The 70,643-nt window shown below is 36.9% G+C and overlaps 5 protein-coding genes across 7 annotated transcripts in view; 2 read left to right on the top strand and 3 right to left on the bottom strand.

Moving 5' to 3' along the window:
- The window catches only part of LOC116735620 (disintegrin and metalloproteinase domain-containing protein 10-like), a 24,775-nt gene extending 17,213 nt beyond the window's left edge, over positions 1 to 7,562 (bottom strand). Inside the window, 3 exon segments of the mRNA XM_032587628.1 lie at positions 477 to 535; positions 537 to 628; positions 7,347 to 7,562. Of these exon segments, the coding sequence (XP_032443519.1) occupies positions 477 to 535; positions 537 to 628; positions 7,347 to 7,413 (218 nt within the window). The 5' untranslated portion in view covers positions 7,414 to 7,562.
- A 3,249-nt stretch (positions 7,563 to 10,811) lies between these two features.
- Positions 10,812 to 21,684, bottom strand: fan1 (FANCD2 and FANCI associated nuclease 1). Of its 3 annotated transcripts, none has more exons than XR_004337263.1 (13): positions 20,157 to 21,469; positions 19,433 to 19,573; positions 19,144 to 19,345; positions 17,521 to 17,754; positions 16,563 to 16,694; positions 16,376 to 16,484; positions 15,359 to 15,478; positions 13,959 to 14,123; positions 13,712 to 13,874; positions 13,529 to 13,632; positions 12,523 to 12,717; positions 12,161 to 12,290; positions 10,812 to 11,407 (listed from the first exon to the last, which is right to left on the bottom strand). XR_004337263.1 is itself a non-coding variant. In XM_032550879.1 (13 exons), exons 1-13 carry the CDS (start codon positions 21,148 to 21,150, stop codon positions 11,258 to 11,260), a joined length of 2,838 nt encoding a protein of 945 aa, XP_032406770.1. In that variant the 5' UTR covers positions 21,151 to 21,684; the 3' UTR covers positions 10,812 to 11,257. The 3 variants fall into 3 exon arrangements, 2 of the variants coding, with proteins under 2 accessions (XP_032406770.1, XP_032406758.1); XM_032550879.1 differs by having other exon boundaries at positions 12,161 to 12,284; positions 12,518 to 12,717; positions 20,157 to 21,684; XM_032550867.1 differs by lacking the exons at positions 10,812 to 11,407; positions 12,161 to 12,290 and adding an exon at positions 12,296 to 12,406 and having other exon boundaries at positions 20,157 to 21,475.
- Positions 21,685 to 22,624: 940 nt separating this feature from the next.
- LOC116711029 (amyloid-beta A4 precursor protein-binding family A member 2-like) lies at positions 22,625 to 38,112 on the top strand. Its single transcript, XM_032550401.1, has 12 exons — positions 22,625 to 22,772; positions 24,962 to 26,148; positions 28,197 to 28,307; positions 29,077 to 29,107; positions 29,212 to 29,357; positions 31,035 to 31,121; positions 31,320 to 31,505; positions 32,567 to 32,746; positions 33,710 to 33,922; positions 34,912 to 35,031; positions 36,001 to 36,141; positions 37,409 to 38,112. The coding sequence occupies exons 2-12, from the start codon at positions 24,994 to 24,996 to the stop codon at positions 37,478 to 37,480; spliced, it is 2,442 nt and encodes an 813-aa protein (XP_032406292.1). The 5' UTR covers positions 22,625 to 22,772; positions 24,962 to 24,993; the 3' UTR covers positions 37,481 to 38,112.
- Positions 38,113 to 43,105, bottom strand: LOC116711037 (dual oxidase maturation factor 2-like). Its single transcript, XM_032550413.1, has 7 exons — positions 42,959 to 43,105; positions 42,815 to 42,872; positions 42,268 to 42,402; positions 40,485 to 40,692; positions 40,198 to 40,412; positions 39,588 to 39,784; positions 38,113 to 38,592 (listed from the first exon to the last, which is right to left on the bottom strand). Exons 1-7 carry the CDS (start codon positions 43,103 to 43,105, stop codon positions 38,581 to 38,583), a joined length of 972 nt encoding a protein of 323 aa, XP_032406304.1. The 3' UTR covers positions 38,113 to 38,580.
- Positions 43,106 to 43,947: 842 nt separating this feature from the next.
- Positions 43,948 to 70,141, top strand: LOC116711046 (dual oxidase 1-like). Its single transcript, XM_032550422.1, has 33 exons — positions 43,948 to 44,014; positions 44,098 to 44,181; positions 44,253 to 44,417; positions 45,212 to 45,399; positions 45,494 to 45,695; positions 47,050 to 47,216; positions 48,440 to 48,503; positions 48,835 to 48,931; positions 49,384 to 49,474; positions 51,622 to 51,724; positions 51,806 to 51,978; positions 52,055 to 52,230; positions 53,001 to 53,119; positions 53,197 to 53,334; positions 53,415 to 53,531; positions 54,785 to 54,984; positions 55,183 to 55,368; positions 56,388 to 56,613; positions 57,280 to 57,373; positions 57,460 to 57,635; positions 58,631 to 58,700; positions 58,831 to 58,872; positions 59,996 to 60,174; positions 60,261 to 60,491; positions 62,032 to 62,131; positions 63,538 to 63,587; positions 63,668 to 63,795; positions 63,905 to 64,058; positions 65,166 to 65,398; positions 65,484 to 65,642; positions 66,859 to 67,014; positions 68,242 to 68,370; positions 69,600 to 70,141. The coding sequence occupies exons 1-33, from the start codon at positions 43,948 to 43,950 to the stop codon at positions 69,720 to 69,722; spliced, it is 4,587 nt and encodes a 1,528-aa protein (XP_032406313.1). The 3' UTR covers positions 69,723 to 70,141.
- Positions 70,142 to 70,643: the final 502 nt, after the last annotated feature.

The raw sequence follows: 70,643 nt of genomic DNA, 5'->3' as shown, positions 1-70,643 counted from the left end.
ATATTAAGGAATTATTTACTTAAAACAAGCTTCTATATCTTGCTGATAACTTAGTTTAAATTACTTTTATCTTAATTCACGTTTACTAAGATATTTGCACTAGAAATGAGAGTAAAATACTTGCTAAGATTGTATGTTTTTGCTTTGCTAGCGCTTTTTTTAAAAATCAATATCAAGGAATAAATTACTTAAAACAAGCTACTTTATCTTGCTGAAAAGTTATCTGTAAGTTAGTTTTGTCTCATTTCAAGTGCACTAAGATATTTGTTCTAGAAACTAGACCAAAAATACTTGGTAAGATTTAGTTGTTTTGCAGTGCAGATCTAAAATGTCCCCAGTAAGCGGGAACAAATGTAAAAAAGGTTTAATCTTAAAGCAAATCCCTTCTACTAAACCCTTAACCAACAACAATACCTACACAAGGGATTAGTTTGCAAACAAATAACACATGAGGACACAAGTAAAGATCAACCAACCTTCCGTGGGCATGAAAATCTAAATGAAGAAACTTGTCTTCATGAGAGATTGCCCTCTTAGGCCCGCTGGTGCTTGCTGTGAATGAGCTCTGTGTCGTAGGACAGGCCTTCATAATGATGGATATACTTGTTCAGAGGGTTCCTATAGTGTCCTGCGGGGAGAAACGAAACAGACGAACACACGTCAGGATGGATAGCCGCAATCATCTCCACCAGTGTCAAGAATTGTTTCATAATTTAGACCAAAGTGTTTGTCAATAACTGCAGAATGACAGAGGAAGTCGGGTACATCATGTTTTCCTCACAGAAAAATGTATTTCTAATTTTATAGGTTAAGAAATACATTTTCATTTAAGTTGTAGACATACCTAACTGCTTATTACTCATTGGCTGTATGTGGCACTGAGTAATAAAATAGACAAAAACACCCATAAGATCATCTTTAAAAATAATTTTAAAGAGGTATAATATTTACAGTCAGACTTGACAGATTAAAAGCTAAAGGCAACTACCCAATAGAAAGATACGCTAAAAAATGACTAACATCGACTGAATACTGATTTTAATGACAATATTTTGTGCATCCCTGCTCAAGATTTGCCATTTTATTTAAAAGTTGCCTGATCTCAAATGGAGAATCAAAAACCTAATCAATGGAATAAGATTTAATCTTAAAGCAAATCCCATCCACTAAACCTTTAACCACAAATAGATTGTCATCGACTTCATGCTTAACTACCAACTGAACTGATTTGTAACGGTTCAGTTGCCAAAGCAGTGAGTCCTTTAAAGCACGTGTCAAACTCAAGGATCATGGGCCAAATCCGGCCCGCCATAGTCGTTTATGTGGCCCGCTAGATTCTAGACTAAACACAAAGTGTGCTTAAATATTAAGTTATTAACCAAATCAATGCAGTCTCCAATCTTTTATCAATCAGTCCCTTCAGTTTCTTGAGAATTATCGTGGAAATTCATGCAAAATCAACAAATCCTCGCACTTTTTTGTGCTATTTTGCAGATTTTTCTCAAAAATTGTCAAAAACTTTCTTACTTGTGCTAAACAGCTGCCTCAGCCTAAATTGATGTCACATTTAAAAAGTCACATTTACCATCATAAATGAGCGCAAATATCTAAAATATTTACAAATTAGTACCACAAACACTTTGATTGTTATTGCAAAAAATATATAAAAAATCTCAAAAAGTATCACAGAATTCTGGACGGACTGAGAATATGTTCAATAATATTATCTAATTTTATGAATTTATTGATATTCTAAAAGTTTGTGAGCAAGTTTTATCAATCCATTCTGGCACAAGCGGCCCTTTAAGAGCATTCATGATCTTGATTCAGCCCAAAACGAAAATGAGTTTGAGTCCTCTGGTTTAGAGCATCCAACACCAGAAGAAAAAAGAGCAAAAAACAAAACTGAAAGTTCAGGTCAAGTATAAAAGGAGTCTTGTCTTATTGTGTGTCAGCTGGAAGTTCATTTTCTCAGGACGGACACTTTAGATACAACACTGGAAAGCCAAACTCCAGTGAGAAACACACCTTCATTAATGGGAAAAATATTGTGATTTTGTTTGGGTTTTTTTTTTTGCTTCGGTTTGCATTTTGAAAACAGTGTACATAGAAGTTCTGACTGTTCGTGTTTAAGGTTTAATAACATTCTGGACTGGGTGCAGTGAGTTATCTTGCACTACAACAGCCAATAGCGAATACACACACAGCAATCAGTGCAAACAGCATCACTTACTGCTGGGAAAACCTAATCTCCTGCAGTAAAATTGATCCTACTTTGACTTTCCACAAGTGTAGGGCATCTCTGTAGACAATTCTCATCCCCTTGTGATCAAAAACAGAGGACCATGAAAACTGCCAAGCACTGACCTTTAAATGCTCAAGATACCAGTCGGCTGGCATCTGCAGAAATAAACTGTAATCCAGGCAACATACAAATATCACCATTACTTGACAAGCATTGACTGGTCACAACTGTTTTATTACAGGGTATACTTAAAGGTGGTCTGTTACGCTACCTTGAACATGCTAAGATAGGTCTATGGGCTATAAAAAAACATGTTCATTAAAAATTTTTTGCATGAGATTTTGGTCTGCTCAGTTCTGCCATTTTTGAGCTCCTTTATAATAAGTTGTTTTAGGGCCTCTTATTACTTTAAAACCAAGTAAGTGTGACCAAGCCTCCAAAACTCAACTTTTACACTCGCACATGAAAATGGCTCTGGAAAATAGGTACACAATTATACAACTGTACATCTTTGAGAAGCAGAAGTAGAGCCGTCTGCACAAACAACAAAAATGGTTCGACCCGATCCTATTGGTGCTACGGCCCTGGTCATTTTGCATTGAGCAGGATACATCATGTAAATCGAATTATTGCTAAAGCTACCCAGGTGATCTCCACAGCGACCGCAGAACAGTTTTCTTCTTGGGTCTCCCGTCCCATTTTTTCTGTATGCGCTCACGAGCGAGGAAGCTGAGGGAAACATTTACCTCAGGTTTACATTTAACGAGAAAAAAAAAAAAAATCTCTTCTGAATGTCGTCTCTGAGCTGGACTCGCGGCCAGCTGAACTAACGCTGCGGCTGGCAGGATTTCCCGGCTGGAGCAACGCCAGATGCGGAAATCCCCTAGTTCACAGCCTTGCCGACTTCTGATCGGTTCAATTGGAGAAATTTTATTTACATTTACCATTAAAACCTTTGGCTGAAGAGGCGATTGTAATCCCAGTGTAGGGTAAGAACAGATTATGACGGGAATTTATTGATGCAGCATATTGAAATGACAGTCATCGAGAAAGTCTAGAGCTCCTCTGACCCAGAGATCTGATCTTTGTCCCGCCCCGCAGCCAATGAACCAACGACAGCTAACTCCAAACCGGCCGGGCCTGGCCGGCCCAATTGGAACCATAGCTCTCGGGGTTCCAGGGAGCCGGATGGTACCAGGCTGGAAGTGCTAATGCAAAAACAATCGGCCTGGCTTCAAAGCAGGGCCGGCCCGGGTCGACCCGGGTCCAGCGGTGCAGTGCAAAAGGGGTTTAAGAGACAGACTGGGTTTCCCTGGGGTTGCTAGGTAAAAGTGAAGTGTGACTCAATAATTAAGAGGTTTTTGAAATGACTCGTTTTCCAGACACCAAAAAACACTAATTTATTGACAAAATGTTGGATTTTTTAAATCGCTTGGGCTGCTTTTAGAAGCAGTTAAGACCCAAATGAAGTACAAAATATGAATTTTGCATAATATGTGCCCCTGTGGATGAATTGTCACAGCATTTTAGCTAAATGTTGTACAAGTAGTACAGTTCTAAATGTGTTGGGGATGATCCAATGACAGATACTTGAAGCACAGGATTAAAATGATGGAAATCTACAGAAGCTCCATATGGTCTATATTTTAAAGCTGAACTAAATCTATTAAAATCAAGTAAGTGGCAGCTTTAGAGCTACACTCATCTGCAGAAGCTGCAGAATTATTTCACCATCAAAGGAGTGGGAGGAGGATATGAAGGAAAGTGTTTCTCATGCATATCCGCCCATTTCACATTTAAAAGCAGACAGAAGTCAATCCACAGCAACAAAAATGTGTTCAAATAAAAAAAATAAAAAAAGCTGGAAGATTTCTTTATTTGTTGTTGATATAAAACAAGCAAACCAATGGATTATATAAACCAGGCAGCTTTCCCACTCCATTCCTGACACTACTTTCATTAAACAGACAATATGTAATTAGAGCTGTCTGGCAGGTAATTAAGCCTGACTAAAGAACTATAATTTACTGTAAATAAAAGACTGTGTAACAGAGACAAATAAATGCTCCAGATTTCAGCTTCTTCGCTGTTCATAAGCTGTATCAAATATTTAGGTGATAACATTAAATTTTTCATTGAGGTGACTGTGAGAAGTGAGGAATGCCTGGAATTACCTCATTCGCCAAGTCTCAAAAATGCCAGAAAAGTAAAAAAATAAAACAAAGACCGTCTATTTAGAGAAATCACAAGATTTTGATAAAAGAGCAAGTGAAAGTTGTGACATTTAAAATGATGGTTGGGTCCCAAATAGCTGTAAAATGATTTAGTTGTTTCATTTAAGATTTATAAACAACAAATAAATAATGCTATACTTTGTTAATGATTAACAGCAGCAACTTTTCTGAGCTCCCACAGAGAGGAAAAAGTTTTCTGAACTCATTTTTGACTTTATTATTTGGCAAAAAGCTTGGTATAAAAAATTAATTAAAAAATCCAGTGTTGCATTTGTCCTTGTAAAGCAACAGTGTTCAAAGTACATTCCCTTTTGTGAAATATTGAGCTTGAAACTCATTTTTGCCGGTGCATTTCTCCTTGCAGTTTTGAATTAGTGAAGAACAAATCCTTTGTAACAACAACACTGACAATTTCACCTGAAGACAAGCAAATAAAAGTTTGACAACCAATTACTCACATAGCCAATAGTCTTGCCTTTAACCTTAAAACAAAAAAAAGTCCTGCACAAATTAACACATGTTTTATATTTTGTTTCGTTCTGAGCCAACTCTTTTTCTCCATGTACTTCAAATAATAGGTCATCATTTTACAATATATTTGTGTAGATATTTTTCACATATTTATATTAATATTTGCCCTTTCACAGATTTGAGTTATTTTTGGGGATTTACATTCCTGTAAAGAAATTTCAGTCCATTTTTTTTTCAGGATTGTTTTACTTTCAATCATATTGATTTTGACTAGGAAACTTTATTTTTTTTAGCCACTCGGAGACAGACTTGCCGGGCTGTTTCGGATCAATGTCCCTTTTGCATAATGTGCACTTGAGCTTTAAAATCCCTAAATGATGGCGAGACATCTACTTTTATGATTTACTGGAAGAGAGCAGAATCCAGTATAGATAATTAAGCATGGTTTTCTGGAATGCTGTTACATTGGATATAACGGGACGTATTCCTTTCAAAAAGTTCCACTTCAGTTTTGTCAGTGCAAAGAATAATTTCCCGAAAGCCTTGGGAATAATTAAGATTTGTTTTATCAAACTGGAGAAGAACTTTGTGATATGTTCGGTCACTATAATGGATACAATTCGACTGAGGTTAGCAGACATTGCTGTAACATTTTCTTTGTGACTAATAAATCATGCAATAGCAATGTTTTTGCTAAATATTGTGAGATCAGTGGTAAAAAATAAAAAATACACACTTTCCTGCATCCCCTTGTTCTCAACCAACAGAATAATTGTTGCAGTGGCAAGCAAAGTGGGAGTAAAGTACACTTAGAATATATCAGGCAACTGTTACTACAGTCCAAACAGTGTTTTGCAACATTGAAAACTTCTGGGGCGATACATTTGTGGATTGTATTGGCGATCTCCTGCAGGAGAGGTGAAGCGGTCCAGAACAAATTCAGGTTAAGGTCACCACTGCACCATGTTTTCTTCATTTCTGGCTCTCACTTTATGGAAGCGCTTAACTGTCAGAGCTAGGAAATAAAAACATGAGCACAATCTCGTTAAAATGAGAACTTTTATCTTTTATATCTCATTGAAATGTAAATATGTTCTTGTTTAAATGGGAACGGTCGTAACAGTAAAAGGACAGCACTTCGTGGCAGTGTCGTCTGTAAGAAAGAGTGAGAAGTAAGAAGTATTTCTGGTAAAAGTCCAGCATTTGTACAATTTTAACTTTTTCAGTCATTCACACATTGGTTGTGCCAAACAATCAGCACCACCGCATCCTCTGACAACCACCAACGAGAAAAGGTGGGTGAAGTGTCTTGCCAAAGTACAGAAAAACAGACGGATGAAAATGGGATTCAAACCAGCAAGTCAGGGGGAATCTCTACCTCCTGAGCCATTGTTGACTCCACATTTTATGTGGTTAAAACATGAATGTTTTTCATATGTGAATTTATTTCCTACCTTGGGCACCCATCAATCACTCTTTTGTGATCCATGGCCATTTCCAAAGCTGGAGACACAAAGTCTTAGAAATGGCTCTGTTGCCCCTTTACAGATCTTTAATTACAAGCCTACTTCATGATGTCTGACAGGTTCTTATCCAGGGTAGACAGTAATTAGCCCTGGTTGTGGCTACATAAGTACAACTCAGCTTTCCAAAAATGTGGTTATTCACAATAAATGTTGGACTTAATAAATAGAATCTCCATCTTACAGCATTTTATGTCTACCCTGGTTATATCTTTGCTGCTTTTAAATAAGCAAGTATGACAAAAAGGAGGCAGATGCTATTTCACAACCCTGTACGTTGTTAATGTTTACAAAATCGCTCCTAGATGAGCAATCACACTGGTAATACCGCACTGATTCGTGTATTTATGTTAAATTATAGCAATGTCTGCATGAAATAACATTAACCAAACAGTGCAAGAGAAAATAAGCTTGGAAGCCTCGGTTTTGACAAAAACAGCTAACTTTAGCGGCTAACTGGAAGGTTAGCATCGAGCTAACGGTCCGTTAACCCAGTCGGCTTCTCCATCTTCTCATAACAATGGCTGTCGGCTCTATTCGCACGATAAGAACAGAACCGGGGCCGAAACCGACGATACGCAAAAATAAAACAGTGACAACACAACAGAAACAACTCTGCGTTGTCGATTTACAGCAACAAACTGCGTAAATCCCCGTCGGCTTTGACGCAACGCATCTTTTGTTAGCTTGAAGTGAGAAAAGGGTGCAGTCCTGTTCACAACAAGCAGGCCCCGCTGATCCTTCTGTTAGCTAGCGGGCTATCGGGATTTCTGCTCCCTCTCAGCCGCCGCCGCCGCCGCCGCTGCTACAGCTACTGCTTCCCGGATTCCTCCCACCCCTGCGAAGATTTCTCCCCCAAAATGCCCCACTCACCTTGGGTGTAGTTTAGCAAGTAAAAGAAGAGGAAAACTTTGAGTGGAAGCGGAGGTGACAAATCCATTGTTAGAGCATTGATACCTATTTCACTTTATTGTCCTATTTAGATAGGCGCAGACGCCCTGTGTGTTTATTGCAGCTTCCTCTCATCGCCTCCTCTCTCCAGCTCCAGCGTCGTGCCGTCACACGCCGGGCAGCTGGGATCCCTTCCCCCAAAAGCGTTCATGATCCGAGCCTGAATGCATTTCAGCACACCCAAGACGCAGCTTTTACTGTAAGCGCTGATGTTAAACGGGATAAATCCACCATTACAGGGAATTTACATCAAAGTTACCATTTCTACTGTCGCATTATATTACATGCGCAGAGCTGGGTAAAGTACCTAAAGATTGTACTCCAGTAAGAGCAGCACAACATATTTTTACTCATGTAAAAGTAAAAGCCCCCAAAATGACTCAAGAGTAAAAAAGTATTTGCTAAAAAGGCGATTAAGTAACTGATCCAAACATTAAAATTTAAAAATTACAAAATCAGATGGACCACAATCTAAAGTTAAGTGGAAATTTTGGTATTTTAAGGACGAAAATGACAATAATTCACATAAATAAAAAATAACGAAATCAAGCAAAAGTAAACAATTTATCTCATTATAAAACTTATGAAACTTTAATAAAAACCGCAGGTGTGTGTCTGTGTCTGGTGAATGTTTGGTTAAAACATGTTTGTTTTTCATTCAGTGGGTAGAAAATCTAGAAATTTTATTCAAGAGTAGAGATACTTTGTAATAAAATTACTCAATTAAAAGTAAAAAGTACAGAATAGTGACTCATAATACTCCTAAAAGTTACTCTGGTAACTGATCAAAACAATCGCTTAATATTTAATAATAATAAGTGTAGTGAAGTGGAAATTGTGGTATTTTAAGGACGAAAATACCAAAATTTCCGTCCATTTTTTGTTACTAATTCACATAAGTAACATAAAAATAGTTAAATCAGGCACAATAACATGTAATCAAATCAGTTTCTTTCAATATGGAGTTTATGAAATTTTAACAAAAACTGCAGGTGTGTCTGTGTTTGGTGAATTTTTGGTTAAAACATGTTTGTTCTTCGTTCATTGAAGTTACTCACAGTGGATAGAATATACATTTTACTCAAATAAGAGTAACAATACATCTTTAAAAAAAATACTCAAGTAAAAAGTACAGTATAAGAAAAATACTCCAAAAATTAATACTTTTTAAAGGTCCTCAAGTAAATGTAATTAAATAAATGTAACTAGTTACTACACACCTCTCTATATGTGTCTGTTAAATCCAGTTCAGTTATATTGCACTTGCATGAAAAATATACTTTTGAAATTAATTGTAAGATATTTCTTTTAACAAACTTATAAATTGTGACCAATCTGCACAAAAGCAGGTATTTCATTATTAGCACACTGTGTTCTTGGAGTCGTTACAAACAATTTCTCTGTTTTTATAATCTAATTTTATCCCCACAGCCGCCCACCCACCTACCTACACTCACTCCCATTATTAGCTGCATGGTTGTGCTGCGAGGAACTGGTGTAAATCTGTTTCAAGAGATCATATCCAGAACAAACAAAAACAGTGAGAAATCACTTATTTTTAAAAAAAAGAATCTGACATTTTAATTTGTCAAGTAATCATGAGACTAAATTGCAGATTAATTACACAAACTGTATTTATGAATGTATAAAAACAACCCTCAGACTTCGTCTTTGGTACCAGCTGATATTTAATACATAAGTATCAAATCAGCATCATTAGAGGCAATTAACACAGTAATTATTTGAAGGAGAAACTCATGGAGTTGATGCAGATTGAGCTGCCAAGGAAATGTGATTGTTTTTAGTTGCTTGGTAACCTGACATACTGATGATACATGTTTCTATTATAATAGAAGAATAAAGGTTCTCCTGGTGGTTGTATCCATTCATGCATTAACTCTAATTATCTGAAAACAGCCTGCCTCCGATTATCTCCTCTCTCTGCTATGATGCTCATCATATGGTGTATTTTTATAGTGCTAGTCAAAAGGTCACATCTTCTCATCATTTGTATAAAATATTTACTTCAAGGAGGGTTTTTTTTTTCTTCCAGAATGGACTGGATTTTTAGTTGGTAAATTAAAAGAAAAAGACTTTGATTGCACAAGTTTGACATTTTCAGTCTTCCATAATTATTCATTTGTACCCAAACAGCTTAAGATATGTACATTCAATCTGCTTCAGCAAGTTGCAGAGAGAAAAACACATTTTGCACTCATCCACAAGCTACAGGAAATAATAACAGCTTGTTGATTTCATTGAGTTTCTGCAAAATTATTTGTTTTTCCTTTACACAGACCAGGCTTTTAAAGCATTGCGTCAATGAAGACGCTTAATGCTAGTCGGCTTCATTCATTCCAAAACCAGTCTGATGTTTGTTTGTTTGGGATCATTAACCTCTTGAAACACTCAGATGCTTCCAGGTTTGAACCATCTGATTAGGGATTCACCGATTGCAGGTTTTTTTTTGCCGATCGCCGATTATTGATCTTTCAAAAGCCTGATTTTAGCCAGTACCATTTTTTTTTTGTTTGAAATGTGGCTAAATATGGAAAGTAAGGCTGGAAGAAAAATGGTCACCATGATTATTAACAATCCAGAAACTCCCAGGACTCAAGTTAATCACAAACTGGAAGCAGCACTAAAAGGTTTCCAACCAAGAAGGAATTGTCTGCAGTTTAAAATAAGAGATTCAAACTTGACTGAATTTTAAACCGGCCCACAAATGACAAGCAAAATGCTTTTTGGAGGAAATTTTATGGTCAGATAAGAAACAGATGGCACTCTTTAGGCTTTCCAACCTACAAATACTGCCAAGCATGGTGTTGGTAGCATCATGGTGAGGGTCTGTTTTTCTGCTAAAAGGCACTCGGGCATTTGACAAGGTAATTGGAGTAAAAAAAGACAACTTTTTCCTAATTATTACACTTAAAACCTGCAACTGGGTGTGGAAACAGTTTGGCGTTCGAGCTGGAAAATGACCCCAAAAAAGCAACAAAATTGAATTAGCTAACGTTCAGAAATGACTCTGACCTCATTCCTGGTGAGGATATGTGAATAATGTTTTAAAAGTCAGCTTCTGCCCAGAAAACTCAGCAACATAAGATATTTTTGATAAGAAAGGGGGTGAAATATCCAGCCAGATTTAGGCCAAATGCTTGATGCACTACAAAAACACAAAATCTTATAGAGTATTCTTGGTTTGGTTTCTAGTGCGAATATCTCAGTACACTTGAAATAAGGTAAAACTAACTTACCGTACAAGCAACTTTTCAGCAAGATGTAGGAGCTTGTTTAAAGTAAATAATTCCTTTAAAGTAAGACATTTGAAATAAGACAAAACTAAGATATTTGTACTAGAGCCTAAACCAAAAATACTTGGTAAGATTTTTTTTTTGCAGTGTGATGACTTCAAAAAATGTGTGTTTACTCTGCAACCAACTAAACCGCACTTAGTCACATACAAATTCAAGTCCTTAAGAATCAGTAAAGTTGTTTAGTCACTAAAATGAAGAATTCAAATGAATGTTTAAATACTCAAAATATATACACCATGATGAAGGTATGTAAACTTCTGACTGGGACTAGATTAACTCATTAGAAGTCATGATGCAGATGAGGGAAGACACCAGAAATACATCAAATAAGAAAACTTATGATGAACAACCTAAAAGTTAAAGTTTTCAGTTGAGTTAAAAATTTTTTTTAGTATAGATCAAAATATTCTTCAGCAAAAATCAGTGGGAGAAATAACAGAAACATTTCTTTTTCCTTTTGGGAGCTTGTTGCCAGGATGTTTCCGTTTTGGCAGATAAATGTGTCTCAGTAGAATCTTATTTGCTTATTTCCTCCAGACGAGCTCCTCTGGCTCCGGTGGCCGTCACGTGACACACCTCGACGTCGGCCCCGAGTTTCTGCAGCTCATCCAACCAAATCTGCTGCTTCTGAGACAGACGATCGTTGGGCCCCTTCACCTCGACCAGCTGTTAGAAGATTTCCAATATTCAGATAAAGCAGAGGAAATCATCAACCACAGAAGAGGATTAGGGCCACTGACAAAAAAAGACATCAACCTGACTTTTCTTTCCTTAGAAATTTAGACTTTTTTCCTTCAGAATTCTGACTTTAATCTCAGCGTTATGTGAGATTAAATTCTGAGATTTTACTAATCTCAGAATTCTAATTTTTTTTCTTTCTCAGAATTCTGGCACTAATCTCAGAATTCTGACAATTTTCTCAAAATTCTGACATTTTTTTCCAGAATTTACTTTTTTTTTCAGAATTCTGACATTTTTTCCTCGGAATTATGACATTTGTTTTTCCTTAGAATTATAAACTCAGCGTTATGTGAAATTAAATTCTGAGATTTGACTAATCCCAGAATTCTACATTTTTTTCTTTCTCAGAATTCTGACAATTTTCTCAAAATGTTGACACTGATCTCAGACTTCTGACATTTTTTTCCAGAATTCTGACATTTTTTTCCTCAGAATTCCGATTTTTTTTCTCACCATTATGAAGTTTTTTCTGTAGAATCTGACATTTTTTCAACAGAATTCTGACTTTAATCTCAGAATTATGACCTCTTTAACTCAGAATTCTCACTTTAAATCTGAGAAACAAGTTAGAATTGGGAGTTTTTTTCCATTGGCACTAATCCTCTGTGTGTAAATCTTACACTCAACAAATTCGACATCAAACCAAGCAGGGATGGTTTACCCCTCAGGTGATGTTACCTTATAAGTGTTGTTTGAGGTGTTCCATACAACGAGGTCAGGCAAACCTCCTCTGCAGTGTCTGTAGTCTTTTGCCATCCGGTCAATCACTCCACCAAGGAAAACTCCGCCAAGACATGCAATCCAGAGACTGTAAACATCACAGGATCAATTTTATTCTGTTAGATTCAAAGAACAAAGCAGTCAGGTTCAGGGAGAAATATACCAAATGTTGAACATCACACAGACGTCTGCCAAAGCTGTCATCTGAAAATGGAAAGAATCAGCTAAGAAATCATGCATTGAATAAAACTAGCTCTGCATTTTCTTCTGAACCATTCCCAAGTGAAACAAGGTGCTGGGCAGCATCATGCTGTAAATACCTGTGCCTGTTGGAGGGACGAGAAACGCTCCCAGCTGACCAGCGAACACACTTTCCCCTCCTGAGATGTCCAGACATCTTCCAGCATGGCACACAGAGTTTCCACAGAAGCTTCACAGAGCAACTGAACGCGAGAGATTATAGCTTCCCGTCTGTTTTCATAGAAACAGTCGGTGTAAAGATCTAGAGGACAAGTCTGGACAGAAAAGAGAAACAAATAAAAAAGTTTAACCTTTATGCGCTTAGTTTAGGGCTGGATGATATGGCTGAAAAATGTATCAAGACATAAGTGTTTCATATCAGTCGATATCAATAATTAGTGATTAGTTTTTTGTTTTAAATATCTGAAATACTACCAAACTGGTTGCATGTCTTTTCATCTTTTATCCACAGTTTTTCCTCCATGCTGTTTTGTTTATTTTTAAACAGTTTTACGACGCAAGGTTAAGAAACATAAAACTGCTGCTGTGAAAGTTACTCAGCAGGTTGTTGCTAGGAAACCAAAGAGTCAACCAAAGTGACTGAGTTGCTAAGTAACCAAAGAACAAATGAGCTTAACTGACAAGTCAGTTTATTTCCATATTTGCATTTAATTTCTTACAAAAATACATAAAAAGTAATAATACCAGTTTGTTTTTAGATATGTTTTTCCTATGTTCGATTCTAAGTGCCTTTTTAAATTTTCACTTAAAAAAGATCAATTCTTGTTTTGCTAAATTTTATTTAGCAAAATTATTTATTTTATTTTACTAAAATAAAATAAATAAAATGTATTTATTTTATTTTTAGGATTCATTTTAAATCCTAAAAATAGAAATAAAATCATGGTTCTTTAAAAATAACAACAATTTTCCTAGTAGAATAATAGATATTTATCTAAAATTATATGTTGTCTGTATTCAAAAGGCCATATGGCATTTAAACGAGTTTTATTTGGCTGACCTAAGAGTAAAAATGGCTGTTTAGGTTGTAAATGTTGTGGATCTCTGGATTAGTTGTTCCTTTACCTGGTATGGGTTTCTGAAGACGTCTGGAATACCTTCCATAAAGATAATGTCCCACATCAGGAGAGCAAACAAGGTTGAGAATGTTGATCCTTCTCCATGGATTCCTTTCACACAGAAGACAGCGTTCTGCTTTTGTTCTCGAAGTTTCCTGTAATTTGTTTGGGCTAGCTGTAAATGGTTTACCTTGGTCAAAGCCTAGTTGTCGGTAATGTGCCAAACTAAGATCTTCTACAGAGCATATTACAGTAGAGTGAGCACTCCCGTCTCCTTCTTCACTTTCTGGTAAAAGAAATCTAGATTTCCCCATGCCGCCTTCATGAGGAAACAGCTGACCCCGAATGGTCACCTGGAAAGAAAGTTACAGAGAACTCAGAATTTACTTTCTTAATAAAATATATCTCACGTATTAACACACTGTAGACAAACTGACATGTTTAACATCTTGAATTTGGACAGCAGGAAGCTCTCTGAGTTGGAGCCGGTATTTTTTGCAGCTGGGAGCGTCTTTCATCCGGAGAGCTCTCTGATGGAGGGAAAGTTTGTGTCCTGTGCGCACCAGAGGATCCGACAGCCCGTCTCTCATAGCACAGATAGCCTGAGAAGAGAAATGATGGAAAAATACCCCCCAAAAAACAGTTAAAGTAACTTTTTTCAAGCTGGAGAAAAGCTCGAAAAAATCTGAACCATTCTGAAATGGTTCAGGTAAATCTTACACACAAAAAAATACACAAAACTAAGCCATTTTTGGTGTCAGGAAAATGAGCCATTTCAGTTACATTCAACACGGCAACCTCAGCTGTGCTCCAACATATTTGGTCAGCTTGTTTTATCGCTGTATGCGAGACCAATTGCTGCAATGTTGTTACTTGTGCAGGAGGCTCTACTTCTGCTTTTCAAAGATGTACGGTTCTATAATTGGACATCTGTTTGCAGCCACTTTCATATGCGAGAGTAAACATTGAGTTGGAGGGCGTGGCCAGCAGCAGCTTCTTTAGTTTTAACCCTGTAAGACCTAAGGAGTGCTGGGGATCCAGACAAATTTGCAGGTACCATAATTTCGCGACACTTTGAGCCATCTGAAAAATTCCAACAGTATCGGGTTATTACAATGATTTCACCCTCGCCGTAGCAGGGAGTGAAATTAATCTGATGAAATACTCTTTTAATAGAAGTTAAATTGCGAAAATAACTGCTGGATATTGAAAGTTTCAGTTATTATGGATAAATGGGCAAATATATTAACTCACAGAACATTTAAAGAACTGCAACTGTTCTGAAAATAAGCAAAAATATCCAGGTGGAGATTTGAAATGTAAGTCATAAAGGGTTTTAAAGTAACAAGTTGTCCTAAAACAACTCATTTTGAAAGGAGCTCAACAGAGGTAGAACTGATCAGTCTAAAATCTTATACAAGAATGACTTTGTGAAAAATTTACATGTTTTGCATAGCATATAAACTTATTGTAACTTGTTAAAGGAAGCATAGAAGATAACATTTAAAGCTTTAAAATGGATGTTTGCTGCAGCCTCAGTAATACCCATTACCTTTCCTTCAAACAACAGCTTCACTCACTGGAGCAGCTCTAATCTGCAAGCGTCCTAAACTGCAACGACTTTGGCACAGTAGCCTTTAGCGCTAATAGGATATACACTCATCGTGTGGTAACACCGCAGGCAGAGCAGGGAATTTAAACTACCAGGATTGCATCCGTCAGCATTAGTGTTTGTAAAATATAAATAAGGTTTGTTTTTTAAATTTATATGGGCTGTAGCATCTGAATGTTAATAATAAACCAGACAAATAAATGAAAAGATCTGTTTTTTGCTTACTTGATCCGTTTTTTTGAGGTGCTGGTGAAAGTTCAGAGCCAGCCTGTCCCACCATCGGCCCCGGCTGTCAGGACAGTAAACGGTCTGCTTTAGTAGGGCCTGCAGCTCTTCTACTGCTTCCTGTTTCATAACAACGGAGAAATAATCATTACTAACACAAGGTTTCTAAACAGTAAAATTTATACACTATTAAAACATTTTCAAGGTAAGTTTTCAAACTTTTCCAGCAGTACACTTTGAAGAAAAAAAACAATGCAAATGTACTTAGAAAGACAGTTTCAATTCACTATTACTCACTACGGTTATTAATAATGTCTTGTTTAGTATTCTACATTCTACAGCACGGACAAAATAAACTAAAATATAGCAAGGCTTTCTGTTTTGAAAAGTTTCTCTCACACACCTGTCTGGTCTGAGAACAAAACACAAATAAAAAAATAAAAAATAAGAATCAGCAATTTCAATAACTGTTTAATTTAAACAAAACATAAGACAACCTTTATTTCAACTATACAGATCAATAAATCATTGAGCCATTAGGAAGATTAAATATAAAAAAAATAAAATTAATTTCTCGCTACGTTTTCTGGCATTTAGCAAATAGGTAATTGGTATTCCTAACTAACAAAACAAGAAAATTTTCTCTGATTTAACTTCAAAGAATAAGAAAAAAATTACCGTATTTTCAGCACTATAAGGCGCACCTACTGTAAAACCCTTCAATTTTCTCAAAAGCCGACAGTGCGCCTTATAGTGCGGAAAATACGGTATGTGTTTTTTGTCAAGTGTATAAAAATATCTGGTTTCAACTGTATATCATGCTTTCCAAATTTAGGCATTTGATCAAGTGTTAGATTACACTTTATTACAAAACTGTTCAGTTTAAATATCAAGCACTTCATACAAAAATTTAAGCATCTTAAAGGATTTCAAGCACTTACATGATCCCTGCTGACACGTTTAGCTAAATAAACAAAACCAATTTGAATAACAGGCAGAAAATAAATGCAGATAAACCTCATAGCGACGCAGCCTTTGTAAAATCTCCACTCCTCTGGATAAGATTCGTGTGTAAGCCCATCCTGTAGTGAAGCTGCGGAGAAACACTGGCAGCTCTTCCTGGTGACTGGATGAAAATTACAATGTCAGCAAACATGAATTCTACAGAAATAGTACCAACGAAGAAGACTTTTAAAGTCCTGACCTCAGGTCATGGTTGCTGTTGAGCTCAATCCAGGTTTTTTTGGCAGAGGTGTAGAGCTGCAGGGCCTGATCCCACTGACCCCCCTGCATCGCCACGGTGACCTCTATAAGGGCTCGCATGGACGCTTCATACCTGGTGCAATGCAAGGAGTCATAAATCTAAATATAAAATATACACTTTTGTGCTGAAAGAAGTACAAATAGTATTTACATCCCAGAAAGTTTTAACTTTACAACCACAAGCAAGTATTTTATTACAATTTTATGTGATAGATCAACAGAAGGTAGAGAAGAAATTGTGTGCTATAAGGAAAAAACTATATATTTTTTTACAAACTAAAATATGAAAAGTAGGACTTTAACAATTATTTTAGTAATTCATTATTCATCTTTCTTTTAAGAGTTTAAGCCTCTTTTTACAATTTTAGAAGTACAGTAAAGATGCCAATAAACAAATACTTCTGATTTTCTTTTTTAAATAAGAAAATATACATTTTATTGTTTAAAATGCAACAGCATAGCATTCCTTAAGTGAATTTGCTGCTCAAAGGGTTTGGGGTAAAATATATACAATGGTGTATTTTTATCTTAAAATCAAAATGTATGAACAATTTGTACTGTTTTGACTTAATTACAACTCTGAAGATGTGGCCAAATGGCCTTTCTTTAGTGTGTATACTCCTGTTAGTAATCAAAATTACTAATTTAGTCATTTTGATTACTAAGTTAGTTGACAATTAACTAAATAATTGATTAATCACGATTAATCCGATAAATTTTTTCAGTCCTGCTTTCATCTGAACAGAGCACCTTCCTCCATGTTTGCTGCTTCCCTATAAGGCAAACTTCAAAAATGACTTCATATAATAATAATAAAAAAAGTGCTAATTTGTGATTCTTAAGATGACAAAAAGTGACTTCAACAGGTAACTAAGTAAAACCCTTCTGCAGGTCCTTACCTGATGAGATCCTCTCTATCTCGAAACACTTTGGCCTCTCGCTGCACGGCGTAGTCCGGAAACGCCAGACGACCCGAGTTCACCAACAGGATGGTGAAAAGCTGATTCTGACCTCCAGCTGCCATTTCCTCCTCGTCCATCGTGTCCGTCAAAGAGAAGAGCAGCAGGATGCGGGAGAAGACGGCCCGAGGCCCGCGAGACAGACGCACACAGGAGCCTGCAAGCTGCTTCGCCCTTTAAATAAAAGAAACAAAATTAAGATTAGGATTACTTCTAGCAGCTATTTATACCCACAAAGTCAAAGTAAAGGATAATTTCACTTGTTTTCTACTCTTTCCCCACAGTAAAACTGTACGAAAATGCTTGAAAAGTTAAAAAGGTAAATTTTCACATTTTTCCACCTCCACACTTTGGAGGTGGAAACAATACAAATGGACTAAAAAAGACAGTTTCAAATCACCATTATATTACATTTACTACTAGATTGATAGATGGACGGACAGACAGGTCGATAGATCGATAAGATCTTATTACAGACTCCAAGTCCAAATTGCATAAAAAATAAAACAAATACAATAAAACTGTAATTAATAATGTCTTGTGGTAGCATTCTACTTAACAGAGACAAGATAAATTAAAACCTAGCAAAACTTTATGATTTGAAAAGACTTTCTCTCTCACACACATTATACACCTGACTGGTCTGATAATGAAACACTAATTTAACAAAAATCCCAAAATTTCAATACTGTTGTTTAATATCCATCCATCCATCCATCCATTTTCTGTTCACCCTTTGTCCCTAATGGGGTCGGGAGGGTTGCTGGTGCCTATCTCCAGCTACTTTCCAGGCGAGAGGCGGGGTACACCCTGGACAGGTCGCCAGTCTGTCGCAGGGCAACACAGAGACATACAGGACAAACAACCATGCACACGCACACTCACACCTAGGGAGAATTTAAAGAGATCAATTAACCTGACAGTCATGTTTTTGGACTGTGGGAGGAAGCCGGAGTACCCGGAGAGAACCCACGCATGCACAGGGAGAACATGCAAACTCCATGCAGAAAGACCCCAGCCGGGAATTGAACCCAGGACCTTCTTGCTGCAAGGCAACAGTGCTACCAACTGCGCCACTGTGCAGCCCATTGTTGTTTAATATATAAAACAAAAACCAACCTTTATTTCAGTTAGATAGACCAATAGGTCAGTCAATCACTAGGATTAATAAATATTAATTAGACTGAAACAATCCAAAAACTGTAAGGCAAATGGCCCCAAATATATAAAGAAAGTTACAATAATAATGATAAAAAGATTCTTGATAGGTTTTTTGGCATTTAGCAAAATAGAAATATTTTTGGCGATTCTAGCTAATCTAAAAGAAAAAGTTTAGTGTAATTTAATTTCAGACAAGCAGTCAGGAAAAATATGTGTATGTCTTTTGATTAGGTGTATGAAAATATCTGGTTTCAACTGTAAATATTTAGGCTTTTAATCAAATGCACTTTATTACCAAACTGTGCTGCTTGAATATCAAGCACTTTCCAAACTCTGATAACCCCTAATAAAAATTCAAGTATTTTCAAGTGTTTTAGTCACTCATACGAACCCTAATCTCACCGTTTCAGAATAACTGTCCCAACTTTGCTCTGACTGGAGGCCGGAGAGAAGAAAGACTTCTGCCTGCTCAGACGGAGAAGCCCGTCGACCAGCTGCTGTTTTTGGGTGCCAGAACTGCCCAGATGGAAAGTTTTAGCAAGAGCTTTGAGTTCAGGAGCCGGCAGCAGATCCAGAGCCTCCATAAGATCTTCGAGGTCCTTTTCTTAAAGAGAGACGTTCACAAGAAAAATCAAAGTTCAGAAAGCATTTAAAAGGTCCTAGTCAAGGTTTAATTGGACGGATTACTCACCTGTCTGTAGAAAACCAATTTGAGCCAGTTCCTGTGCAACAGATCCCAGATCACTGCAGATCTCTCCATAATCCAGTTTATTTACCTGCAGCCACTTCAGTTTCCTCTGAAAGAGCCTCACATACAGCTTCTGAGCCATAACTAGGAGATTCAAAAATCATGACAGTGAGTTACTGGTTATGCTTTGACAGAAGCAATTGATCTGAAATAATTGTCAACTAATTTGGTAATCAATTAATCATTAACTGGAGTATACAGACTCATTTACTGAAATACCAACGTTCTCAGAGGAGTTTTTAAGCCAAAACTGTTCAAATATATACATACATTTTTCATTTGAGATATAAAAAACCCATGTGACTGTAAAAACTTTAGCTTCACTTGGTTCAAATTGTGCAAAAAAAAGAAAGATCTGTTAAGCACGTTTAGTATCAATTATTAATTGGTTAATCTAAAAATAATCAACATATCAGCCCTAAACTGTGTTGATGTTAAGTCAAGCAGAAAGGCCTGAGCTTTTAAGTTTAGGTAATAACATTTCTCTTTCTTATTTAATAAATGAACTTAATAATTTGTTTCATTGCATCTTTTAATGTATTGTATAAAAAGGCTTAAGTGGTGGAATAAAAAAAATCTGCACAATGTGCTATTTTTTTAATCAAATCGATCGATTAATCGTCAGAATAATCGATTGCTAAAATAATCGTCAGTTACAAAAATATACCTGACAAGCTCTGAAATCCATGTACGGCCGACATGTCCTCCTGGTTGAAGAGCATCCTGTCGTCCTCGTTCTCCAACACCGCGTGCAGCACGGTCCGGAAGTTACGCAGGTAGTAGGGAAGTGATTGGGCATCAGCGGTTTCTACCTTTACATCTGCATCCCTCTTCTCAGACAACTCCTCTGAACTGAAAGGCTTGTCAGATTCCTGTCCTTCTGTATTTGTGTCCTCTGGATCAAGACAAGACGATGCCTCTCCACTGCTACCTTCATATTTCGCTTTCTTTCTGATAAAAGATCCCTTGACGCTAAACGTGGCTTTCTTCTTTCTCTTCGTTTGCTTGGCAGGTGAAGGTGGCTGTTTAGATGAAACCATTGATTGATCTGATTGCTTTTCTACAGGTGATGGAGCTTCTGTCTCTGCTGAAGTACAGTCATTGTTGTCTTCTAATGTCTGGACATTTTCCTTTTGGGAGCTGCTGGTCGACTCCGCGGAGCTCATCGGATCAGATGTGTTGCTAACTTCTGCATTTTTCTTGAGATATTTTCTGGATAACTTTGAAGACAGACTTCCTAGGTCAATGGTTCTGACCACAGTTTTACTGTTTATGTCCCGTGGAGTTTGCTGGGAGTTATTCTTCTTAAAATAAGGACTGGTTTTAGTTTTGGTGTCCTCTTTCTGGTCCGTCTCAGGGGACTTTGACAGATTGCCTCCAGGTGACAGCTGGACCCCTGAATAATCATTCCTACCTCCAGAAGCTGCAGTGCTGTCTCCTCTATCAAAGTTCTGACACTGCAAATCGATATGATCATTGATCTTGAATCTTGGGACTAATTGTCCACAGAGGGGACAGGCCAGGTTCGGTGGAGGCTGGCTGCTGAAGAAGTTGGTGATCGGGGTTTTCGTTGTAGAAGAAGTCCCAGCTTTAGCATCGCCTTTCTTCTTTTTCAATGACAAGCTTCGCCTCGGTTTGTCTTTGCTTGTTCTTTCTGTCATGCTGAAGCCGGTTCAATAAAAATGACCTTTTCTAACTTTTCACCTGGCTGCATACTTCGGGAAAATATAAATGTAGTTAAAGCTACAAGAACCGTAATTGAATACTAACGTGCTGAAAGCTTACACAACAAATAAAGATAGCTTTCCTGGTGTGCTAGCAGCATCGTATGTAATGTGGCGTTCGTTACTGAGCCGACTCAATATGCCGGTTCTTTTAATAACGGTTGACGCGAATTAGTCATACTACAATTATATTTTAAATGGAATGGCTGTATAAAAATATATATTTTTTTCTTCCTAAATGCTCTCATAATGGTACTTTACATTTTTATTCTTGTTTTGCTTATTTTCTCATATGTACATGTTCAAAAGTAACAAAACAAATTTCAGTGGGAGTTGCTTTTGAAATCGAACCAAAGAAATATTGTCACAATTCATCATTAAAAAAGGGGGTAATTATTTAGGATGTTTAATACCTTACAAAAATATTTTGTGTTTACTTGGGTTATCTTTATTTGTCTGTGACAAAAAAGAAGGAATCTAAGGGCAAATATGTTTTCATGTGCCGTACATGTTCTATGATGATTCAGATAATCTGTATTCCTATGAGGATTTTTTGCTGCAAACAATATAACTCCAGTTCTGTAGGGATTTAACACCTGAAATCCTGAAAGATTTAAATGTAGCAAATATATCCAACAAATATATTTTCTGAGTAACACTAAAAACAGAATTTGAGTCATTTGAAAATTCACAAAATGTAGATTTAATTATATCTTTTTAGCTTTGTGATTAGATAGGTCAAACTAAGTACGCATAAGCAGAATCACTTCTCTTGTTTCAACCCCTTTAAGCTGAATAGAGCTTTCTATTAAATGGATATCAATTCTGGATAAGAAAAGCAACAAATAACTAAACAAAATCAATTAAGGTCTAAAAATATATTAATTTTATCATAATTTATTGTATCTTACTTTCTTCCATCATTAAATAAATAAATAACCTAAAGACTTGACTTAATTTGGAAAGACTGAAATTGTAGCTAGAATCAAGAACAGTTTCATTAGAAAAAAATAAAATAAACTTTTTTCTTTTTTTTAGTGAGCTTAGCCAAATAAACCGGATCCCAAAAATAGACACGGACTTCCCATTAAAAACAATCCCGCTTCTCAGGCTTATCCAGCCGAGCGACGAGTGTGTTTTCAGTTGTTAAAATCGATCCCAGACACATCGATATTGTTTCATATTTATTTTGAACCAAGAAAATCGTTAGTTACACAAAAAAATATTGGTTTTATACCATTAAATTTAATGTTCATAACGGCACGCCAAAGCAACACACTGGCAAGCCGTTTATGTCCAATACAAAGTAGCTATATCAAGAATGTAAAAATAATTATATTTATTAGTTATTTGTGCGCTCACTTTGTTTTACATTTAAATTGGACCATTTTGAGCAGTGAGCGAACATTTTACCATTTTCACCACATGTTTCTGAGCTGCTGTGCGTCCTTTATTCCTGTACCCCGGTCTTTTACCCCACCCCCTTTTCTGGAGAGCAATCTGATCTGATCAACACACGAGCGTTTGTACAAAGAGGGCCGCCCACAACCCTGATGTCGGTAAGTGGCACACGTACCTTTTTATGCACAGATACGAAAAAGAGAATAGGGATGCATGTTGGGCAGTAATGCTAAAAACGATGCTCGGGCTCTTGTGGTGAATCAGCTCCACATTAGTAACAGGAGGATGCCAGCATGGTGCAGTCTCGATGCTTCATAATCAAGGTCGATGTGAAGCGCAGCAGCAGGATAATGGGATGCTTTCAGATGGTTAAACCATTGGAATCAGGATATAGGGAGTCTGTGTCCTTTCTGGGTCTCCTTTATGTGAAGGAAAATCTGTATCAGACTGTTTTATCAACATGTAAAAGGGAGAAAACGCGGCATGCAATGGAGGGGGGGAGCCACAACAACAACCACCCCTGCAGGCTGCGGTACCAGTGGAAAAAATGGCTTTACAAAAATACCAAAAAAAAAAAAAAAAACGTCAAGGGCATTGCAGTTACAGGAACACCCATCACATAGTCTCATTTCTGCTCAGTAATGAGCCTCAGTGTTTTAATTGGTAGTTAGGCACCACGGAGAGGTCAGGATTAGGTCTGTGCGCAGGGATTAAGGGGAGGTGTTCATGCGTTTGATGCCGTGATCCCAGTTGTAATAAAATCTGATCAACGCCACTTTGGCTAATTTCAATATGTGGATTAGAATCAAGCATGCGACAAAAGCCTCAGTTTAAGATGCGCAGGTTTGAATCTGATACAGAGAGGATGGAGGTTCAGATGAGGGTGTGACTTGTTTATCCTGGCCTCAATACAGGCGAAGACCTGAGTGCTGAATAAATGATAAAGGGGCCAGAACCATTACAGCAAATAAGATTCGTTTTTTTCTTTACAGTTAAAGTCAAATTCCCCCAAACTGGTGGACTCTATGCTTTAGAAAATGTCAAAACGTCTAAAATCTGTGGTAATATAACTACATTTGGTGTTTTTTAACCATTATTCGTGACGAATCTGTTATTGACATAATCATCCACTACCTTAGTAGTCGATTAATCGTTAACTGTAGTATTAGCATATAAACAGTGTGACACTTCAGCAGTTTTATAATGTAGGGAATTTTTCTAAGTAGGAGTTTTTGGGGGAAAAATAATATTTTTAGGCAAAATAAATAAATAAAAAGAATTTTGGGTTAGATAGTGTGATAAGTTGATGTTATTACAATATAAAAAGCATTATGTTTATTCATAAAACGTTTGTTACCGTCTCATACATTTTAATATAGAAAGTAATTTCCTACTCAAATGAAGTTAATAAAGTGTAGACTGAGAAATTTCTCATTATTTTTTATTTAAATCATGTCTTTTATCGATGTTAAAATGCACTTGAAAAAGTGAGCAAGGGAAAAGGTTGTTCTGCATTTTTTAATAAACCTAAAGCTGAATTTTAATGGATAAATGTTTATCTTATTTATGAAGGAGTTTTAAACTGAACTCACACATTTATCACAGATTTATAGCATAACGAGTGATAGGACTGCAACTAACAATTATTTTATTCAATTATAATGGCGATTAATCAATTAATCGGACAAATAAGTGGAACATTCTGCACATATTTCATTCAGTTACTTACATTTTTATATACACTTTTAAAAGAGACAAATAAATAAGTAATGTAGTTAATTTTCAACATGAGAAAGTAAACATTTTATTACCTAAAATGTAATAACTTTTTTTTTTTTAATGAACGTTTGATCGTTTGAAGCAAAGGATGCGTCTGCAGCTAAATTAAAAAAATACTTCTAACATCTATATGTGAAAATTTCTGCCCTTTCTGCTTGACTTAACATCAATGCCGTTTAGGGCTGATCTGTTAATTAATTTTAGATAAACCTATTAATGATTGGATTGCAAAAGTTGCTAGTTTTTAATAGAATCTGAATCAAGTGAAGCTAAAACAGCCACTTCAGTTTTTGGTAGAACATATTTACAGACAAATGTTGTTGTTTTTTTCATTTTAAATGCAAAATTAATGCATATATTTTTAACAATTTTTGCTTAAGTACTGCTCTGACTGTGTTCCTGTAGCAAATAGTCTTTTTTAGAGTCTGTATACTCCATTTATGATTAATCAGTTATTAAATTAGTTGATGATTACTTAAATAATCACGATTAATTTGATTAATGGTTTCAGCCATAAATTAATCCATCTTGTAATGGAAATGCATACATGTCTTTTCACTGTCTGCAGGGTTTAGGGTAGTAAAGTCAAAGGGGCCAGTTATGGCTCATGGGAAAAAGCCAGGAAACATGTCCAAAGTCTTGGCCCCTGGCCCTCCGTCGTGCCCCAGTGCCGGACCTCCAAAACCCAGTCAGGAGGACCAGTCTGTGAGCGAGGAGACTCAGCGACCTCCCCGTTCTTCTAGGAACGACAACAATAACCAGCTGACTCCTCCCGCTCCTTCAAAGCACTTCTACATGAGCTGCGACCCGAGTCCGGAGGACATGGACGACGCCTGCTCCGAGTACGACAACGTGGGCTCGGACGTCGAGCAAGACCATGACGAGGTTCTGCATTTGAACAGACAGGGAGCCGTCAGCGTCAGATGTTACAACCAGCACGGACCTGAGGGTGCGCAGCAAGCCGAGGAGAGCAGTGAGGCTCCCACCGCTGACCAGATCACCCAGAAACCTCATCACAGCACCAAGAGATGCGAACGGCCTCACTCTGACGGAAAACCGTACCGAACGAGTCACCGCTTTAAGTCGCATTGTGCCCCCATTGCTGGAGATGAAGCAGAGGGGGGAATGAAAATAATCGAAGGAGACAGATTCTTTTTTAACGACGGCGATGATTTTGAAGAGGTGTTGGATGGAGCCAGATTCATAGAGGATTTAGATGAGGCGGAGGTAAATGCTGAAAGGCCCGCCAGCCTCTATCAGGGCAATGAGAGTGAAAGGATTAAAAAGGAAAGGAATCGAGAAGATGAAACTTGCATCCAGAGAAATCATAATGTATCAGGAGCCGGTAAGAAGTCTGAGCCGTCACAGAAGGTGAAAGAGCGACAGGTTAAAGGTCGAGGAAGAAGAGGAGGCGAAACGCAGCATGTTGTTTCTGGGATCAAAGCAGCGACAAACAGCAGCACCGAGCAGAATCCAAAGACTTCATCCAAAAAGTCTGCAGTGAGGTCCAAGGATCGACCCGGTTCCAGCAAACACCATCACCCTCCTCCTCCTCCAACGCGTCACGCTCAGTCGCCCTCCGACCCCCAGAGGGCCCTGCCTCACAGAGAGAGTCCCCCCACTTCTGGACCGCCTGCTGACAACCCGGAGAACGAGTCCAGGCTGATCAAAGCCTCTCCGGGTCCACAGCACCCAGCAGAACAGCAGAGAGAGTCCGCAGAGGAGAAACTGATGGGTTCTGAGAAACCCGAGCAGGTCAGGAAGCCACACAGTTCCCATCTCACTAGTTCTCACCTCAATGTTTTCCTCCAATCAGCAACCACTTCTCTGTAAAGACAATATAATCAATCAATCAAGTTCATCTGCATAGCTCATTTCATATAGCACATCATAAAAACACAAATAAAACATCCAATAACCAATAACAGACATTACATTTAGTCAAATAGTTCCATTAAAATCAATCGTGGTTGTCAGAATTTTACCATATAAGTATAATAAACTGTGAAATTTATACAGTGAAATTCTGGCAACCACAGCTGCCGGTATTTTACTGTAAATTAGAGACAGCTTTTTTTACAGTGTAGGGGTCCATCGATTGCAGTTTTCTGTCCGATCGCTGATTACCAATCTTTAAAAGGACTGACCTTCTGATTCTGTCTGATACCAGTTATTTTGTCTGAATTATCTCTAAATATAGCAAGAAACTCGTTGAGTTGGTAACAGTGGGGTGACTATTGTTAACTGCAAATGTGCAGCTATGACCTGGTGGGCCGGTCTGTCAGTCAAACCTCTGTCACAGCAGAGCTGAAGCAGTTGATCTTAAAACCATTACTGAGGTAGATAAGATCGGGGGATATCAGCTGATCACCACACTCACAAAATAAAAGAAATCGGCACCAATAACTCTTCTGGCCGATAAATCCGTGCATCTCTACTGGCAACTCTTGCAGAAGCATTTAAATCCTCTGTAGTTGTTTACGCTGTTTGATTAAGTTTGAACATGAACATGAAGTAGTGCTAATGTTACATGGGAGAGTCAAATCTGGCTTTTAAAGCTACAGTATGTAACTTTTATGACAAATATATTTTTACATATTTGTTGAAACTGTCATTTTACTGTTTGGTTCCTAGTGTTGAGTAGGTATCACCACGAGGGGGCGCCTATTCCCTTTTCTTTGGTTGTAACGTGTACCGAGTAAGAAGAACTCGCTTCCATGTTGTTTTAAAGGAGAAATATCGTTGATGCTGAGGTGCAGAGTGATACAACTTTTACTTTTTTCATGTATGAGAATATAATGTAAGTTCAGTGCCGTGGAGATCTGGCTTTACATGGACAAAGTCAAATAAAGTGAAAGTGTAGAATACTTCAACAGTACGTTCTGCTGAGTAGAGTGGCTAACCGCCGCTGCTAACTCCTTCTCCAACCTCTCACCGCATATATGTCATGACATTATGTTATTATGAGACACATAATCAGTGAAAAATGGAGCTCCTCTGCCTTCCTTCTCCCAGTAGTAACTGGGGGGGAAAAAGAATCAGAGCCAGGAGGCGGGTCTTAGCGATGGCTGCTATGCTAGCAGCTAGCATAGCCTTCTGTGAATCCGTTAAAAACTTCCAACAGAGTCAACGCCTCCAGAAGCGGTCGTTTCTCAGTAGCCGAGGGTTCGGATACTGGGTAGAGGTTTTATTTTCAAAATCAAACATATAACCAATACCTCAGTAGAATAGCTTAGGTTAAAGCACATGTGTCCAACTCAAGGTACGGGGGCCTAAATCCGGCCCGCCATAACTTTTTAAGTGGCCTCTAAAGAGACAGGTATGTGCCTAAATATACAAAGCATGTTTTATTTGTATTCTGCCAAGTTACAAGAATGGGAAAAGATTTCAGTTCTCATTGAATGCAGAGACATTAATTTATTCATTTTTTAAAAAAACATTTTAATGTAGTTTTATCAGTATGTTTTGTTGTAACTGACCCTTTGAGTACATTCATAATCATAAAAATGAGCTTGTCAGTCCTTGTTTAAAGCATATTAATGTCTTTATAATGACATTAACTGAGAATCTGTGGGGAAAAAATAAAATTGATGTTGACAGAAAATAGCTGGTAAAACTGCAGACATCTTGCAGCTGTCACTCCAAGGTGCGTTTTATTTCTTAATCTTATAAAGCATTGATGCAGGAAGACCGATAGGAACGCTCTGTATGTTGTCCTTGTCACCTTCTCGCCATGCTGCAGTTTTCTTCAGTAATCAGTTACACTAAAGTTTTTCTGAAACGTTGATGTTTGTGTTCATTAGGATCAGGATGAGAAGCCAAGCACAGCCATGATGCCTGATGAGGCGGCAGAACAGCCAGAGCAGCCTCAATGTCCAGAGCCGGTCTCTGTAGAGGAAGACAACTCTCCCAAGGTGAAGATGAGTTTTATTGCCAAACTAAAGACTTAATTCGTTATGTTTGTAAGTTTATGGTACTGTCATTTAAAAAAAGAAATGAAAAAGAACTTTTGAATAGAATTGTGATGTTTTGTGGTATTATTGTGATAACAATATGGATTACACTCTGACAGTATTTATTACTCATTATTTGCATAACTTTATAGTTACAGCATTCATAGAACAACAATCACAAACATTGTTGTTGAAAAACATTCCCATTTGAAAAAACCTTTTTCAGATGCCATGACTTAAAAAAGTGTGATTTATATTTCTAAACTGCACTGTAAAAAAAAAAAAAGTCTATAATTTACAATAAAATACTGACAACTGTGGTTGCCAGAATTTTGCCTTATAAATACGGTAAAATTCTGGCCGGTATTTTACCGTAAATTAGAACTGTTTTTTTTTACAGTGTGCGTTCAATCATATCTTTTTATATTTAATATTTTTAATTTAAATGAATATTTATTGATGCTTCCGTAAAAGCAAATAGTGGAGAAAATAATAATAATAAAAAAATTATTTTTATTGATGTTCTTTTTTCAATAACAGAAATTTATAATGATAACAATCAATCAAAATTCTTATCCTGATAAGAAATTTTTCACAATAAATTCCCACCCCTACTTCTGAATACTGATTTTACTACGGTTAATATTACTTTTTGTTTTGTCTTTTCTGATTAATTAAAAAATTTGTCAACTTTTCTTATTTTGTTAACTTTTTTTTGGTGAAATCACAGGAAGGAGCTGCTTTTCCCAGCTTTGAGGATGGTAAATACGTCACATTATCACTACATTTTTTCATTTAAGTCTCTCCAGTACATGAAAGTGTCTTGAAATAAAGTGTTTTTTTTTTTTTTGTGTGTGCCGTTTAGTCCCAGGTCCTTGCGAGCCAGAGGATCTCATCGACGGGATCATCTTCGCTGCTAACTACCTAGGATGCACTCAAGTGCTGTCCGATAAAAATCCGTCCAAGTCGGTGCGAATGTCGCAGGCCCATGAAGCCGTCAGCCACATCAAGGTAATCAGCATTCATGCAGACAGCCAGTGGTGTCTATTGATTTGGTTTGTAGGTGTTTCAAATGAACCGATACGTTCTGCTTTCATCAGCTTGTTTAAACAAGAGGGAGTCAGTTTTGGCAATAAAGCTCCATTTAGGGGAACTGAGCAGATTTAAATAGTTTTTCAGAGCTTCACGTTTTAGTAAGGACATAAAATTCAGTAGTAACAGAGGTGGGTGGCATACCCAAAAAATTTTACTCAGGTAACAGTAGGACTACTTCAACATATTTGTACTCAAATAGAAGTAAAAAGTAGCTGTACAAGAAATTAGTTTAAAAAGTGTTTGGTAACAAGGCTAGTCAAGTACTGAGTAACTGATCAAAACATCAATCCCTTAATATTAAAAAAATACATAATAAGAGGGACAAACTTATAAAATAATATAGAAAAGACATAAATAAAAATAATTTATATAAATAACATAACTACAAAATAACAAACATTTTCTTTCAATATAAAACTGATAAAACTTTAACAAAAACTGCAGGTGTGTGTCTGTTCCTGGTGATTTTTTGGTTAAAACATGTTTGTTCTTCATTCAATGGGTAGAAAATCCAGAAATGTAACTTAAATAAGAGTAGAAACACTTCATAATAAAATTATTCAAGTCAAAGTAAATAGTAAAAACACTGCTAAAAGTATTTTTTTTCCACAGAGTTGATGTAACTGAGTAAATGTAGCTAGTTCATTCTCAACTCTGATAACAAATCGTGTATTTATAAGATACTTTATTGTAACACTGTATTAGTAATCCAATGGAATAATGAAGAATCTTATTTTTTTATTAAGTAAAAGTAAAAATAAAAGTGTTCCTCATGACCAGTCACATTGTGATTAGTGGGATAACATGTTATATTCTCAATTGAAGGAGTCAAAAATGCTGTTTTTAATGATTTATTAGTATTTTGTCCATGAGCCACACACTAGTAATTCAGAAATGCTAGCATTCTTTAACCATCTCTGGCTATAATCACAGATGTTATCACTTGTTTTGTAAATTCAGCTATTTTTTTAAAACATCTGTTATGACGATGAGCTTATTTTTGCTGCTGCATTGTTGTTGTGGTTTGGACAAATTTTCTGTCATATTAAGCCTAAACATCATCGTGTTGAGCAAAGGTTAAGTTACATAAACCTTACCTCTTTGTTTTGCTGCATGAACAAGAATTAATGTTGAAAAAAAAAAACATATATATAACCTCATCTTTGTGAATTCAGTTTTAGGGTTTTGTGATCTCCCAATGGGCTGCACAGTGGTGCCGTTGGTAGCACAGTTGCCTTGCAGTAAGAAGGTCCTGGGTTCGATTCCCGGCCCGGGGACTTTCTGTATGGAGTTGGGATGCTCTCCCTGTGCATGTGTGGGTTCTCTCCGGGTACTCCGGCTTCCTCCCACAGTCCAAAAACATGACTGTCAGGTTAATTGGTCTTTCTAAATTCTCCCTAGATGAGAGTGTGCATGGTTGTTCGTCCTGTCTGTCTCTGTGTTGCCCCACTAGGAACAAGGTATTAGAAAATGGATGAATGATCTCCCAATGTTTTGCTAACCTTCTTCTTCTGATCAGACATTTTTGCAACTACAGCGCCTACGTAAAGGATTGCAGACTGCAATGTCGGTTTCTGTTTTTCCACTTCCCAGAGCCAAGATGAAGACTCTCAGATGATGACTGAGGTCGACCTCTTCATCTCCACTAAGGCTGTCAAAGTACTGAATGCTGACACACAGGTCAGCAACTTTATTTGTGCAGATTCAGTTCAGTTTGATTCTAAATCTTATGGGGATATGAGCGAAATTGGCTCATATTTCCAGTAGCAGTCAGTGTTGCAACCAATCTGAAGAGGCCTCTTACTGAAGTTGACAGGAAATTTTATTTATTTCTGTGTCAGTCACCTTAAACACCCTGATTATTTCCTCTACCTGCAGGAGACGATGATGGACAGTGCCTTGCGGACCATATCCTACATCGCTGACATTGGCAGCATCGTGGTTCTGATGGCACGGAGACGCATGTCTCAGGCTTCATCAGAGGATTTCTCTGAATCGTCTGATTCTGCCAACGAAGGGAAAACTCAGTACAGAATGATCTGCTACGTCTTCGAGTCAGAAGATGTACGTACTACTTAGACCTTCCAAAAAGTATTCATACTCCTCAAATCTTTTCAGATTTTGTCAACAAACGCATGTTTAAATGTGAAGGAATGGGATTTTGTAGATCAGGTCTCAAGAATTAGATGTTTTCAGTGTTTGGAAAGTGCTTGATTTCTGTATAAAGTCTTTAAAAGTGTTTCATATTCAATTTGCACAGTTTTGTAACAAAGTTCAATCTAACATTTAATGAAAGGCCTAAATTTGGAAAATATTTTTTACAGCTGAAACCAGATATTTTCATACACCTAATAAAAAGACAGATAATTTTTTTCTGATTGTCTGAAATAAAATCAGACATTTTGTTTGTTTGTTTTAGGTCAATTAGAATTACCCAAATTATTTTTATTTGCTAAATGCCAGAAAACTGAGTGAAAACATTTTTAGGAAATGTTTAAATAACGTTCTTTGTATATTTTATCAAAGCATCTGATTTCAGCTGGAAGGTAATTTACATTAATACAATTTGTTTGGATTGTTTAAATATAATGAATATTTATTATTCCTAATGACTCAACTTATTGATTCGTATAATTATAATAAAGGTCATTATACATTAAACAATGTTGTTGAAATTGTTGGACTTTTTGTCAAATTAGTGTTTTGTTCTCTGGGCAGGCAGGTGTATGGAGACATTTCAAAACATAAAATTTTACTATATTTTATTTTACTTTGTCCCTATTAGAAAGATTAATGGATGTAATATAATAGTGAATTGAAACTGTCTTTTTTATTTAGTTAATTTGTATTGTAAAGTTTGAAAACTTGCCTTGAAAATGCTTGAAAAGTGAATGAAACAAGTTCTGCTGCTTCCTCTACCTCCTCTACCATTTTACAATTATGAATCAAATTAAAATACTTTGAAGCTTGTGATTTAAACATAACAAAATACAAGAACATTACAGAAGAATAATGGCCATATCTTTTATTTTAGATATTTATGGCATGTTTTCTCCCCTCTCTGCTTCTGTCAGCCGGGATCATTTCCCTACGGTTTCATTTTCCCATAACTCCCTTTTCCACAGGCACAGCTGATTGCCCAGTCCATCGGTCAGGCTTTCAGCGTGGCCTACCGGGAATTCCTGCGAGCCAACGGCATCAACCCGACCGACCTGAGCCACAAACAGTACAGTGACATCATCAACTCCGAGGAAATGTACCACGACGACCTCGTGCACTTTTCAAACTCAGAGAACCGTAAGGAGGTGAGACGTTCCTGAGTTTCCCGACAGAAATGTGACATCTTTTTCAGATCTAGCAAGATTGGTGGCAAACGTTTCTGCAGCAAAAAATATCCTCGTTTGTGGCGCTATCGTTTTAAAGATATTAATAAATGTCCCAGAGGTCATGAAAGGTCATTCACCTTCTTTAAATCAGACAAAATTAGTGTTTGTTTGTTGTTGTTTGACTTTGTTAAATCAAACATGGTATCTTCAAAACAAGAGCAGCACAAACAAAAAATAGTCTCTGCATAAACGTAGCACAAATGTTTGACACCAATTTGGTTTGATTTTATAAAATTGGGGGGTCTGGTTCACCTTTTGACCCTTGACTGTCACAAAAGCAGCACAAATGAAAATTGTTGCTGCACAAACGTTGATTGACACCAATTTTGTATGATTTTGTGAATGTTGGGTGGAGGAGATGACCTCTGATGACCTCTGGAAGCTTCTTTAAAATGATAGTGGCATAAACAGAAGTTTTTGCTGCACAAACGCAGCACAAATATTTGTCACCAGTTTTGTTTGTTTTTGCAATTGTGGGGGATCTTGTTGACCTTTTGACCTTTAATATTTTATTAATATTTTCGAAGAAAAAGCAGCACAAACAAAAAAAATGCTGCATAAACATTTGACACAAATTTTGTTTGATTGCCTAAATGTTCAGGATCTTAGCTGTTTGTCTTTTTTACTTTAAAATTTTATTAATATCTGCAAAGAAAAGGCAGCAGAAACAAATTTTTGCTGCACAGTTCATTGACACCAATTTTGTTTGATTGTCTACATGTGGGGAGGTTTGGTGACCTTTTGACCTTTAAACTTTCTTTAATATCTTCAAAGAAAAAGCAGCACAAAACAACGTTTGACACCTTTTTTGTTAGATTTGAAGAAGGTGGGTGGGCCATCTCCTCTCAGGTCTTCATATTTGCTCTTTAATCCGTGCTGCAGCTGTATGTGGAGAAGCAGAAAGGCGAGAGCCTCGGCGTGGTCATAGTGGAGTCCGGCTGGGGCTCCATTCTGCCCACCGTCATCCTGGCCAGCATGCTGAACAGTGGCCCCGCAGCACGGTCCGGAAAACTCAGTGTGGGAGACCAGATCATGTCCATTAATGACACAAGTCTGGTGGGACTGCCACTGGCCACTTGTCAGAGCATCATTAAGGTAAGAAAATCAGTCACAGGTACTTTATTGTACCTCAAAAGTAGAATCTACATTACAATATTCACATTTTACAAGTTATTATGCTTCAAGAACAATCCAAGTGCTTAAAAAACCACCCAGCTGTTTTTTAGCGTCTGGAAAATGAGCTGTTTTTAAAACCTCGCTGCAAAAACACAAAATGTGACCAAATATTTTTGACCTGGTTTCTAGTGCCAATTTCTTAGTACATTTGAAATAAGGCAAAACTAACTTGCAAGCAGCTTTTCATCAAGACATAGGAGCTTCTTTTAAGTAAATAATTACTTAATATTATTAAAAAAGTTCTAGTTCCACTGGCAGATTATTCATTTATAATAAGACATTTTTCCCATGTTAAAATGGAACATATGAAGTAAAAGCTACAGCTGCTGCAACTAACGATTATTCCACTTATAGAGTATTCTGACACTTAATTGATTATTTGGATAAATAAAATTGAATTTTTCATTTAACCACTTAGGCCATTTTATGCAATATTAAGCATATGTTAAAATATGCAAATAAACAAATAATTAAATTCCTTCTTTAAATAATAAATAAACATTTTTCTGTCTAAAATGTAACAACATGGCGTTTCTTTAGTGAATTTGAACCGGGTGAAGCTAAAATTCTGACACTTGAGGAGTTTTTTCTAAAACATATTTACACAAGATGGTGTTTTTATCTTAAACACAAACTGTACATATGTTTTGAACAGTTTTGGCTTAATTACAACTCCTACTATGCTGGGGGGGGGGTTAGCAAAGAGTCTGCTTACTCCAGTTTGCCATTAATAGATTACTAAATTAGTTGACGAGTATTTTAACAATCACGATTAATTCGATTAATCATTTCAGCCCTACAGTAAGGCCACCAAGGACTGGTTGACATCTAAGTAATGGAGATTCCAGGACCTAGTCAAAGCCCAGATCTTAATTACCGTTGTAACAGTTTCAATAAACTTCTTCCAGGGCTTGAAGAATCAGGTGAAAGTGAAGCTGAGCATCGTAAGCTGCCCTCCTGTTACGACCGTCCTCATAAAGAGACCGGACCTCAAGTATCAGCTCGGCTTCAGCGTTCAGAACGGCATCGTGAGTAAAACCACAACAGTAAAAGTCTCCAAACCTGAATAGGCTACGTTCACACTGCAGCCTGAAGTGACCCAAATCTGATTTTTTTTGGCCACGGTCGTTCATATTACCAAATATATCCCACTTGTATGTGATCTCCCATGTGAACTACAAAAGACCTGAAAATGTCCCGCGTGTGCAGTAGAGGGCGCAATAAACATGACATAAAGTAAACATGGATGCTAACGGTGGAGCATAGCTTACAATTTCAAAGTTGTTCACCAACCGGAGCCAGCACATTAACAACTTCCATCCGCCCATCCATTTTCTGTACACCCTTGTCCCTAGTGGGGTCAGGAGGTTCTGGTGCCGATCTCCAGCTAACGTTCCGGGCGAGAGGCGGGGTCACCCTGGACAGGTCGCCAGTCTGTCGCAGGGCAACACAGAAACAGACAGGACACACAACCATGCACACACACACTCACACCTAGGGAGAATTTAGAGAGACCAATTAACCTGACAGTCATGTGTTTGGACTGTGGGAGGAAGCCGGAGTACCCGGAGAGAACCCACGCATGCACAGGAAGAACACTACATGCAGAAAAACCCCAGGCCAGGAATCAAACCCAGGACTTTCTTGCTGCAAGGCAACAATGCTACCAACTGTGCCACTATGCAGCCTACATTGACAACTTAATCATCGTTATCGTTCACCATGGTTGTTGTTGTTGTGCATATAAGGACACAGAATAGTGACGTTTGTAGAGCATCAATGATTTTCACGTCGGATGAACGTGACCAGATATGTATCATATTAAGAACATATCCAAGTGGCCTTTGTCGCATTCGAAAAAATCCGATCTGTGTTTTCAGACTGTCGAGACAAAAATCAGATACAGATCGCATTAAAGCTAAAAAATTGGATTTGGGACTCTTAGGCTGCAGTGTGAACGTGGCGAGTCTCCTACGTATTCTGTGTGTTTGGGTCAGATCTGCAGTCTGATGCGAGGCGGGATTGCCGAGCGAGGCGGCGTCCGAGTCGGGCACAGAATCATCGAAATAAACGGGCAGAGTGTTGTTGCCATGGCGCATGAGAAGATTGTTCAAACTCTGTCTGTCTCCGTGGGTGAGGTAAGACATCGTTGGGCTGCAAAGCTGCAATTTTCAATGATTACTGAGCTGTACAAATGAAATGACGCATTTCCTCTCACACTGGGATCGCTTTAAATGCATGAAGTGAAACATGCAGATACTATGTCAGGGATTTCCCAAACGCAGACACGAGGAAAGAAGCATTTCTAGACAAAAGGCATTCAGAATATAAATACTTGATCAATGAAGAATATATTGTACTATAGTGGCAAGATGTTTTGTGCAATGTTTTATTCGAAAATTGATTAAATAAAGTGTAAATAGTGCAGCAGCGATGACAAAGTTATCTGAACTATAAGTAACAATTAAAAATACCTTTAAAAATGTAGCGTATTTTTATGAATGTAAATATGTGATGTGACTATAGCTTACATAATGTAAACTTCCATTTCTGATAAATACTGCCCCCTAGTGTTTTCTCGTTGTTATTACACTTCAAATTCCTAACTTAGGAACAGGTACAGTAGATCTCCAACTTCTCCTTATAACCACAGACGTTTTTGTATTTCTTTGGGGTTTTATGCAACAGATAAACACAAAGGGTAATGAAAACATTTGTGCATTTCTATTCGATTTTAATCCTGCTGGAACGTTAATCCAGCAGAAAACCAGTTTCCATTGGTTTCAGAGTGGTGGCTGGAGTAGGCAGGTTTTGTTTTTCCAAAAACAAATCACATTTTCCCACATATTTTCATCATCACCTATTAAGTTTTTTAGTTACTTTAAATTGGACTTGAATTCCTTTTCTGTTATTGAACAATCGTCTGTTAGATGTTTGATTTCAACTGTGTCAGCTATTTTCCTTCATGATGGTTTTTATTCACTCATGTTCTCAAACAAACATCTAGCAAGACCATTGAAAAAAAAAAATTCTGGACAATCAATTGTGTCCCAGACATTTTTCTAATTTTCAACTAATGTAATGACAAAGGCATGATATTGCATATATACCCTCTCAAAGATTAATAAACTTTAATTTTTAATGGACATATTAAGTATCCAAAATAAATAAACAGAACAACAAATAAAATGGAAACGGAAGTCTCTATAAATGAAGACTTTTGTCATCCAATCTTTGGGAGGACTTATTGATGGTGTTGAGGGCCACATAGAAAGCTGCGGCGGGCCACGTTTGGCCCCAGAGCCTTGAGTCTGACACATGGACTAGATGTTCAAATCTTTCTTAATTGCTTTTTTAAACTACCTGCAGACTGGCTCCTTGTCATCATTTCTCTCTTTGCTCCAGATCAACATGAAGACAATGCCTGCAGTGATGTTCAGACTCCTGACGGGTCAAGAGACGCCGGTCTACATATAGAAATCCTGCACGGATTGATCCTTTGAAGTTCTGGATGAAGGGAATTTATTTTTCTACCATTTTAAATTGTTTTGCTTTTTGTTGCAATGCTGTAAAGAACATCGTTTCCAGGTCTTATCTTGAATTACGTCATCATAATGGCCTTATAATGTGAACACCGTCTGTAGTACTGTATGTGAGGTAATGGTGTCAAAGAAAAGTAGCTTTATGGTCATGATTATTTTCTTATGAAGAGATAAATTAGCACATTTATTTTTTATTTAGTCATTTTTATAATGCGTATGGGGTTCAAAAATGTACTTATACTGTAAATACTTTGGGTTGGCTTTGTTGGGAAGGCCATAACTACTCCTGCAAAAACACAGTATGCATGTGATTGTGGAAAAATAACAGACCAGGGATTCAGTCTCGATCTGACATCGTAATCTATTACAGTAAGTATTAAAAGTCAACAAAAACATGATGTACAAAGGCACCGAACTCTGCATTACAGCGATGCTGAAGGCCAAAGACACACACCTCTTGTTTAAGGAGATTCAACAACACTTTGAGTGACAGAGAGTACAAGAATGTATCAATATACTCATTACTGGATGAATGTAATGAAGAAAAAATACAATTTCTCTCCTAAATTCATGTTTGTTTTTGTTTTATTAACACTTTGCTGTAGAAAATATACTGAAAACTCAAAATACAAGGCAGAAATAAATACACCAGCCTGGAATAGGAAAACTACATCATCCTCATCGGCACCATTGTTTCTCCATACTTGCTTTAAACTAAATGTGCCAAAATTGTGTGAATTTTTTTTGTAATAAATCCTGGTATATACATATTTTTCAGATTAATCAGGAATGAGTTGAGTAAAGACTAATATATTTCCATTATTATACAAGAAAAAAGGCATTAAAAAAAACATTTCTTTTAGTTTAGTTCCCACCCAGACAACAAACATTACAGCATTAAACACATATTTACAGTTTGACACATAAAACTGGCTCACATAGATAATGACAGTGATTTAAACTTAGAAAAGTTCTTTTTAACACATTCAGTCAAATAATATTCAAGTATGAATCAGAGGAGATCACTGGATGGCTTCATAGACGATCCTGGAAAACAAGCAAAATTGTTGCAATCAGATATTTTTAATGGTTCGTGAGCAGAGTTTTCCCAAAGGCTGCATGGTGCCCTTAAAGCTGCAGTATGTAACTTTTATTAAAAATATTTTTTAACATATTTGTTGAAATTGTCACAATATGGTATGACACAGATAATCTGTGAAATAAAAAATCAAGCTCTTCTGCTTTCTTCTGTCGCTAGCCAGAAACAACCAATCAGAGCCAGGAGGCGGGTCTTATTGCTGTCAATCATGCAGTGTGTGCGTCGCTTGCCTGTTGTGGATGTTCAGGCTAGTTAGCATAGCCGCTAATGAAAACGGATAACAGTTTTCCTGTAACGGTAAGGTGTTTCTCCTCTTTAGCACATTGAGCAGCGTGTACACAAGAATGACTGACAATGCTAAGACCCTCCTCCTGGCTCTGATTGGTTGTTACTGGCCGGAAGTGGTGCATTTCATCAGATGGCAGTGGTAGCACAGTGAGGAGGTGGAGAAGATTGACCTTTTCAGATTATCTGTCTTATGAAACATATAAATGTGCAAAAATACATTTATTTTATGAAAGCTACATACTGCAGCTTTAAGCAGAATTTCATCTTGGGGGCATCTTTCTGGTAAGAACACCTGATTGTTTTTTATTTGTGATGTTTTCGTAAACAACCAGCTAAAACACGAAGAAAATATTAAACCTATGTTAAGATTTTAATTTAAAACATTTAAATCTACACATATGCTGAAACTGTCAAATTAAATTCAATGCTATTCTCATTCACAGGAAACAAACAAAAATAATTAGATGCATGGTTTGTGTTAAAACTAAAGCATTCATGGAAGTCCCACGATTCTAAGCTTTGGGCCGGCTGTTGACACAAAAGGGCAATATTAAGGATTTTTAAAATAAGAATGCATTTCCCAGCTTTGGATAGTTCACCGCAAAGCAAGAAAATACTCCTGATGACAATATGGTGAAATTTCTTTCCAACTTACTGGTGTAACTTTTGGTGTCAGTGGTAGATGCAATTCTCCGTTAAGGAAGACTGAGTTCAGGTAGCCTTCTGGACAAGATTTATCCTCATCCTCGTCCTCATAGCTGTCGAAACTCAAGCTGAAAGCTGCTTTTACCTTCTCTGGCATCAGGAAGTATAGCATCACCACGAAAAACCCGATGATGGTGCAAAGCACTCCTGGAAATCAGTAAAAATAACAACTTTTACATGTAGTTTTGGTCTTTATGTACCTCCGACCTCCTCTTCTGTTGCGTACACCAGAGTGCAGAATAGCGACGTTTGTCAAGTATCAATGACGTTCAGGTGGGATTAATGCGATCTGGCCGTTCTGACTCCGGTCACATTTAAAAAATTTAAAATAAAAAAAATAATAATAAAAATTTGAAAAGATCAGATATGTATTGGGATTTAGAACCACATATCCAAGTGACCTGAGTCGCATTTGTGAAAGTCGGATCTGTGTTGTTCAGACTGTCATGAAAAAATCAGATCCAGGTCGCATTAAGGCAAAAAAAAACAAAACAATCGGAATTGGGACACTTCAGGCTGCAGTGTGAACGTAGCCTGAATGTCCACCATGAAGTGCTCACCTGTAGCCAGTGCCAGCCAAAACGAATGGCTGTACTCTGTCACAAAGGAGTCTTCACCTATGGAGAAAACACACCGAGGCACATTCATGATGGTGGAGAAGGAGGCCATGGAGAAGAAGATGAAGGCGGCAGTGGCCATGGTCATGTACCCGGCGTAAACAACGTCGGGCAAGAAGAACAAGATGTTGGCGAGAATCCAGCAGCAAAACGCCGTCCTGCAGAACAAATTATATAGAGTTATTTTAATCCTTGACGCCTGTATGTGTGTAAGGATTGTCATTAATTACCAGAGGGTTGCAGAGGCGAAGCGTCCGGAGTAACTGTACTGAAAGATCATCCCGCAGGGGCTGCTCAGGGTGAATTTCTCCACGATGTATAAGATGGGGTTCGGTAAACCTTTGATCAAAGCTTGTTCATACTCTTCTTCAGCGATGTCATGCCAGCTGAACATCTCATTGTAGTTGATGGTTTCATTGAACTGCACAATGGGATTGCCTGAGGCGAAAGAAAACAATGTGCTGCAGTCAGAAGAGTACATCCATTACAGCAAGGCATTGTTATTATAATATAACAGCATCTTTATTATCTATATTTTTACTCTTTAACACTCCCTTTACAAATAAGGCTGAACCAAGTTGATAAAGGATTCTGTTGGAAAGAGAAACCCACCCCCACATTGGAGGCAGGTAGTGCATGTCAAATATGACTGGTGAATTGTTTTTTTGTTTTGTGTGTGTTTTTTTTGTGGTATTGCTTCAGAATATCAGAAACTTGATGGTTTACTGTGCGTTAAAGGTGACCTGTTATGCTTCACTGTAGAGGTTAGGACATCGCACATAAAAATGGCTGCAAGCAAATACGCAATTATAAACTGTGCATCTTTGAAAAGCAGAAGTGGAGTCTCCTGCACAACCAACAAGAATGCAGCAAGTGAATGTTGGAACATTCAAAACACTTGAATGTTCCAACAGCCACTGTACAGCGCATATAGCGGTAAAACCAGCTGACCTAACGTGCTGGAGCTCAGCTTTAGCTGCTGGGTAATGGGGTTTAGTTCAGCTGGGGTTGCTAGCTAACAGTGCCTGTCGAATGTGTCTTAACAATCGGTAAAACATTAATTTATTGCCAAAAAACTCTCAGGTGGGTCTTTTAAGTGCTTGAGCTGTTTTTTTTTATTATTATTATTAGAATCAATTCAGACCCAAATGGACGTATACAAACATACAAAATGTGAAAGATTATAATGACTATAGACCAGTATTGTATCACTACATTAGAAAAGCAAAAAAATAATTCCCAACTCCTGTAACATGTTCCACTAGCCATTAAAAGGTGTCTTTACTTTCAAGCTGACATCCAAACCCTATGTGTGCCAGGAGTTGAAAATTACTGTTCCCAGGAACTGGCGCTATCTATCACAGAAGAACGAATTTCGGTGTCTGGAGGACCTGAATGACCAACACCTGGTTCTACAAAATATTGACTCAGAGAGCTAATTCCTCCGGTCAAATAAGTAATCCTTAAGTTGTTTTCTTTTCACAAGTATCTTACGTTTTTATTTTGAATTCCCCGGCTTTAAGCCTGTTTTCCATTAGTATTTTACAACACAATCCTGTGGTAAGCTAGCTGTAGCGTCGCACTCTGAGCTAACGGCAATTAAACGGTCGTTTATGTGCAGTACCTTGCAGACCACTAGGGGCGCCCGCGGACGAAAGACTGCACTAAAGAATAACTTAACCTAAGAAACGAAGTTAAATAAAAAAAACTAGAGACAAGAAATAAGCTAGAATCAACTAAAAACAGAAACAAGACTGATCAATTCAAAGAAAGAGACAAATAATCACAAAATAATTATAAAAACCCTCAAAACAACTCAAGGATCCCGACTAAATAAAAGACCGTGCTGTCTTTTTATGTATTCAAAATGCATTAAACTATAATTAATTCCCAACTTGCACAGAAATTTTCTCATATTGAACAACCTGAGCGTGTAGGTGACCACTGAAAACAAAGACTTGATCTGGTTAAGCCGCTGAAGAGTCCAACACACAGGGAGTAAGAGTGACTCACCTCTAAGTGTCACGTTGATGCCGTACAGCCCAACATGCAGGCCGACCTCAGCCTGGATGACAGCATTACTGAAGGACTTGTAGGTAGCGTTTGTGGTCATCCTGGCCTCAGCCCAGCTGTTAGTGAAGTTCAGAGCTGCACAAAAAGGACACAAAGGTGAATGATGATGGGAGACAAAGGGAAATCTAATATTTCTTATAGATTAAAACAAATACACTGCAGAAACACACAATCTTAGTATTTTTTGTCTAGTATCTAGTGCATATATCTTAGTAAACGTGAATCAAGACAAAACAATAACTTATCAGTAAGATATAGAAGCTTGCTTTAAGTAATTGCTCCTTTGGTAGATTATTTCAATTATAAATAAATAAATGTATCTACCAATGGACAAGTGCTTTCCACCAATATTAAGGAATTATTTACTTAAAACAAGTTTCCATATCTTCCTGAAGAGATACTTGTAAGTTATTTCAAGTTTACTGATATTTGCACTAGAAACTAGACTAAAAATACTTGGTGTTTTTACAGTTTATACAAAACTTACCTACTATCACTACACCTACAAACAAGCTGATCATGATCCTGAGCATCCAGAAGACCCGCTGGATAAAAACAAAAATATTTTGAATATATACAATAATAGAAAAGCATCCCAGCAAACGCAGATGGACAGAAAACTTGCACTCACCGTCCTTCCTCGTATTCCTGGCAGGATGAGAAGAAGACCGACTGCCAGCATGAGGAAGACCAGAATAATGGCGAGCAGTCGGCCGCTGACGATGAAGGCAGTCCTTTGTAGCGGGTAGAATGGGTAAATGTCGTCGTAGAAAGTCATCTTAGCTTCCGATCTAAGGATTGAGCCGAGACCAGGCAGCGTAACAGAGGAAGCAGTGTTAGAGCGCCGCTTCTCACTTTCCTCCAGGTGCAGAGATAACAGTTTTACTTACAACTGATAAGGAAACTACCACCCTGAGGCCTGGCACATTATTAAACCTGAAGGAGTCGACTCTAAAGTAACAGCTAGCTCTGCTTTGCATTGTGTGCAAACAGAGAATAATGAAAAAACTCTTCAGTCAGTCAGTCAGAACCCCAGTTTTCCTCTGATTGCTGTTCCTTGAGTGATTGCACCATTAAATATAATAAAGATACAAAAATAAATTCTGAAGGTTTTGTCTTACCTGAGATATGCAGGACAAGGAAAGGCGTGAAGTCTGATGGTTGAGGGAACGTACACTTCTTTTATACCTCTGGACCCCCCTTGTGTCACACAGGGGGAGGAGGAGAAGGAGGAAGGATGCAATGACTGGGATGCTGTGGAAAAAAGAGGAAGGATCCTGACATGGATGGCAATTCCTCTTTGGGAAATAGGTCACACATGCACTTTGGTGTTAAGTTGAGCAACAGGTGTAGGCTGCAAGTATTGCAGTATCTCTCAGCTGTCATCAAACCTGCGTTCAGCTGCACCTGGTGAACATCTCTGCCTCTGCAGTGGGTGAGACTCCGTGTTTTTTTTCTCAACTTTATGAAACTTTCAGTTTATTAACGTAAATATTATTTAATCTCCTATATAAGTACAGAAAAGCGAACATACGAAAATAACATTCAGCTACCTGCACGTAGTCTTCACTTTTCAGGAGTCCTTCTTTCCTCTTGAGCCAAGAAGCGCCTCTCGCATCAATGGATTTGCGTAAATGGGTTTGGAGAGTCTGTGCACTCGCTGGCTCGGTGATCATCCTCAGTGAGCGTGAGTCAACTTCAGCGGTGTTTTATTCTGTAACCACATAAAAATACAAGCAGCTGGTTAATTTTAAGTTTCAAAACATGCAGATTGTGAAGGTAAACTAAGCTGGGAGGTGCCTCGCTTTGACGGCTGGTACAACAGTTTGGCGCATCCGGAGCGCGGAGCCGTCGGTAAGTCCCGGCAGGCGGTCCCGGTTTCACACATCACCGGGTGACTGATGGTGACTCTGTGCTCACGGCAGGTGCTCATCTAGTGCGCCTCGTGCCCGCGCGCTACTGGGATGGAGTCTACCAACCTGTGCACGAGCCGGTGCAGCCGAACGCACGCGGGCTGAGCAGGTTGTTGTCCGGGGGAGCTTCCGGTTTGTCGTCGGCACGCAACCGGACCGTGCTGTCTTTGTTCTTCGGTAAATATGAAGGAAACTATCAATAATATTAATAATAATAAAAAATATACGATAAAAATACAATAAACGTAAAGCTTAGTGCTTTCGTCAAAAATAATAATTTGGGTTTTATTTGTGCTCCATTGTTTCTCAAATAAAATATGCCATGCAGAGCATTTATAACGCATATTTAAATAGAAAAATTACATTTCCGTCAAAAACTCAGAAAGTTTCTAAAACGTTGGAAAAGTCGAAAATTTGCTAGAAAAAAACCCCTCAGGAATTATGAGATTAATTAGAAATTTCAGTTTTTTTTCTAGAAATCTTTTTAACTTTTCAAAATTAGAAATTGCCTTGAATTTTATAGAAAATTTCGGAGATTAATCTAAACATTTCTGAGATTTTTTTTCTGGCAAATTTTCGACTTTTTAAACTGAGAAACTTTTTGTTTTTTCAAGAAAATTTTTGGCGGAAAAATAAATTTTTTCTACCTAAAAATGCTTTCGAAATGCTCAGACATTACATATTTAGCTACTTGTGAAATCACAATGCTGCTGGAAAAGGCAAATGTTTTGTTGTTGACTTACCATTCAGAAACTTCCAGCTGCATTCTTGTTGGTTGTGCAGGAGGCTCCACTTCTGCTTATCAAAGATGTGCGGTTGTGTAATTGCGCATCTGTTTGCTGCAGCTTATAAGGATTTAAAGTGATAAGAGGCCCTAAACATTGTATTCTTGTAATTAATTAATGACTTTGTGAGGTTAAACACTCAGAAATTGGTTTCTCACCTTGTTAATTATGCTGAAATTGTTTCAGGTTACCATGTTGCCTTTGAAATTTTCGATGTAAGAACTCCTGGTTGTCCGCCTCAGTTCATGAACATCAAAGTCCCTAAAGGGGATCCTGTCTTTGATCCCAATGCCACTGGGAAAGTGCGACTGCCTTTCCAGAGAGGACAATGGGACAAACTGTCCGGCCAGAGTCCCAGCAACCCTCGAGCTCAGGTGCTCACTCTTTACTTCCTGTTTACGTTTAATCAGGGCTGCATTCTGAGTCATTCTCTTTGTTTACGTCTGATAATCTGTGGCACTCATGCAGGTGAACTCTGTGACAGCGTGGATAGACGGGAGCTCCATATATGGTCCTTCCTCTTCCTGGTCTGACTTCTTGAGAAGTTTCTCTAGAGGACTCTTGAATCGAGGTTCTGAGTGGAACATGCCGAATAAAGGAGGGGGTCGCAATTTCATGTGGAGCGCTCCTGATCCCTCCACTGGAGAATATGGACCACAGGGACTTTATGGTGAGATTTCTCTCAATCATCAGGATTAATCACGATTAATCACAATCAACTCATTTAGTAGTCGATTAATTGTTAACTAGACTATACAGAATCAAATAAAAGGCCATTTGGTGAAAGAACAACACTTTCAGAGCAGTATTTAGGTCAAAGCTGCACAAAAATATACACTTTTCTGTAAATATGTACTTTGTTTGTTTTAATAGATCTGTATGAAAAATCTATTATTAAGCACCTTTTGCTGTCACTTTATTAATCTGTTAATCCAAAATTAAAAAACTAATTAGCCAACACTGTATTCTTTGCTACAAATAATCAAGCGTACACAAAACGAGTGCTACGTTATTCCATTTTAGGTAATAAAATGTTTGTTTTCCTATTTAAAACAAGAAGTGAAACATTTGTTTGCATCTTTTAATATGTTTCTAACACAAACTTTAATGAAAAATCTGCAGAATCGGCCACTTCTTAATCCGATTAATCAATTAATCGGATTAAAATAACCGTTAATTGCAGCCCTGTTGGTATTATAGATTACATGACGATAGAGCTAAAGAAAACCTTCAGCTGACAAGCTAAAATATATTTTTCTCCTTTGTTGGAGTGCAGGCCATCCTTCTTTAGCAGACATGCATTTGATAACTGATTTTATGCTGCTAATTCTGAACAGTAAAGCTTAAGCGACTCACTATTTTTATATTCCACTAATCTGAGGAGCTAATTTCACAATCTTGCAGTCCAGAAAAAACAACTGAACTTTAAACTGCAGCTTCAAAACAATCTGCTCCACTCTTCCTCTGCATTTTGCAATAGCAAATCCAGTCGATACTGCTAGCTGCAGAAAGCAAAAACGAAATCATAAATAGTTTGTTATTAATAATATTCCATCCCTGGATCGGGGTTGCAGTCAGAGTCTGAGTCAAAGCAGATCCAGCCTGACGTGAGCTGTGACTCTTTAATAATTGTGTAAATGATATGCCACTGTGACCACAGTAAATCCTTCTCTCTAAAACAAAAGGCGAGTCATGCAAGTGTCATAAAACCCGTGTTTTGTTGCTCCCGTTGTGAAAATTGCGTAGCTATCACCTATGGTTAAATCGCAGGATGTTATCCCACCTTTTTGTCACATTTTTGAACAAAATAAAACACTAAATTATATTTCTAATTAGTGGTTGATTACTGGTAGCAGAAAACAGATAGAGTTCTGCACACTTGAGAAATGTGTGCTGTTTATGCGTTTTTCTTTCATGCAGTTTGTCACGTATTTGACCTAGTTCTGCACGTTGTGGTCAGAATGAGGCTAATTCACCTGATGAAATAGCAAAACGTCCTTGTTTGTGCCGTCTTCCATGTGCAGAGTTGGGAAATGCATGGGCCAACGAGAACTTGTTCACGGCAGCAGAGGGGATTATCTGGTTTCGCTACCACAATTATGTTGCCGCAAAGTTGCACAAGGAGAACCCGGAGTGGTCAGATGAGAGGCTGTTTCAAAACGCCAGGAAGACCGTGGTCGCCACACTCCAGGTAAAGGGAGAAGAAGAATAATCCTCTCGCTGCACAGGTGATGATTTAATTTGCACTCTGAAAAGACGGACAAGAGGTAGTTAGAGAGCAGAGCATCATTTCTGACCAGTCGCAGCTCTGCCCTGCACGTACACTGCAAAAACACAAAATCTTACCAAGTATTTTTAGTCTAAAAATCTTAGTTCACTTGAAATAAGACAAAAGTAACTTGCAAGTATCTCTTCAGCAAGACATAGAAGCTTGTCTTAGGTAAATAATTCCTTAATATCGATTTAAAAAATGTTAGTTCCTTTGGCAGATAAATTTACTTATAACAAGACAATTTTCCCATAAAAATAAATATCTACAATTTCCATAATAAAAATGGTCAATTTATTCTACCAAAAGCTCATCAAATGGCATTTTTAACTTCACCCAGTTCAGATTGTGTTTAAAAAAATCTTTAATATCCAGATATTAATCTGTTAATCCAAAAATAATCAGCAGATAAGCCCTGTACTATATAAATGCATCCTTTTTTAGAAATTATCATTCATTTTTGGCAATAAGAGTTTATTTTCTTATTTAAAATAGGAAATGAATTATTTGTTTATTTGCATATTTGATGTATTTCTAATATTGTATTTAAAACAGGGCTTAAATGAAAAATGTACAGAATATGCTAATTGTTTGATCAATTAATCAATTAATTGTCAGAATAATCAGTAACTTAACTGATAACTAAAATAAGTATCTTTGGTTAGTTATTTATTTTAATTATTGTCATTTTGGTTCACAAAATAACCAACATTCCCACATAACTTAGATTTTATGCTAGTATTTTTTAAATATTAAATGATTGAAGTTTTGATCAGTACTTAAATTGCCTTTTTACAAAATACTTTTTACTTTTACTTGAGTAAACATCTGTTGAAGTAGTGCTACTCTTAGATGAGTATAATCAGTAGCTTAATTGAGCAAATGTGGCTTAATATAAAGTCACAGTATATTTATCTTTTGGTTGGAGGACACAAATAATGTATTCTTAATAGTTATCCTCTTCTTTGTGTTGGTTTTTCACTTAAAATGGCAATAAAATTCATTTAAAGTCGCGCTTGAAATGCGATAAAACGGGAAACTTGCTTTCCATACAAAGGAATCCCTCAAAAGCAGAAGGAACAGGATGTTGAAAGTTTAATTCAGACACTCCAGGAATTTTTTAACTTCCATGTGTTTCATCACAGAACATTGCTCTCTATGAATGGCTGCCAGGATTCCTCGGAGACAGAAAACTCCCTCCTTATCCAGGTAAGCCTGAGCCAGCCTGCAGCGAGCGAGTGCGTACAAGTGCAGGGAATCAGGTAATGCACCAGCGACCGCAATCCGCGGTGAGGTGAGCTACCGGCGGTGGAGTTTGACAGGCATGTGCTCCGTCAGCAAACCATTAGCCCGGCTCTCCCAGTTCTGCTGAATAAGCTGCCACGGCTGAAGAAAGTTATGGCGACGACAGTCAGAGGATCCCAGGACCTTACTCACTTTTATTTGTTAGGGAAAACAGTTTCTAGATGCTGGAAGTTGTTTCTGCGCCGCAGCTTTTTGAGTTTGTGTCTGTTTTTTTTTTGTTGTTGTTTTTTTGCAGGCTACCAGAAGTTTGTCGATCCAGGCATTTCTCCTGAGTTTCAAGCTGCTGCCATGCGCTTTGGTATGACTATGGCGCCCCCTGGTGTCTACATGAGGTAACGATTCAGTGTTGAACCAATTACATTTACAGGGATAACTTTTTAAAAAAATGACTTTTAGGAGTATTTTTATTACACTGTACTTTTTACCTTTACTTGAGTAATTTTATAATGAAGTATCTCTCCTCTTACTTCAGTAAAATTTCTAGATGCTTTTGTTATTTTGTAATTATGTTATTTACTTGAATTATTTTCAAATTGTTTCATAAAATACCCAAAATTTCCACATAACTTACATTTTGGCCCATCTGATTATGTAATTTCTAAATATTAAATTACTGATGCTTTGATCAGTTACTCAGTACTTGAGTAGACCTTTTACAAAATACTTTTTTTTACTCTTACTTGAGTACTTTTGGCTTTTACTTGAGTAAAAATGTGTTGAAGTTGTGCTACTCTTACTTGAGTATGCATTTTGGTTACAGTGGTTTTTCTTTTATGCTCTGCAGAAACAAAACTTGTCATTTTCGAAAGATTACCAACATCGATGGCAGTAAATCACCAGCAATGCGTCTCTGTAACAGCTTCTGGAAGCGGCAGGTAAATATACTATCAACTACCTTTTAAACCCTATAAATTTGTGATAAAATACAGTCGTATAAAAAGTTATAATCTTACGAGAATATGTATTTATTCTATTTTCTTAGTGTGGCCCTAATACCCTGTTTTACCTTTAAAACTAAAAGTTTACATACACCAAATAAAAAGACACGTACATATTTTTTTCTCACTGCCTCAAGTTAAATCTGACCAAATTTCTTTTGTTTTTGGTCAATTAGAATTACCAAAATTATTTCAATTTGCTGAATGCCACAATAATGTCATAGATTTATTTATTAATGCCTTCAAAATCATTTAAAAATCATGAAATCACCAATAATTTTGGTGATTATAACTGACCTAAGACCAAGAAACGTTTGAATTCACTAAAGAGTGAGAAAAAAGCTGTGTGTTTATTTTTTATCTGACGTATATAAACTTTTGGTTTCAACTGTATAATTAAAGATATTGAACATTTATTTTAGCGAATATATTTGTTTAATTTGGCCGAGAAGGTTGATCTAAGCTTTGTTAAAAATGCTGGTTGTATTTTAATCACAAATTTATTTTCAGATGCTGTTATGTTTTTAAAAGGCACGTAAAGTTTAAAAATAATGGCAGTGCTATTAGATAAACCCTGAGTCAACACAAAGGAAATGTTTAGGTATACCTTGGGGAAAGATCATGGACCTTTACGTTCTGCTGAATGCAGATAATTTAAAGGTTCTTCAATGATAAATGGGGGAAATGTCAAGTTACGCCTCCAAGGAATTACTTAGACTATAAATATGTCTTTAATATCTACAATTTGCAGAAGAAAGAAAGTTTTTGTTGGTATTTTAGCTTCTCAACATCCTGAAGGAATGTTTGAATATCATTTAACGTTAAAGAAAAAAAAAACTTGAGATGTATGTCCTGAAATATTCAGTTATTAAACGTTCACATTTTTTAATGATTTAATGGGTTAGTGTACAAGTTAGTGTAATACTTGTGAAGCAGAAGGAAAGTGATTAAAGGTCCTCAACATTCTGTACAAGAAAGAATCTGGAAAGTGTGGCATGCTTTTGTATTCAGTCCACTTTCACTTGTTTTATGTCTGTGGCTTCTTCCTTGGAAAATAGCGGAGAAAGATTGGAAGGAGAATTTCTGTGATTATCAATTTTCATTTGTTTCCATAGATTCTTAGTTAGATTCTAGGCCTGGACTTTGACTGGGCCATTCTGACATCTCTATGTGTAGTTTTAAGGCTTCTGTAGCTTCTTACATGAAGGCCAGATTCACGGAGAGCAGCCTCCAAACCCGCAACCCGGCAAGAATAAATGGGTTTAGAAAATGGTTGAATTTAGTTGAGCAATATTTGTTTTTTACATAAATACACAGAAGTTTGTATTTATTATGTGACAAACTGTGGCAGGGTTCAAGATCCACTGTACCATTAGAACATCCTCTAATCTCACTAAAATATACCCCAAAGTTGTTATACTGTTTATAGAAACCATTTTAAATGATTTCAAATAGATTAAAAGTGACCTAATGTGCAAAATTTGTATTTTGCACGTTTATGTACTTAAATTTTGGTCTCAGCTGCTTCTAAAAATAGCCAAGAGCGTTTAAAAAAAACCTCCCAGATGTTTTTAATGGCTTTTTGGTGTCTAGAAAATGATCCTTTTCACAAACGTCCGGAATCTAACGTCACAAATCAACAGGCACTGCTCATTGCCTAGCAACCCCAGTGAATCCCAGCCTGTTACCTAGCAATCCAAGAGGGGCTACAGCATATTTGGTCATCTGTTTCTGCTGCTGTGCAATGGCTGCTGGAAAAAAGTGTTTTGTTGTTGACTTATCTATCCAGAAGCAATTTTCTGCATTCATGTTGCTTGTGCAGGAGGCTCCACCTCTGCTTTTCAAAGATGTACAAACAGTTGTGTAACTGTGCACCTGTTTACAGCCACTTTCATGTGCAATGTAAAGGTTGAAGACAGCTCAAAATAAGCAGAGCTGATCAGACTAAAATCTCACTATCTAAGAATGATTTTGTGCAAAAAAACCTCAACCCCCAAAATATGCTGTTTTGTAGCTCATAGACCAATCCTAACTTGTTAAATGAAGCACGATAGGTCACCTTTTAAGATATTTGTTTTCTTCAGAGTGCCAACATGAAGACAAGTCACGATGTTGATGAGCTTCTGATGGGCATGGCGTCTCAGATTGCAGAAAAAGAAGACCACATTGTTGTGGAGGATCTCAGAGGTTTTCAGTTTTCTCCTGAGTTTTTAAACTGTTGATGCTGAAACATCCATTATGTGTCTAACGCTGCTTCCACTTCCACAGACTTCATGTATGGACCGTTGAGGTTCAGCCGCACAGATCTGGTGGCTTTGACCATCCAGAGAGGGAGAGACTTCGGTCTGCAAAGTTACACAGAGACGAGAAGGGCTCTGGATCTGCCTCCTGTAAAGATGTTTGAAGAAATTAATCCTGAGCTCAGCAGCAGCAACCCGCAGGTCTCACCTACAGCCTCTGACAAGATGAATTCATGGACAAAAAAATAGATAAAATGCATTAACTCTGCTCCTGTAGCTGCTGCGCGACGTTGCGGAGCTGTACGGCGGAGACATCTCGAAACTGGAGCTCTTTCCTGGAGGTTTGCTGGAGTCCACCGACGGACCCGGTCCGGTTTTCTCTGCCATAATCCTGGATCAGTTTGAGCGCGTCAGAAACGGAGACCGCTTCTGGTTTGAGAACAAGCAGAACGGGTAACGCTGAAGACTTTCCACCCTAATGGAGATACTTTTAATATAACCACCGTCTCTAAAAAACACACAAAATCTTACCAAGTATTTTTCTAGTGCAAATGTCTTACTAAACAAAACAAAATTAAAAGTAAATTTTCAGCAAGACTTAAGTGTTTCCTTTAACCCATAAAAGCCAGTCAAAAAATAATCAGGCAATTAAATTTCTTTTAGAACTTGGATGTTTATTGAGCCTTGAAACAAACTGAAGAAAAAAGAAGAAGAAATATTAGCTTATTATATATTTAGGCTTTTCCTATAATATTTTGCTCACAACAATTTGAATTTTAGGTTCAAAAACAAATTTTTCCCCACAACATTTAGAAAGTATTGAACATTTCAGGCAAATTTTCAGGAATTATTAACTTAACATTGATCAACTTTTTATCACTTATCAATATTAAGAAATTATTGACTTGAAGCAACAGTTTCTTAATATTTGTGAAAAAGTACTGGTTCCAGATTGGCAGATTATTTTACTTTATAACATGGAATAATGTCTTTTTATAAATGAAATAATCTGCCAGTGATAGTAGTACTTTAATTTTTATAAATATTAAGGATTTATTTACTTAAAACAAGCTCTTATATCTTGCTGAAAAGTTTTTTGTAAATGAGTTTTATTTTATTTCAAGTGTATTTAGATATTTACACTATAAATTAGACAAAAAATACTTAATTTTAGATTAGATTTGTTATTTTTGCAGTGTATTAATGTGTTTTTACTTCTTCAGTTTGTTTACTGATGAGGAGATCCAGACGATTCGCAGTCTCACATATCGGGATGTTCTCATAGCAGTCACAAGCGCAGAGGAGACTGATTTACAAAAAAACGTTTTCTTATGGACGGAGGGTAACGATTCAACACTTTTGTTTTATAATTTTTTAAATTAAAAAGTATTTTTATAGAAAAACTGTCTTGCCTTCCAGGTGACCCCTGTCCTCAGCCTGCGCAGCTGGATGCATCGATGCTGCATCCGTGCACCAACGTCACTAAACTGGATTATTTTGATGGAAGCCACGCCGGCTTTGGCATCGCCATCATTGTTATGTGTCTCTTCCCTCTTGGTCAGTGTAGAAATCTCCCTCTGTTTGCATACAGGAAACAGTTAATCTTTTTGTTAAACCAATTACTTTTGCCTTCTCAGTGAGTTTTCTGGTGGCTTGTCTGGTGGCGTGTCTTCGGAAGTACAGGTACAAAAAGTTTCAGAGGAGAAAAGGAAAAGCAGGAAATACAACAGAGGAGCCGACTCTGGGAATCGCTGGTATGAAACCTGTGGAGTTTTGTCATTTATTTGTGATTAAGAATCCAATTTTGTTTGTTTTTGTCCGTCTCAAAAAGAGCATACGAAACACAAACCGATGTGAAATTAGAAACAAATAATTAAACTCAGATTTTTAAAGTTGTCAAGCTTCTTCCTCATCTTTACGTTGTTCCCAACTAGCGCTTGATTAATCAGATTAATTGTGATTAATCAATAATTCAATCAATTAATCGTCATCTAGAGCAGATAGACTGTTAAAAACTGTACAAACAATACATGTTCAATTTAAGATGAAAAACCTTCTTTGTCTGTAAATATGTTTAACCCAGAACTCCTGAAGTGTCTAGATTTAGCTTCACCTGGTTCAAATTCTGTAAAAAATAATTCAAAATTGTCCAATTAAGCAACTTTTGCTATTCAATTATTAATTAGTTAATTTAAAAAAGTAAAAAAGATTAACTCTATGCTTTACTAATGTTAAATAAAGTAGTAAGATTTACGCTTTTCACATGTTGATGTTAAAAGGATTTTTTTAGCTGTAGATTTTAAGCAAAAATGTAAATTTTTATTTAAAAAAGTAATTTAATTATGTGTTTTACATCTTTAAATGTATTTATAATGTTGTTTAAATTAATGTTAAGTGGCCAAATTAAAATTTTACGGAATGTGACAATTTTTAATAAAATAATTGGTAGCCTCTTCCCTATCAACAACAGTAAACAAGAATTTCTTTTGACAACAGGTTTATTATTCTATAGAAACTGGATTTGAATTATCTAGTCTAGGAAATTTCCTGTAATTTTTTTAAAACAGCATTTTATTTCTATTTTTAGGGTTTAAATTAAAGGTAAACAGAGGACAGATATGTTTTGAAAAGCACATAGATTCAAAACTAATGAGTAGTAAAGGAGATGTAAAGAAATATTTTTGGTACATTTATTGTCATTCTTGTAGAAATTCAGTGCAAATATTGCAGAAAGAATTTGAAAACTGGTTAAAATCCCTGAATTTGTCATTATGTCTGTATTTAAAACATTAACTTGTTCCTTTTAATTGTTAGCCAAAATTATTAAGAAAATATTAGAGACACAAGTTGCAGATTCCTTGTCTGTGACATAAAATCCAAGATAAAAAATGACGTTTGTGGCTGTAACTTAAAAATTCAGTAAAGTTTAAGACATTTTTATTTCTTGATAATTTAAATTGCCCTGTATCTTACTGTATTTATCTTTTTATTGGGTTCTTGGCTGCAGCGTACGAGTGGCAGGGTCGTAGAAAACCGCTGCATCCAGTTAGTGTGGAGATTGAAAACAGGAGGCTGCAGGTGTTGGACAGATCCGGGGTCGCGCACCGCTCCCTCAGTCTGAGAAACCAGAACCACCTGAACATCTTTCTTTCCAGCAGTCATCACCATAAATCTCTCCTGCTCAAAGTGCCAAAAGAGTACGACCTGGTAAGTTGCTGACGACCGATTTAAAACGCCTCGGTCCAGTTTAACCTTGTGCAGACAGATTTATGTCTAACAAAGTAAAGTTATCTTTGCTTTAGTGTTGCTGCCAGCTTAATCCCTGATCTAAGCATGACTCTGCAGCTATACCTGATCTCCATCACTTTTATCTTTTGTGCTCTCTGTGTGTGTGCGCACATGCAGGTGCTGTTTTTTGATGATGAGAGCAAACGTTCAGAGTTTGTCAGCCACTTGCGCCTGGAGCTGGAAGACATGAGGCAGGAGATTAGAGTGAAGGAGATGAGGGAGAGGGAGCTGCTGCAGGAGGCGCTGACCAAAGAGCAGAGGGCTCAGATTGTGGAAACTTTCATTCGCCATGCTTTCTCCAAGGTACAATCAGCCCCTGGATATTTACCTCACATGCTGCTCTGTTGCAGCAGGAGCAGCTTTAAGTTCGCCCACAAAATGTCAAGTCATGTTTGAGGTCAAACCTCAGGCCGAAGGAACTAATTGTTGGCTTGACCTCTGATGTGACGAGGTCTGAGCTGAACCTCAGCTGACGTTGGAGATATTATACTGTGATGACAAATAATAACTAGGGCTTTAACTAACTGTAACTGTAGTAAGTGATTATTTGATGATTAATCGATTAATCAAAGAACAAAAAGACACATTTTGCAGATTTTTCATTTTACCACTAAAGCTGTTTTTATGCAATATTAGAAACATTGGCGATATTACACTATGATGACAAATACTAAAACAATCGTTAGTAAAAGCCTTAGTTATTAATCAATTATTCTGACGATTAATCAGATAACAAAATGGCACATGTTGCAGATTTTTCATTTAACCACTTACGCTGTTTTAATCCCAATATTAGAAATGTTGGCGATATTTCACTATCTCCAATGTTGACAAATAATGGCTAAGGGTTTAACTGATTATTATTTTAGTGATTGATTATTCTGACGATTAATTGATTAACCGAGTAACAAAATTTAACATACTGCAGATTTTTCATTTAACCACTTAAGCCTTCTTTATCCCAATATTAGAAATGTTGGAGATATTACACTATGATGACGAATAATAACTAGGGCTTCAACTAACAGTTACTTTAGCAATCAATTATTCTTAAGATTAATTGATTAATTGTATAACAAAATGGCACATTCTGCAGATTTTTCAGTTATCCACTTATTTTTGGCTTTTTTGCTGCTTTGAGTTTATTGTTCTTTGAGCAAATGACCTTTTTTGGGTCTTTATACTCTAGTTAATGATTAATCGAGTCATTGCGATTAATCTGAGTGACAACAATGAATCTGATTAACCCAGTTAATCATTTCAGCCCTAATAATAATAACTAATAATAATAATAATAACATTGCTGTCCTTTTGATGCTCAGGTTCTGGAAATAGAGAAGTGTGATGCTGGAGACATGAGCGGCATCTCCAGTAAGCGAGCCAGAGAGGTTCTGCAGTGCGAGCTGACAGCGTCAGAGTTTGCTGAGGCGCTCGGACTGAAACCGGACTCTTTATTTGTGGACTCCATGTTCACGCTGGCTGATAAAGACGGGAACGGCTACCTCTCTTTTCAGGAGTTTCTTGATGTCATAGTCATCTTTATGAAAGGTAAAAACAGTGGTAACAAGTATATTTTGCATCTTAGATGAATTTTTAGCTGAATTTCTGGCTTTCTACAGTCTGTGAAAGTTAAGAATTAATTGTTGGTTATTTTTAAGCTATTCCAAGACACAAGAAAACAAGAAAAAAAACATGTTTTCAGACTGTTTTTATGCATTTCACAAATAATAATAAAAGAACATGAATATCTGAAAATACACTGATATTTAAGTAATAACGCCATTACTTAAAAAATAATAGCTTCTTAAAGTAATTCTTAAAGTCTTAAATAAATTATTGTAATTATTTAAGATTTATAAAAATTAATGTAGGTTTCAATCTGTTTTTTATATTTAAGAAAAATACACATTAATATAATGCTAAGTTTTATTTAATTTATGACATAATCAACAAACTATTTATTGAATTGGAGCCATGTTGAATGCAAACAAAAGTTTGCAAAAGCCTCTGGAAATTATGCACTTTATTCTAGTTTTGTACATCGGTCTATTTGCACAAATAACATCTAAAATTAATCTTTTACCCACATTAGGTAAAATTATGTATAAATTGTTACAAAGGTAGGTTAATTTTGGTGATGACTTCCCTTTCCTGGTCCGGTGAACCTATTTGTTCAGTTGTAGGAACTGCAGTGAAATATGTTTATAACTCCAGGGTCTCCGGAGGAAAAATCCCAGCTCATGTTCTCCATGAATGACATTGGTGGAACTGGCTACTTATCGAAGGAGGAATTTGCCAGGATGCTCAGGTTTCAGCAGCTCTCCTCTTCATTTTTTTCATGGCTGAACAGTGTTTACTCGGCTGTTTTGTCCTTACCCTTTTGATCAATTGCAGGTCTTTCATTGAAATCTCCAACGGCATTCTGTCAAAGACACAGGCAGAGGACGGCATCAAGGCCATGATGCAGGCGGCAGGGTTTGATGACCAGGAGAAAATCTCATGGAGGGACTTTCACTCGCTCCTGAAGGACCATGAGAGGGAGCTGCAGTTCGCACAACTCAATGTCAAAGGTTTGAGAAAGTTTGGTTTAAAGGTGACCTATTGTGCTTCCTAATATAGATTAGGATAAGTCTAAGGGCGATACGAAACATATTCATCACATTATTTGGACAAAATCACTCTTAGATAATAACATTTTAGTCAATTCAGCCTATTTTGAGTGCCTTTTAGAATAAGCTCTTGTCATTTTAAATTCTAATGAGCTGCTGCTGGCCACGCCCCCTGGAAACCAGCTGACTAAACATGCTGGAGCTGGGCGATATAGACGTAAACCTTCATCACAATATTTAGTGGTACTATTGAACTGACAATAAGAACTATTAATTTCTGCTTTTTTCGTTAACTTTATGGTTCTGACTGCATTACACATCAATCATAACCCAACAAACACAAATACTACTCCATCCCATTTGTAACATGCTTCTTTATGACACTAGTCACATAAAAAGTGTGATTTGTATCACTACACTGCACACATATTTTCAAATTGAATTATACTTTTGAAATTGAAATTGAAAATAAATTGAAATAACAGTGGAGAAAAAGTAAAATTAACACTCCCAACAATACAGAGAGTTTTGGGAGGTTTTAAAAATCACTAAGTGGAATTTATTGTGACAACAATAAATAAAAATTCTTATTATAATGAGAAATTTATCACAATCATTAATAACACAATAAATGCTCACCTCAAGCTGGAACTCAGCTTTGGTTGCTAGGTGACGGCCTGGTCTGGCTGAGGTTGCTAGGTAACGGGCTGGACTTCTCTGAGGTTACTAGGTGAGAGGTCAGTGCCTGCTGATTCATGACGTTACATTCTTGAGGTTTTTGAAACGGCTCATTTTCTAGACATCAAAAAACATTAACTTAATGCCAATAAATGGCTGGGTGGTTCTTTAAAAGTGTTTTTAGGAGCAGTAAAAACCCAAATGGAAGTGTAAAAACGTGTAAAAAGGTCCCCTTCAATTGTCTTTTGTCCTTATCAAATCCATTTCTGTCTTTCCAGGGATGGAGAATCAGGGGAAGAAACGTCTGAGTCGAGACCAGAGAGTGTCCTTCATCCTTCCAGCAAACGGGTAAGAAAGTAGGACAAACCGTTATTTATTGATACAGGAAGTATACATTACACAAATACAACTGACTACTAGATATAAAAATAAGAAAGCTCATAAGCTGCTAACAGTTTTTATTTGATTTTTATTACAGCAGTAGTAAATCAGATGGAGTGGAGCTACGAAGACGGAAAAAGTAAGTCAGTTTTCGGATTTCAGTTTCATGCACTGCAAAAACACAAAATCTTACCAAGTACTTTTGTCTAATTTCTAGTTCAAATCTTCATACACTTTGAAATAAGATAAAACTAACTTACAAATAACATTTCAGCAACACATAGGAACTTGTGTTAAGTCAATAATCTCTTTATAGTGATTAAAAAGTACTAGTTTCACTGGAGATTATTTCAATTACAACATGGGGAAAATGTATTGTATAAGTTAAATAATCTGCCAGTGAAATTAGTACCTTTTTTTTAATCAATATCAAGGAAGTAGCATGATTTTCTTAGCCAATCGACGCTTCTGGTTTTCTTACATGTCATTGGTTGCTGCATTTCACTCTGAAAGTTGCGTGACGTCTCAGTTTTTAAGGTATTCAGTAAATGCACATTAGAGTTTGTTTGTATTGATCACATTAGTACTATTATTATGTATTTTTTATGTTTTCATGTACTTTATTTAGGTCACTACCGCTTCTAAAAACAACACAAATGCTTAAAATAAAAAAAAAAACAGCCATCTTTTGGCATTAACTTAATGTTATTTGTTGTCTGAAAAGTTAGCCATTTCAAAAACCTCCCAAATGTAATGTCACAAATCTGTAGGCACCTCCCGTCACCTAGCAACCCCAGCAGAGCTCCGCCTATCAATTAGCAACCCAAGAAGAGCTCCAGCATGTGGTCAGCTGGTTTTACCGCTGTATTCACTGTACAATGGCTGCTAGAAAAGACAAGTGTCTTGTTGACTTAACATCCAGAAAACATTTGGTGCATTCTTGTAGGTTGCGCAGGAGGCTTGAACTAGCCAGAACTAATCAGACTAAAATCTCATTTATTAAGAAAGATTTTGGGCAAAAAATGATGTATTGCCCATAGACTCATCCTCACCTATTCTAGGAACCTTAATAGGTCATTTTTAAAAGTTCACTTTAAGCAAACATGTTTGGTCAATTTTGTAAAAAGAGAAAGCGGTGAAACAGCATTACAGTCTGTTTTTTGTGTTATTCACAATCAGAAATCTCTTCCCACACAGACAATAAGCCAGTATAAACTTGGATAATCACTAAAAAAACATGTTACTGATTTGTTTACTTGCAGGTTAAGCGTTAAAGCCCCAACTGTTTATGTGAAGCCGAAACGTGAGCAGTACATCAGGAACCCTGTGCAGCAGAAAGTCCAGCAGTTCAAACGTTTCATCGAGAACTACCGCCGCCACATCGTTTGTTTCATCGTCGTGTTTGGCATCACAGCTGGTGTGATCACTGAGAGATGCTACTGTGAGTGGAAGACATAAAATTTCTCAAACATCACCTCATAAAGACATGTACAAAACCTTGAATTAAATGGTTGACTCTGTGTTCAGTCTACAGTTCTCAGGCTGAAGCCACCGGTGTGCCTGAATCCACAGTGATGGGCATCATAGTCGCTCGCGGCACAGCGGCTGGAATCTCCTTCCTGTATCCCTACATCCTCCTCACCGTGTGTCGAAACCTCATCACGCTGTTGAGAGAAACCTTCCTGAACCGCTACATCCCCTTCGACGCCGCCATCGACTTGCACCGTATCATGGCCATGACGGCCATCGTCCTCTCAGGTCAGTCTGGAGGACTTTAGATAAAAAACGGAGTACGGTTATTATCAGTCGGGTAGTAACAAGTTACATCTAATCAATTACATTTAATTGAGTAACTTTTTGGAAAGAAATTACTTTTAGGAGTATTTTTACCGTGCTGTCTAAATGTCTGGGTTCTCTATCCTTCAGTAACTTCACTGAATGAAGAACAAAAATGTTTTAACCCAAAAAAAAAATCACCTGCTGTTTTTGCTAAAGTTTTATAAATGTTGTATTGAAAACAAAATTATTTGGAAATGTTTTTTTGCCTGATCTTATTATTTCATAGTTGTGATATACAGTATATAGATATCGATATATATATATCTATATAGATATATATATAGATATACTGTATATATCTATATATATATCAATATATATATAGATATATATGAGGTATTTTCATTTTGATCTTTAAAATATCAAAATTTCCACTTAACTTTACATTATGATCCATCTGAAGTAATTTTTACCAAATGCTTTTTTACTTTTACTTGAGTAAAAATATGTTTAAGTAGAACTACTTTACCCCCCTAAAAATGAAGTTATAAATAGTTTATTGTATAACAATGCCACAAAATATTGTGATAAAATATGACCCAACTGTAGATGAAGGTGGAGTTTTGGAAACAGCAGGAGCCTCTTAAAGAGACAGAGGCCCAATTTTAAGGCATTATATTGGAAAGTCAAATTTCTACAAGTTATGTTTGATATATATGTAATTTTTTCTAACAGCTGAAGGAAACATAGTTGCTTGATTGTGCTACAAATGGTAACTATGTGCCTGGAAAATTCACCTTTAAAAAGCCTGACCTGCTGATACAGATTTTTATGCCTGAATTGAAATTGTTTTTCACACTGTAATTGCTCAGTTTATTCTTTTTCACTTAAGCATGTCAGCTAGCCACATTTTCATACAGATCGACATAACATGTAAAAAAAAGGTGCAAAAACACAGATATACCATGTTTTACCTACATCCTCTAAGATGGTCTTGCAAGTTTTTCTGCATAAAACACTAAACATTTATCTTTAAAGTTTTGCAATTTACTGAGCATTCACTTCCCCAAATAATGCTGTTCAATTAGACTAGAGAGCTGCGTTTATTTCAAGCTCTTTGTGCTGAAAACAGCATCATTAAGTTCTTAAACGGGGTTTTATTCATCACTGCGGTGTGTTCCTCCTGTAACATCATTGAATCAAATATGCCAATGTTTTCCAGGGCTTAGTCGTTTATCCTTCAAGGGCGTATTTAATCTTTTTTGTTTTAAAATGAGACAAGATGGCTTTCTTGCATGACATCTGGCATGACAAAAGAGGTTTAAAGTCTTTTCTCTTAACCAGGATAAGACTTTGAGCTAAGAAGCGAGGACCAGTCACTGTTTAATTATTATTTCTTGACTAAGCAGCGTTCTCTAGTTTCCCAGTGAAAATGTGAATCAGTGGATGTATTGCTGGTTTTTGTGTCATTGTGTTGTTGCTCTTTTCATATGTATTGTCACTGGTTTTTGTGTTGCAGTTGCTCACAGTTTGGGCCATGTGGTCAACATCTACATGTTTTCCATCAGCGACCTCAGCATCCTTTCCTGCCTGTTCCCAAACGTCATTGTCAACAATGGGTAAGATTACACATTTCATTGAGAGATTTGGAGATGTCTTAGATTAGCATTAGCTTCCCCCTTAGCAAGCCCATTTTACAATGTTTTTTTTTTTCTCACTGTTAAATTCTTTTACCATAAATGCTGCATCATACCTTCTCATTTTAATTGGCTATGAGTTTTCTAAGGGTCCTTTAAGTTTTTTTCTTGACAAAAACTTTTCCATTTTGCGTTGCTATGCTAGCTTGGGGTGCAGAGCAGCTTGATAAATTTGACAATAAGCTGTCAGGACGATGAGCATAGCACATAACATTTTAATAAATTATTTTAACTTATATTTTATAGTAGTGATAGAAAAACTGTATGCTGGAGGATTAGGGACACTGGAAAAAATTCGCAAAATTCTGACTTCAATTTCCAAATTCTAACTTTTGATTTCAGAGAATTAAAGTCGCAATTCTGACCTCATAATACTAAGAAAAAAGTTAGAATTCAGAGATTAAAGTTGAAATTCTGAGATTAACGTCAGATTTCTGAAAAAATGTTAGAATTCCAAGAAGCCAGAATTCTGAGATTAAAATTAGAATTCTGAGAAAAGTCAAAATTCTGAAATTAAATCAGAATTCTGAGAAAAATATTTCCAGTGACCATAATATATAGGTAAAAAATTATACATTTATAATTATTTTTTTTACATATTCCCTCCAACTTTCTCAGGCCTTCGTAGCGCCTCCTGGTGGCACACCACAGTGCTACAGCCCCATTTTGAAAAAATAAAACACTGATTTAAGTACAGTGAACCCTCGCTATAACGCGGTTCACCTTTCACGGCCTCACTGCTTCGCAGAGTTTTTTGTGCAGTTTTTTTTCACAGTGCATTGTGTTCTGCATCCTGATTGGCTAAACAGTCTCCGCTCTTCTTCTCTACCTGTGTGCTAATAACGTTACGGTATTTAAATATACAGCTTTGCGAATTTTGGCAAATATTTTTGTCCAGAAGAAAAAAGAGCGACAACAACTACCGATAACTATGTTCTTCTCTCGAAAAAACACACCTGCACCACAGGCTTCAGAAGAAAAAGCCACTAGAGAGCGGAGTCAGGCCGCAGCGTCACAGTCAGAGGAACAGTGAAATACACGAGTCACAATTTCTCCTACTGTACTTCGTATTGATGTTTACAATGACTATTTTACTGTAGTTATTTGTAAGAAAGAGTTCTATTTGTAAAAACAAAAAATGCTTAGGCCTGAAAACAGGTTTTGTTCTTTGGTTTCAATGTAGAGTATTTAACTATGCTGCATAATAATTGTAAAAAAATAAAAGTAACTACTTCACGGTTTTCGCCTATCACGGGTTCTTTTCGGAACGCAACCCTTGCGAAAAACCAGGGTTCACTGTAATTCACTGTGTTATTTTTCCATTTTAGGTCTGAAATCCCTCCTAAGTGGTACTGGTGGTTCTTTCAGACAGTTCCAGGTAGACTTTTAATGCGATTTTAAAGTTTAGATCTTTGTCAAAGCTTTTTGTGTCATTTTTTCCCTTCTGCTTCTTTGTAGGAATCACCGGCGTCCTGCTTCTCTTTGCCTTTGCATTCATGTACGTTTTTGCCTCCCACTACTTTCGTCGCATCAGTTTTCGTGGGTTTTGGATCACTCATTACCTCTACGTTGTTGTGTACATTCTGGTAAGCACTTTCTGAGCTCACATCCCTGATGGGGAGGCAGTTATGATTGTCTGATACCTGAGATACCTGTGTGTGTGTGTGTGTGTGTGCGCGTGTGTGTGTCCATCAGACGGTCATACACGGCAGCTACGCTCTGCTCCAGGAGCCTCGTTTCCACGTCTACCTGATTCCGCCCAGCCTGCTCTTCCTGCTGGACAAACTGATCAGCCTGAGCAGGAAAAAGTTGGAGATCCCTGTTCTCAGAGCAGAGCTGCTGCCTTCAGGTGATATTCTTAATTTATCGTCTTTAAGGGTGACCTATTAGGGCAATAAAGAACATGTTCGCTACATTTTTTCTTTTATTTTTTGCACAAAATCATTCTTAGAAAATTTAGATTTTAGTCTGGTTAGTTCTGCCTACAATGCAAATATACAAAATGTTACCAAGTAGTTTTGTCTACTTTTTAGTGCAAATTTTTCAGCAAGACAAAAGATATTGTTTTAAATTAATAATCCCTTAATATTGATAAAAAGTACTAGATTTTGTCACTTATAACCAGACATTTCCCATGTTTTAAGTGAAAAAATCTGCCAGTGGAACTAGTTCTTAATTATTAACAATATTAAGGAATTATAGACTTGAAACAAATTGCTATATATTTTGCTGCAAAATTATTTGTAAGTTAGTTTTAGTTTTCTTATTTGCACTAAAAAAATTAAACAAAAAATATTTTTGTAAGATATTTTTGTTTTGCAGTGTATTTTGAGCTCTTTTCAGAATAGTTTGTTTTAAGGCCTCTTGTCACTTTAAATTAAAATAAGCTGCTGCTGGCCATGCTCCTCAAACTCCTCAAACATTTACACTCGCAGGTGAAGACGACTGCAAAAAGATGCACAATTATACAACAGTACATCTTTGAAGAGCAAGTGGTTTCTGGATGATAAGTCTACAATCAGCAGTCATTGCACCGCACATACAGCGGTAAAACATGCTGGGGCTCAGCTTGGGTTGCTAGGTAACGTGTAGAACTCTGCTGGCATTGCTAGGTAACGTGTAGAACTCTGCTGGCGTTGCTAGGTAACGTGTAGAACTGTGCTGGTGTTGCTAGGTAAGGTGTAGAACTCTGCTGGCGTTGCTAGGTAACGTGTAGAACTCTGCTGGCGTTGCTAGGTAACGGCGCAGTGACCCTAGAATGTGACGTAACAATTGGGAGGTTTTTGAAACCGATCATTTTCCAGACATCAAAAAAACATTAATCTGCCAAAAAACTTTATTTTTTTAGAAAGTTGTGAATTTTGCATAATAGGTCCTGTTTAAAACAAACTAATTTTTCATTCTCATCTCTTATCTACACTCTATGTAATGCTTCTCTCGGCTGTCCTTCCCGAAGGCGTGACACATCTGGAGTTCAAGCGTCCCCCGGGCTTCGTGTACCGTTCAGGCCAGTGGGTTCGGGTCGCCTGCTTGGTGCTGGGCACAGACGAATACCACCCATTCACTCTGACTTCAGCCCCTCATGAGGAGAACCTGAGCCTGCACATCCGGGCCGTGGGTCCCTGGACCAGTCGGCTCAGAGAGCTCTACACGGAGGAGAGCCTCCTGGAGTTTGGTTCCTATCCAAAAGTACGCCTCTTTCCTGCTTTCTCGCCTGTTTTAATGGTTTTTGGCCCTTTGTGACAGTAATGAAAGGATTTTCTTTAATTTGAAGCTCTACTTGGATGGACCGTTCGGCGAAGGCCATCAGGAGTGGAACGACTTTGAGGTGTCTGTTCTAGTGGGAGGAGGAATCGGCGTCACACCGTTCACCTCCATCCTCAAGGACCTGGTGTTCAAGTCCTCCATCAAGTCCAAGATTCTGTGTAAAAAGGTTTGTCCTAAAAATGAAAACAACCACCCGCCATCTTTAATGGCACCTCTGGAGAAGAAGAAACTTCAGATTTTAAACATGACACTTAAAATAGAATATGATATCAGACCAATAAAAGGAAAAAAAAAATTATAGAGAAAGTTAAATGTTGTCAATATTTAAATTAGCCTTATTGGAACATATTATAATTTATTGAATATGCCTGTTTGTCCTTTGTAACATACCAACTAGGCCTGTCACAACAAAAAAGTCCCAATAATTATTGCGATAAATGACAATATTACTGTCTTTTGACCATTTTCAAATAATATATTGGTATATATTGCATGGTAATAGAAGTTAATTCTCTCAATGATTAATAAAGTTCAATTTTGTAAAGAACCCAGGAACAAACAGGAAGACATTTTAAATATCCAAAATAAAAACATAACAACCAAAAACAATATCTCAATACACTTAAAATAAGATTAAACTAACTTTTCAGCAAGATATAGGTGCTTGTTTTAAGTCAATAATTTGAAAGTACTAGTTCACTTGCAGTTGTTACAAACGTCTTTTTATAAGTTGAAAAATTTACTAGCGCCTATATCTTGCTGAAAATTTACTTGTATTATTTCCAGTGTACTGAGATATTTGAACTAAATATACTTGGTAAGAGTTTGCGTTTTTACTGTGCAGTTCTGTTCAGTTCTATTCAAAATGGAAACACTGCAAAAACACAAACTCTTACCAAGTATATTTAGTTCCAATATCTCAGTACACTGGAAATAATACAAGTAAATTTTCAGCAAGATATAGGCGCTAGTAAATTTTTCAACTTATAAAAAGACGTTTGTAACAACTGCAAGTGAACTAGTACTTTCAAATTATTGACTTAAAACAAGCACCTATATCTTGCTGAAAAGTTAGTTTAATCTTATTTTAAGTGTATTGAGATATTGTTTTTGGTTGTTATGTTTTTATTTTGGATATTTAAAATGTCTTCCTGTTTGTTCCTGAGTTCTTTACAAAATTGAACTTTATTAATCATTGAGAGAATTAACTTCTATTACCATGCAATTACCAATATATTTGCTACATAGTTTTATACAAATCTTTAGCGGTGCTTCTAAAAATTTTTAAAATAAATAAAATGTTTCTTAGAAAGTATTGAAACTGCTGTAACTCATATTTAATTTTATCCGTAAACCCGCTCAGTAACATCTGTCGTCTGAAGGTTTATTTCATCTGGGTGACCCGAACGCAGCGCCAGTTTGAGTGGGTCTCAGACATCATCAGGGAGGTGGAGGAAATGGACACTCAGGAGCTGGTCTCCGTCCACACGTACATCACCCAGGTGGCCGAGAAGTTCGACCTGCGCACCACCATGCTGGTGAGGTTAACACCGCACAAGCACTGGTTGCTAGTGGGAAGCGGCTATAGCTTACAATTACGTTGGTAACAGCAACAAGCGTTTCGCCTTGTTGACATTTCAATGTTTTAAAGGGATTGTGAAATCCACTTTTTTGAGCTTTACGTCATGTTCTAATGTTATTCCTGCATCAAAAACATATCTGGAGTTTTGCTTTGATTCTTCCATGCATAGTGGAGGAATCCTTTAATCTCCATGGCAACCATTCAGCTGTGGAAAACACCTGGGTGAACCTAGCCCTGCCCTCGAATTGCAACTCCTCCTTGGAGATTCAGTTTCCAGGCGTCAGAGCTTCTGCCTCACAGAGAAGATCTCCCGCACTCGGTTCCTTCAGACTAGCCAGTAGCAGTTAGCAAACACCTGGTAGAACTGCACATCTGCTGAGTTCATTACACATGGAGGAGCCATGATGTGATGACTTCCTGAAGGCAGAGTTTCAGAAAGAGTAGGAGTTTCTTAAAGAAACAGAGGCCCAATTTCAAGAAGTTTAATTAAGAAGTCAAAATTTTTTTAAGTCGTTTAGTAAATGTATGCAGCTCTGGAAAAACTAAGAGCCCACTGCACTGAACCCTGTTGAAAACCTCCTGGTTATTCCACCAAATATTGATTTCTGAACTCTTCCTCAGTTAAAACATTAGTATTGTTGTTTCTAAATGAATATGAATTTGTTTTCTTTGCAATATTTGATCTCTGAAAGGACTGCATCTTTTGTGTTATTTTGACCATTTCTCATTTTCTGCAAATAGATACAAATTTCTTGCTTGTAATTTCAGAGACATGTTGTCAGTAGTTCATAGAATTAAAGAACAATGTTCATTTTATTCAAACATGTACCTCTAAAAAGTAAAACTAATAATTTTAAGTGGTCTCTTAATTTTTTATGGCATTTCTATAACAACTGAAGGTAACATAGTCACTTGATTATGTTATAAAATTGCACTTTGTGGCTAGAAAACACGTACTGCCCCTTTAAGTAGAAAGTAGCTCAGAGTTCCCACTTCCCAGGTAACTTGAACGCCTCATTAGAGTTCAAAGGTTTGCATACTTTTGTTAAAGATATTTTGTATTTCATCTGAATTATCACGTTAAATTTTGATTTGTTTCAGTTTATCAGCCATGACTTCTACTTCAGATATCTATTTGTTTATTTGACCAAAACTTTAATCCACTTTGCTTTCCTCCGTGCAGTACGTGTGTGAGCGCCACTTTCAGAAGGTGTGGAACCGCAGCCTCTTCACCGGCCTGCGCTCCGTCACTCACTTTGGTCGTCCGCCCTTCGTCTCCTTCTTCAGCTCCTTGCAGGAAGTTCACCCTGAGGTCAGCGCTCTGTCACTGCGTTTTTCAAAGTGGGCAGGGCCGCCAGGGGGCGCTAAAGGGACCTCAGAGGGAAGAGGAGAAAAAACTGGGGGAAAAAAAGTTTACATTTAAAAATTATTTATGTTTTTCAGTTGTTATTATTATAAAACATAAGTCAACATAACTTGGAGATAGAAGAGAAAAGCTTTTATTGTCCCACAGCGGGAAAAGTCAGGAAATTATTTGTCATGTTCATCTTTCTGATCGGCTGCCAGTCAAGTTTATCAAGTTGTTCTGCTTCTTAAGCTAGAAATAGAAAAGTTTCTGACAAGAAAAAGACAGAAGGAAGCTTCAAAAACGCTAAACTGTGAAGGTTAAATAAAATTTAATGGGATTAATTTAAAATATTACACATTGTCTTATGAAAAGATAGATAGATAGCATTTATTGTCATTGAACAGAATTCAACGAAATTTCCATTGCAGCTCCCGTGCAAAAGGTCAAATATATACAGTAAAAATAAACAAACACACAATAATAATAACAATATATACAACTAAATTAACTAAAGGCACTCAACCATCCAAAGAAGTAGCAGCAGGTCCAATTATGGCAAAGTACGGATAATGTGACAGTGCAAAGTGCAGAACAATATGGCTGTGTGGGGGTGGGGGATATGTATGGGGGACTGTAGTGGAAAATTTTATCTGGTAAAATATTCTACATCAGATTTAAAAAGTACCTGATCATATTTTCCACCACAGAACAAATTTCTAACTAAAATCAGAAAGTATGAGGCAGCATTTATGTTAAATTAACATTAACATAAATGCTGATTCTATTATAGAATAGAATCAGAATTATTTTCAGCCATTTTGCACAAAAGGACGCACTATATAATTTAAAATAGTAAACAAAAGTGAGAATTTTTTTTAAACATTTATTAATTTAAGATTTTATTTAATCTTTATTTGACAAGATTAAATAAAATATATGTATTTTTTGTATTTGTATTATTAAAATAAAATTAGAAAAATATTTTATTGATAAAATAAAATTCTATTCATTTTATTTAACCTCATTAAATAAAATATTCTTTTTATTTAATGAAAATAAAAATATAAAATTCAATGTTTCCATATTTTGCAGCATTCTCTGTGTTTGCAAAGGAAATCCTCGCCCAGATGACAAAGCCTGGACAACAAGATTTAACTTTTGAAGCTTCATGGTCCTTTATTATTTTTCTGCAGGTCGGTAAAATCGGTGTGTTCAGCTGCGGACCGCCTGGACTGACCAAGAACGTGGAGAAAGCGTGTCAGAAGATGAACAAGAGAGATCAGGCCTATTTCATGCATCACTATGAAAACTTCTGATCAGTCCTGAGCTTTGAGTTACAGAAACAACACTATTAATAATTAACAATATGTCAGCAAAAATGCTACATCCATTGCAGTAAGTTTTTGTTTTTTTTGGCTTGAAGTTTATTTTAATCCACCTAATTAAACATGTTTTCTTTGCAGCTTTGTTCTCTAATCAGAAACAAAAATCATACGTTGATTGCAATCAGGAGCAGGAATGTTTAACTTGTTCAAAGTCATAGGAATGCATTTTATTTTCATAATTCCCTTTCTTTATTCATGACCACTGTAAAAAATACAAAATACCAAGGATTACTTATCTAGTAATATCTTAGCTCATTTAAAATAAGACTAAACTAACTTGCAAGTAACTTTTCAGCAAGATATGAGAGCTTGTTTAAGGCCAATAATTCCTTAATATTGATTCACTCATAACATGGGAAAACATTTTCTTATAAGTGAAATAATCTGTGAATGAAAGTAGCATTTTTTAATCAATATTAAAGAATTATTAGTTTAAAACAAGCTCCTCTATCTTGCTGAAAAGTTACTTGTAAGTCAGGTTTTGTCTCACTTTTTGTGTTTTAAGATAAAAAAATAGACCAACATTACTTGGTAAGATTTTGTGTTTTTGCAGTGCAGTAAGTAATTTATTTGTTTGCTGTAGGTGTAAATGGATTCAAGCCACCTTCATTTGCAAGTGAACCAACTTGCTTTAAATCAGTTTCATCACCATGCAGATATATTTGTGTGAATTTTTGGAATATGTTTTGACTTTATTGTTTGCTGGTGTTCAACCTGTAATAAAATATTTCATCTGACTTGGGGAAGTTTGATTATGTAAGGACCTGTGAGGTTTTGTGCAGCGAAGGCTCTCAAATTTATGCTGTCAGCCCCTTCTGGTGCAGCTCGCTTTTAGACTAAAACTGCACTCGA

This window comes from Xiphophorus hellerii, chromosome 2 (genome assembly GCF_003331165.1).
Source record: "Xiphophorus hellerii strain 12219 chromosome 2, Xiphophorus_hellerii-4.1, whole genome shotgun sequence".
Classification (NCBI taxonomy): Eukaryota; Metazoa; Chordata; class Actinopteri; order Cyprinodontiformes; family Poeciliidae; genus Xiphophorus; species Xiphophorus hellerii.
Note: the sequence above shows the minus strand (reverse complement) of the source record. Positions and strands in the feature narration are given on the sequence as shown.

Coding starts and splice junctions, on each gene's coding strand:
- fan1 (XM_032550879.1), bottom strand. CDS start 21,150: ATGACAGAAAGAACAAGCAAAGACAAACCGAGGCGAAGCTTGTCATTG. Junction 14,124..15,358: donor ACCTCAAAAAAACGGATCAA/GTAAGCAAAAAA, acceptor TTCTCTTCTCAG/GCTATCTGTGCTATGAGAGA. Junction 12,285..12,517: donor CTCCAACAGGCACAGGTATT/TACAGCATGATG, acceptor TTACAGTCTCTG/GATTGCATGTCTTGGCGGAG.
- LOC116711029 (XM_032550401.1), top strand. CDS start 24,994: ATGGCTCATGGGAAAAAGCCAGGAAACATGTCCAAAGTCTTGGCCCCT. Junction 26,149..28,196: donor GTTCTGAGAAACCCGAGCAG/GTCAGGAAGCCA, acceptor TGTGTTCATTAG/GATCAGGATGAGAAGCCAAG. Junction 29,108..29,211: donor TTTTCCCAGCTTTGAGGATG/GTAAATACGTCA, acceptor TGTGCCGTTTAG/TCCCAGGTCCTTGCGAGCCA.
- LOC116711037 (XM_032550413.1), bottom strand. CDS start 43,105: ATGACTTTCTACGACGACATTTACCCATTCTACCCGCTACAAAGGACT. Junction 42,873..42,958: donor CAGGAATACGAGGAAGGACG/GTGAGTGCAAGT, acceptor GTTTTTATCCAG/CGGGTCTTCTGGATGCTCAG. Junction 39,785..40,197: donor TTGGCTGGCACTGGCTACAG/GTGAGCACTTCA, acceptor ACTGATTTCCAG/GAGTGCTTTGCACCATCATC.
- LOC116711046 (XM_032550422.1), top strand. CDS start 43,948: ATGGATTTGCGTAAATGGGTTTGGAGAGTCTGTGCACTCGCTGGCTCG. Junction 45,696..47,049: donor TGGACCACAGGGACTTTATG/GTGAGATTTCTC, acceptor TTCCATGTGCAG/AGTTGGGAAATGCATGGGCC. Junction 63,796..63,904: donor ACGTTGTTGTGTACATTCTG/GTAAGCACTTTC, acceptor TGTGTCCATCAG/ACGGTCATACACGGCAGCTA.